The sequence below is a fragment of the Jaculus jaculus genome, chromosome 10 (genome assembly GCF_020740685.1).
Source record: "Jaculus jaculus isolate mJacJac1 chromosome 10, mJacJac1.mat.Y.cur, whole genome shotgun sequence".
NCBI classification, from domain to species: Eukaryota; Metazoa; Chordata; class Mammalia; order Rodentia; family Dipodidae; genus Jaculus; species Jaculus jaculus.
In genome coordinates, this window is record NC_059111.1 from 74,249,061 (window position 1) to 74,321,149 (window position 72,089).

General features: G+C 35.4%; 1 protein-coding gene, 1 non-coding gene and 1 pseudogene across 2 annotated transcripts; 1 reads left to right on the forward strand and 2 right to left on the reverse strand.

The window, feature by feature from the left end:
• Window positions 1-15,781: 15,781 nt before the first annotated feature.
• Window positions 15,782-50,127, reverse strand: Ppp1r3a (protein phosphatase 1 regulatory subunit 3A). The gene is made up of 4 exons (XM_004658563.2): window positions 49,340-50,127; window positions 20,365-20,423; window positions 20,112-20,236; window positions 15,782-18,073 (listed from the first exon to the last, which is right to left on the reverse strand). The coding sequence occupies exons 1-4, from the start codon at window positions 50,125-50,127 to the stop codon at window positions 15,782-15,784; spliced, it is 3,264 nt and encodes a 1,087-aa protein (XP_004658620.1).
• A 9,113-nt stretch (window positions 50,128-59,240) lies between these two features.
• Window positions 59,241-60,402, forward strand: LOC123463973 (annotated as a pseudogene).
• Window positions 60,403-66,416: 6,014 nt separating this feature from the next.
• LOC123464177 lies at window positions 66,417-66,523 on the reverse strand. The gene has a single exon (XR_006639417.1). It is a non-coding gene; the product is annotated as a U6 spliceosomal RNA (small nuclear RNA).
• Between the last annotated feature and the right edge of the window lie 5,566 nt (window positions 66,524-72,089).

Here is a 72,089-nt window from a genome sequence, read left to right on the forward strand (position 1 = left end):
TATGATATAGTAATCAAAAAGAAAGATCCCAAATAAAAGCCACATAGCCTTAAGTAATTTTAAATCAAATGCCTTAACTTGGAAAATATGAGACTTTTGTAATTTGAAACTTAATTGTCTTACATTATGGATTACAATGTGTATTTTAAGGAAAAATGGCTTTTTTAGTTTACTAAAGAAACAGTGGCCCAAAAGAAATGACTATTAGTTTCACATGTCAAATTTGTTCTAAAATTAGATTTAAAAAATCTTTCAATTCACTGGAAAAGATATATAATCAAAATACAGAATATTGGGCTAGAGAGATGGCTTAGTGGTTAAGGTGCTTGCCTGTGAAGCCTTAGGACACAGGTTCAATCTTTCCCAGTACCCACATAAGCCATCCACACACAAAGTGATTATTAAAGATAAAGAATATAGGCAGGCATGGTGGCAAAAGCAATAATTTACTACAAGAGTGAAGATGCTTATATCTGTAAGCCTCCATCATGTACAAAAATAACTTGCACAAGTATTAAAATACAAAGTGAAGCACGGGTTGTTTAGGAGGTAGATAAATTGATGAGCATGCATTTATCAATGGCTCTTTCTTATTCTTAGGAAACAGGGGATCAAAAGAATGAGATATAGGGTAAAAATAATAATTACTCATCTAGTATGTTGTTATATTATGAAGGTATAAGTAAAATGATAGTTAGATTTACTTTCTTTCCAGAGCCATAAAATCCTCTTTCCCTCCCTTCTTCCACTCCATGCTCTGTTACCCACAGTTTTCTGAAAATGCCTTTGATCTGTCACTGGCTTGTATAAACACCTCTTTAAGATGACATGAGATCTGAACTTACAGCTGCTTTCCTGCCTCTTACTACCCTCCTTGCCCCTGGGTAAACAAGCTTAGGTACTTTCCAAGCATACCCTGAACCATCACAGGACAAAATGCTTTAGTGTGATTGTCTTTCCCTTCAGACCACCCTTACCCCTACCCATCTCATCTCTTCAACTGCAAAATTATCCATCCCATCTTCTCCTCAAACATCACCTCTGAGGGGTCTTCTTGATGTCCCCATATAGAATTAATCCCTCATAACACTTTGCCCTTTAGAGTCCTGAGATATGTATCTGTTTATTTTTGGATGGTAGAAGGTCATTTTGTGTTATCTGCAGAATACTTAAGGACTTACACATAGGTACACATAGGTAGCTATGACAAGCAGTGTATTATTAGTAATAGCAATAAAATTAAAATAGTTGACATTCATTAGGTGTTAGGCAATGTTTGTCTCTGATCTAAGTACCTTAGATGGAATCAGGATTTAAAAGCAAGCAGTCATCTCTAGTATACTTGTTTTTAACAATGTGGACTCTTGGAGAGTCCTGCTTTTGACTGAATCCTGGTTCTACTACTTAAAAGCTGAGTGACCTTAGTGCCATAGGGATTCACCTATAAAATGAGAATACTGATAATGTTTAACTGGTATGATTTCCATTACATAACTTCAATAATTCATGTTAAGTGCTATGGTAGTGCCCAGCACATAGCCACATAAAATGGGGGTAGATTTACTATTATAGTTTATTCTAACTATTTGTTAAGTTAATCAATTCAGCCCACCTTGGGTAATACTTCTTCCCTTTCTGTTTTTAATATTTTTTTAAAAATATTTTCTTTATTTATTTGAGAACGACAGACACAGAGAGAAAGACAGATAGAGGGAGAGAGAGAGAATGGGCACACCAGGGCTTCCAGCCTCTGCAAACGAACTCCAGATGCGTGCGTCCCCTTGTGCATCTGGCTAACGTGGGACCTGGGTAACCAAGCCTCGAACCGGGGTCCTTAGGCTTCACAGGCAAGCGCTTAACCGCTAAGCCATCTCTCCAGCCCTACTTCTTCCCTTTCTATCATCTGTCATAATCCTATTCTAGCTTCAAGGAATGGCCTATAGACCAACTACTTCCTGAAACCATTTACAGTGCCTACAAGATTACTCTTTATCAGTATTGTTCAGTTCTAACTATAGCATCTTGCTCTGTAGCTTTAGGAAATAGAGCCTGGGATAGGTAATTGTGGCATATAATTGTAATTACTTATAAACTTGCTTCTATAATATCCCCCCCCAAAGATCATCAAACCATTTTTTTGGTTTGGATTCAGTTTTTCCCTTGACTTAAGTAATATGTAGAAAAATCAAAATCTTATATTAACTGGATACTGTGGAAGACCTAAGTGAAAATAGATAAAACAAGAACTTTGGTCTTGGTCATACCTGCAGCAATTCTAATTTATAAATAGAAATGGAAAAACAAATTTCTCATGGTCTCCAGGTAGTGTTAACATATCAAAGATGAAGTGTTTACTCAATGTGCTAGTAAAATCCCAATTTAATTCAATCATTTCCCATGCAAGAATTGTTTTGGTATCTGAGGAACCTACTCAATTTTCCCAGTTATATTAAAGCATGTTTTTTAAAGAGGTAATCCATAAAGATGTATTTTCCTATAATGAAAAGTAAATATATACCAGGCATTTTTCCTGCATAGGAACAAAGGGATCTGACAGCAACCATCAGCACCTGGTGGCATGGTAGCTCAGATATACTCCATGATGTGGTTCAGGAGAGTGACACAAATAAACAGAGGAGAGGTGACAATGAAATAGTTTGATGTTGGTGTATTTTGGTCAGGTCTTTTGAAATTGAAGCATAACATTAGTTTAAGTCAATTATTGGCTAATGTAAGTTTTAAGACTGAAATAATTTTTCATCCTTTTTCCCTGGTGGAAATAAACTTTATAGCATTAGGTAGATTTCATTCTTTAGTGATTTTATAATTTAATGGGGTAATAACAACCACTAATCTGCTTTAGCCTAGTCCTAAAATTTTGTAGGATATTTTCTTTTTTTTTCCTAACTCCATCTCAATGCAACAATAAAATATTCCTTGTGGCTAAGATTAGGAATAAAAGAAAAGGAATAGGATGCAAAATAAAATGCAGTGGTCAAAATATGAATTCTTTCTCAGGCTTCTCAATGTACCTACATATTCCTTTTTTGGACACCAGAGAGCAGGGTGAAAAATTAATATTGATATCAAATACATAGATGTAGATTTTATAGCAAAGATATTTTTCATTCTATGAGTCATTTATATTTAATAATTCAAGCCCTAAGAAACCTATATTAAAAAGAATAAGTTATTTTGTCAAATATCTAAGAACCTTTCATAATGAATCATGTCCCTCTTGTGTAAACATGTTTTTAATTTTTTTGTTTATTTTATTTATTTATTTGAGAGCAACAGACAGAGAGAGAGAAAGAGGCAGAGAGAGAGAGAGAGAGAATGGGCACGCCAGGGCTTCCAGCCACTGCAAATAAACTCCAGACGCGTGCACCCCCTTGTGCATCTGGCTAAGGTGGGTCCTGGGGAATTGAGCCTTGAACCGGGGTCCTTAGGATTCACAGGAAAGTGCTTAACAGCTAAACCATCTCTCCATCCTGTGTAAACATATTTTACAGACCTGATGAGTTTTGTGTATTTTAAATACCATAAAAGGCTATGGGGTAGTATAATTTATGCATATACTATAAATAGTTGAATTAATTTCAGAAAGCATCTGTGTTTTAAGTTGCAAATTCTAATTAAGTTTATGATGCCCAGTGCTCATCAGCAATAATCAAAGACAACATGATTAATGTCACTTGTCTTTGCTAAAATTAGCATTGTTTGTAATTGGGCCTTCTAGATGAGGTCGAAATTACCTCAAATATATAATATTGAAATAGAGATGGCTAGCTTGTATTTTCCTTTCATAACCATCTCAGCCAAAATAATATAACTTAGTTTACCTCCCCTAGAAGCTCTCACTTCCTTGTCAAGTAGAACTTGCATAGACAACACAAGGATACCTGAAGACCACATTTGGTGAGGTGACTCAAGGCATATGTACAGTTTAAAGTCATGAAATGGAACATGATGTCTTTCTCAAGGGAAAGAATGAAAAGTTATAGCTAATACCTGAAATGTAAATTGAATAAGCTGTAGGCCTAGGGAGAATTTGTGAATCACCTTCTTATAAAAAAAAGTGTAAAATAAGACAACTGACTAGAATTGTGAGTCTACAGCATTTCTATGGTCCTTGAGACTCCAAAGAACCCAATGTCATGAATTGATCTGGTTCTTCCTGTGAGGATCACAAATTCAAACAAAGAAACCACAGAGAATAATTGAGACTGGGAGAAAGAAAGCACAAAAAGAAACAGGGAAGTTCTACAGAAGATAAAGAAATCAAATACTGAATAACTATGGGTAACCCAATGTTAAGGATCAGAACATGAATCCATTCTACATTTAATTATGCTATGAAACATTCCAATAAAAACCTAAACATATAATTTAATACACTCAAACTGATAAATGAAAGAGTAATTTGTATTTGTTGAGTAGCAAAAAAGGTTTTAATTTTTTCTTCAATGTCATTTTTGCTTAGACAGGGCATACTATCCAGGCTCACCTGGAACTTGCTATCTAGCTAATACTATCATCAAACTCACAATCCTGCTTCATCAGCCTTCTCAATGAACTGGATTTACTGGAATTTACCAATAAAAAGTTGAAAAATTTGGCTAGATATAAGAAAGACCAATTAGATATCCTTAAACATAAATGGTATTGAAATTGGAAAGAAATATCAACATTTTACATAAAAAAGAGAATGATCACAATGCATGGTGGTGCAAACCTTCAATCTCACTTTAATCCCAGCACTTGGGAGGCAGAGGTAGGAGAATCACTGTGAATTTGAGTCTACCCAGAGACTGCATAGTGAAATTCAGGTCAGCCTGGGATATAGTGACACCCTACCTCAACCGCACTCCCCCACAAAAAGATTGAGTTGTAAAGATAATTGAGGGAATTTGTTAAGATGACAGTGTAAAGAGGGAAATTGAAACAACAGAATGTCAACTTAGAGAAGGAGAAACTGAAATAGCAATACAAACTTGATAAGATGTGTATGAGAGAGAAGACTGATAGAGAAATATTATTTTAATAATTGTACATGAGAATTCCATAGAATTTGAGGGAGGAGAGATCATTTCTTTTTTTTTCTTTTTTTGGTTTTTCGAGGTAGGGTCTCACTCTGGCTCAGGCTGACCTGGAATTCACTATGTAGTGTCAGGGTGGCCTCGAACTCTCAGCGATCCTCCTACCTCTGCCTCCCAAGTGCTGGGATTAAAGGCGTGCGCCACCACGCCCGGCTGAGATCATTTCTTAAACACATACTCTTACATCCCATAAGATAACCAAAGTTTTTTTTTTTTTCTGTAAGAGATTTCTTAGTTTAGATATCTTAGTTGATGAATTTCTTAATTTCCAGAATTCTGAAATTTACCCATGATGTGTGTTTATAAACTTCAGCTTTTCTAATTTTCTTAGGATTATGAATGAAGCTTTTAAATATAAATATTCTTGTTCCTAAATCATTGAGCAACTTCTCTTCTACTTACTGGACATGTTTATCACCTTAACCTCATATACTGGTACCAGTCTTTGTTGAATCACTTACTACATGTTGGGCCTTATGAATTGATGTAGGTACTCTAATTTCTTTTATCTTTATGTTCTTTCTACATCCTGTGAAAGTTCCTCAATGTTCTTTCTCAATACCTTCTACTTTTTAGTGCACTATTGTCAGTTTTTCACATAGCTTCTGTGTCTTTTTTTATTGTCTTAGTATTTTCTTCTCTTGGAGGATGCTACTTATCATTGTTTTGTAACATTTTTGTTGTTGTTGTTCCTGACTTTGTGGTCCAAGGATGTCTTTAGGTTTCCTCCTTTTATCAAATAATTTCTTCAAATATCATGTACACTGGTTTTACAATAATATTGAGGAGTGCAGTAAGGCAGCAATGAGTAACATGGGGATATGCAGGAGGTGTGCTGATTGGCTGTCCTCACCGTAGAGGTTATATGAGCTACTGCAGTGATGAAGCTCCAGTGAACCTCCACATTTTGATATTTATTTTATAACTGAAAACAAACATATTTCTTTTAAATCACTTAATTTATATTTAAAATTGGGAGTTTTAAAATAAATGCACTTATAAGTACAGAAAAAAAAGAGAAATGAATTTTTAAAAACATTTCCAAATTACAAAAGTAAGCAATGACGTCAAAAAGAAACTCAGAATAATATGACCCATATACTTTTAGGCATATCAGCTGATCAAATTAATGAATGTATATTCTATTAAGAATAAAATTACAGAGGGAAGTTAAAAATTATAATTTTAATTGCTTGTAAGAACCATGAAAATATGATGTGGAATGCCCTGATATGAGGACAATAACCACACAAAAATGAATGTAGCAATGTGACTATGAAATAGCATAAAACTAAACCAGAATATAAATAGAACATCCATGTGCAATGAATGCAAGAGAAACTCACTAAGATATGCTAATACCTGTGAGCTAATTTGCAACAAACAACTAAGAGTCAAAATATTCAAGCCAAACTGGGGACCACTACAGAGAGTAAAGGAAGGAATGAACACACCTCTCTATTACTAGAAATCATAAAACAAATACCTGCTAGGGAGAGCTAACTCTTATTTAGAATAAGAATTTGAACGATGAACGTAAGATTATTCTTATACATTCACGGAGCCCTGGATCCTGTCCTCTAAGGAAGAGAAGGAGGAAGAGAGTTTGATTAATAAATGTAGGCATAGTTCTGTAGCTAAAAATGACTATATACATTTAATATAATGATCAAACTGATAATGTGCTAGGACACAATAGCAATATCATTGCTTTACAAATAATTGGTACTAAAATAATATTCCATGAAAATAGCCTTATCTAAATTCAACCAATAACAAAAGAATTAAAGTAATTGAGTGTCCAGCTAAATAGCTCATATGGAAATTACAATATGAATTAGGACATAAAAGTGAAATACATTCAAAATATGTTTTATGCATATGTGTATGAGTTTTTGAGATATAATTTTCTCTAAACCAATAAAACGTTTCTCTAGTATATGTATTTTATAACATTATGTGGGTTTTTGAAACAAAAATGTACTAAAGATGATTGAGTCACACAGTAACCATAGGAAGCCCAGGAAAGTGATAAATTCAAACTAATAAGTGTAAGTTTGGAGTTATATGAAAGAACATCAATACTGTCCTTATACACTGTTGGCACAGTTATGAAAATATAGAACTTTTAGCTAGTAAGACTAATGAAACTATTTAATAAAGCAACTTAATAAGTGATGCAAAAATTAATAGCACTGTTATATAGTCCACAATTTCTCAAACAAAAACTGACCTGATGAAACTTCTCTTTCAAAATAGCAAAAATATCTATACGATAACTGAAATAAATATAATAGTAAATATGTCCTCTGGTCATGGAGACTATTGTAATAATCATTAAGGAACAAAAATTATGAATTAAAAATTAAACTATTCCTACAGGAAAAATAAAATATTTGTAGTTTATTAATCTCAAATTAATGTATATATTAACTGAAATTTCATTAAGATCAACATTTAATGAAACATTCTAATCTGGTCTTATGATTCCTATGGAAGACCAAGAGGCAATCATTAAACAGTTTTAATGTACAGAACTGTATAGATAAACTTGGCTTATATCAAAATTTGATATTAATCCAGGGTAATTAGGAGTCTGTGGATTTACTAAAGAAAATAGAAAGGTAGGTTTATGCTTTAGTGATAAAAGAAATAGGCATATTATAGACATGCATTGAAAATCTACTGGCCTCATTGGTCTTTTGAGAACTTGGAAATACTTTGCAATAAGCATACTCCTGAGTTCCCTATGGGAAAGTGGCAAGGCCTCCAACTCCATTTCCTAGCAAGTTAGGGATTATCCTCTCAGTGACCAGCAAATATGGACCAAACCAATGAATTTTTCTCTCTGAAAGAGTTTAGAACTGAAACCAAAAAAAAAATTAAGTTCGCCATTGATATACATAGCTAAGATATAAGGCACTTGTGGAAAATTCTATCTTAGGGATCACATCTTTGTTTAAAAATTTGTATGCGTGTGTGTGTGTGTGTGTGTGTGTGTGTGTGTGTGTGTGTGTGTGTATGTGCATGTGCATCTGCACACACACACCAGGGTCTCTTGATTCTGCAAATGAATTTCAGACATATGTTCCACATTGGATCTGGGTTTATGTGGGTGTCTGGGAATCAAACTCAGCTACCTTGGCTTGAAAGCCTTTAACCCCAGAGGCATCTCCCAGCCTGAGATCACACATCTTGAAGATTGAATGAAAATTTATTAATAGAATCAAACAAATGAAGTTAATGCAGAACATGGGGGAAATCGTAAGAGAAAATAAAATCCCCCCATTCTTATTGCTTTTATTTCCCAATTCTTATTCCTAGAGATGCCTATTTTCACTCTCACCTGGAATTGCCTTATTTCTCTATATTATAAATGGTTCTATATACAATGTGTATATGTGTATACGTATACATGTGTTCATGTGTGTGAACAGCACATGTGTACCATGGCATATGTGGAAGTCAGAATACAAACCAAGTACTGGCCTTGTCATCCACCCTTGTCTAAGGCAGGTCTCTGTTTTCTATTGCTATTCACACCAGGGTATCTGGCCTGCAAGTTTTCAGGACTCTCCTGTCTCTACTTCTCCCCCACCCATCTATCTCACTGCATGGGTTCTGAGGTTGCAGGTGCTAGCTAGTGCATTGGGCCTTGTGTGAGTTTGAGACCTAAATTTAGGAACTCCAGATTGTGGTGAAACTGTTTTATCTACTGAGTAATACACTCATCCTTGTCTGTTTGGTTTTTGCTTAAACTACTTTCAGAGGTATTATTTCCAACCAATGAGTTTTGAGTGATAGAGTTTCACTGCTATGAAATTTTCTTTGGCCTTTACAATGAAAAACAGCATTGCTCAGCTTTAAAAACTACCACAGGTTGTATACCTTCAACTTTTTAGGTACGTAAAATTGATGTGAGTTTGATTTTTGCCATAAACAAGGAGAAGGCAGAATACTTTTTCCAAACTATTTATCAGCTTCTTATGTGAATAAAGATAGTTGAAACCAATGGAGTCCCAGCTAAATTCTATTAGAGTACTTATACTTAGACTGGCTAGCATATGCATATATTCTGGCCTTCAGTAATTATGGTAGCTTTTGTATAATATTCCAATACACATTTCTTTTAAAAGAGAATTTCAGGAAAAGTAATCCACTGTCATTAATCTTACCATAGAGAATCCTACATGATGTAAGGCCGGAAGGTAAGGTCATTAAGAGAGCTGAAGGAGGTGGGTGATACAGATTTACCTAAAAATTTCCTACTCTCTTACTATATATCTTGAGTTAATTGTATGTTCATTTATTTTAGAACCCTAACAATATTGTTTTACCTCAATGGTTTCATTCTTGTAATTTGATCTACCTATTTTTCTCTAATTTTTATTCCTCAATGGGGATAAAGAGAATATATATCCATCATGCTGTTTCCATCATCATAGAGTAGGATAATTTTGCATACCACACACAGTAGCCTCCACAACTTTGGCAAAAGTTTCTTCTGTCTTGTTCTACTCTGGCTATCCTGGTTTCTAAGTGATCATATGTTCAGTCCTTTAAACAGGCTCACATATCTGGCTCATTTATGTGTTAGTAACTCTCCAACGTCAGGTTCTAAATGACTTCTAATAAAATTTGACCAGTATTTTTAAAAAAATAAATATACTCCCCTCAACATGTGTCCATTTTCTTCCACATAAATGATTTTGACAAAATGTTGCTCTGGTTTTTTTGAGTGATCGGGGGCTGATATACATGAAATGATAGTCTTTAACCCTGAGACAATAATCCTGACTGTTGACTTATAGATGGAATTTGATTTGGAAGTAGCTCCTCTTGTTCATGTAACAGTTGCATGCATCACTGTTGAAGCTATTTACATGCATGCACACACACAAACACACAGACAAATAGATGATAGATAGATAGATAGATAGATAGATAGATAGATAGATAGATAGATCTTTTACATTCAATTTGTAATTTGTCATACAGACACATTGTTTTGAAATTTAAAGTGTTTTTATTAATAATTACACTGGGAAATCCAGCATGAATAAGCACTATACCAGTCACATCAATATGTACCTCATCTTGACTGTTATGTTTGCAAAAGTTAGGTTCCATGAAGCATTTGATGGGGATCATTTTGACTTCCTTGATTCACTCAACTGTACTGATAAAAAGACAGCTTTTCTCTGAAAAGTAGAAAGTAACGTAGCACAGGCACTGAGCAGTCCTTCCTTTGGCTCACTTCTATTCTTACCTCTACTACTTTACCTTCACAACTATCAAACAGTACAAATTTATTTATTTACAACATTTCTTCTTAAATCTATGAAGATAAATGAAAACATAAGTTATCATAGTCTTCATCTCTATTTCTTTCTTTAAGTGAGATTAAGAATCATTGCAATTGAAAATATGGAAAGTTTATATTCACTCTGAAAAAGTACAATTTGGTTTCCCAAGACTTAATTTGAGAATTTACCTAATGTTTAAAAATAAAATACATTTAGAACACACAAAATGACTTAAATGTGTAACATTTTCATAAATAATCTTTGTTAAAATATTTTGTAAACTTTAATATAAAATATTTCTATTTACAATTTCTAAAAGTTGATTATGGGCTATTTAAGAGTCAACAGACAGAATTTTCAGCTTCTCACAATGGTGCGTAAGTGCCATCTCTGCTGTTTGATATTATGTTTTATAGAGTGTGTCTATAGGAAATTTTAAATCGGTTGCCCCTCAGAACCAAGTCAACCAATACATGATAATGAATACTATGACTAGTAAAAGTGTATCTGGGTATCTGTCTTCTTCTCAAGTCTTCAGAGATTAATTGCTTATGAACTTGACCTCTTAGATGACATGCTACCACATCTCCAGCCCAGATAATGCTGTCTATTGAACTTAACTGCAAAAATAGGTGAATCTTTATTTTACCATATTAATTTTAGGTCTAAATTGACGAGTGTCTTCATGGAAAAGATAAATATCCACATATCATGTTTTTTGTACACAGTGTTTAAGAATTAAAACATTACTGTTTATTGGATATTAGGGATATTAGAACTCATGTATGTGTATGTGTATGTATACTCTCTTAAGGCATATATATATATATATATATATATATATATATATATATATATATGCTAATATATATATACACATACATATATATGCTATTATTAATAGTTCTATTTGCTTACTCTAAGGGTTGACATGCAGAACAGGTGTGGAATTGAGAGATCAGCCATTTCAAAGGGCATGGCAACAGCTGGGAAGATTGAGTTTCTTATACTTTATACCTCACTATGTTTGTTAGTGTTAAAGCTACTGAGTTAGTTTATTTGAAAACATGCTTTGTATATCTTTTCTCTAAATGCATAATAGTTGTATTATTTCCATGAGATAGAATTAAAAGAATGATAATATACTAGGAACACTTTTGAAGTATGGATATTCGATTTACTTAGAGAAATTGAGAAAATAATTATTTCTTTCCTTCCATATTATTTCTTCCTCCCATATTCCAAGCCCTGTACTTCATTCTGTATCATGTATCATTGTTCTCTTTGTCTTCCAAACCTTGTTTTCAGGAGTTATTGAACATTTGAGCTTTGGTTTGGGTAAATTGGTTAATACAGACATCAAGATAAGCAGGAAAGGTGTCGTCACTGTAATAAAATACATCCACATGAACAAACTAAGTATTTCTGAATATTAGTTCTTATTATTAGTCCTTAGGTGACTGGAAGGCAAAGAAAAGCCTTGTCCCTATCCTGATCATGAAAACAATCCCATTGGGAAAGAAAAATGCCCAGAGTATGCAATAAGAAGATTTATGCAATAGGAGATATAAAAATAGAAATTCTCCAAACTAAAATAGCAAAATACTATATAAGACGGAAACTTGCATTGTAAATAGAAAATGTGCAGAATTTGATAGGGAGGAATGGTAGTGCCTGAAGTTGGTCTGTAGGTACAGAACTGAGCATATGCAATGTTACAAAGGAATGGGTAATCTTAGGGTGTTCTAGGGGAGGGGGTAATATAAATTGCTCAGTTAGAGGACTTCTGAGATGATAAAATGGAGCAAAATAAAAAGGCTAATAGAATGAAAAAGCAATTTAATTATGTATCACAACTGTTGCAAAATCAGATCTTAGAGCCATCACAGCTAATAAAAATAGTTCTTCCATAATTAATTATTGACCTTTGTGACCCTTATGTTATTTTCCAGATTATAAAAAATTGGATATATTTTTAAAGTAGGAATTTTAAAATTAAATTTTTATGCAATGTATTGCTTCATATTAGAAAAACAAATGTAGTATGTATTAATTTGACAACTATAAAAATGTTGTAAAACAAAAAGCCTGTACTTTAAAAGGTTTGCTAAATAAGGCTTTAACACACAACAGTAAAAGCATTTATTGTAACATGCATTAACTTTCAAAGCTAAATTAGACATCTAGTGGAAATTAAATTTGCAATTTTAAGTTTTATTTAAGTTATGGAAAAATTAGACTGCTGACCAAATAAATGTTTAAATGATGAAAAGTAAGCTATGTTGCCAAGACTCTTTATTGCATTTTCTCCTAAAATATTAAAAAAAAAATACTACATTTAGTCCAGTAAATAAAAAGAACGATTTTAGCTGCTCTCTTCATAGAGGCACACCACAGAGGAGAGGCCTGGAGAACAAGGCCCTTAGCTGTTCTGTCACACCTTGCACAGTAAAGGTTGATCTTCTTCAGTTCCTCAGGAACTGGTTAAGACAGGATTCAAAGAACCAAAGTTCTTTATGAAATACTACAATTTCCAGAATCACTCAGTGGAAATTTGAGAGAAAAAAACCAGGTATGCTAACTTGGGCCTGCCTAGATATTTTTTACTAGCTCTGCTATTTTTTAAAAGTTTTTTTTTTGTTATCAGTTTCTTGTGCAAAAATAGAACACAGTAAAAAAGAGCTTTATGATATAACATTCAGGATTATAAATATTATTATGAAATCCCTATGAATACAATTGCAGGAAACAGAATACCTTGTTTCCCCAAATTTGGTCTGGAATTTTTAGCGTTTTCCATATAACCAGAAGACTAGCTTAAGTTAACAATAAAGAGATTTCTATTTCTCTCACAAAATGGTGATAACTACATTCTATAGACAGTCCTTGATAGGATTCACTATCAAAGTATTGGAGCTTGTTGGGAAAACTTGGCTCTATTAACTGACTATTCCTCAGTGTTTAAGGCTAAATATGAGCCAAATGCTTCTCTGTTAAATATCCTGCATGTCATGCTTTTATTGGGCCTGTAACCTATATTTCATGTTACATGGTGCAGGCAGCTATGCATAAAAGAAGACCCTTACCGTAGTTGTTCCATACCAAATCCCTATTATGCAATGGCTATCATTTTTTTTTCCTACCATCACTCTTCTTATTTAGCATACATATATGATCACAAAATTGCAACATGCTTCCTTGACATCTAGAAGTACTTTAAATTCTTATGACTTTATTTTTAAAAAATCTTTCTAAGTGTTGTAAAAGTCATCATATTCTTCTTCATTGCATGCAAAAATATTCACAGTGGAGTATTAAAGCAGCTCTAAACTTGTTAATTTATTACAAATTTATGAGAAAGTTTAGTGACAATGTTATCAAGATCAAAAGATATAAAGTATATTACATATTCTTCTAAGGAAAGAATTCTACTTTTGGCACCTGTAGTAACCATGGAATATGATATGCTTTGCATTAAAGAGATATGGTGCATTGACTAAAATGCTTTAAAACAGTAGAGTTCAAAAACTAAGTGATGAAGAACTAAAACAAAATCTAATATTAACTCCAATTTACTTTAAATTTGTCAATGAAATTATCAGGGCAACAATTTTAGAGATAATTTCTATGTATTGCTTAGAGACATATTAATTGTATTTAATGAAAATATACCTTTTCAAACAATCAAATATTTACCCTAAGTTGTAGTTTAGGATGTGTATATTTAGTTAACTGTAAAGCTGAAGTCAAGCATTCATTTTCAATGGGATTTGAGAGGAGCATGCAATTGAGAGATTTAGCCATAGTGTGTACTGCTAAGAACAGGAAGGCAACCTTTATACCAGACAAAACTAACTTAAGTGGTTCTTATCATCTCCTTATAAATTCATATTTCTAATATGTATGGGACAACATATGTAAGTTTTACTCATTGGGTTTACTGTTATAGATAAATAAAAATATGATATATTTTCCATGTTTTATTTTTTCAGGAAGAAGTTCCTATGAAGTATGAAGCATTCTAAGAGTGACACTTTTCCATGCACTAAGTCAAGTCAAATTTATCATTCCTTTTCCCTACATTTGAGACTATCTATGCAGACTATGAATGGAACTGCTCTGCCATAGAATATAGCATGGCTTCTCATGATAATTATTCAATAAAGTTGTTGAAAAAACTGCATATCCAATTTGCAATGTCCCTACCTTACTAAACTTATTAATTCTATTATTTCACATTATCCACAATTACCACAAATGAAGTAGTCCAAACCGCTTCTGTAATTGACATTTATTTTTTCTCCAGTAGGCTTCCAAAAAAAACTACTTGCCTAGTTAAAGTTTTGAGTTATTATCTTAAACCTAATATTCATGTGGTAAATATCACCATAAACTATTTTTTGTTCCAAGTTTATATTGGGAATTAATTTACTGTTTTACCAAGAGAAAGATTAAAATTTTGTTTGAAAATAAAAATGTGAAGTATAAAACAAAAACTTATTTTATATATCATTTTTTATTATCATTTGGCGGCTTATGCTGTTTGAGTAAAAAACTACCCCATGGTGCATTTAAATTTCAGGTCTGAACAATAATTGACATTGAAATTGATCAGCTATGTTGCAGTCTCTCTATTCCTGAGAAAAACTTTCACTCAAAAAATTTGTATATGTGAATGATAATTTCCCAATTGTTCCAGAAATCTTTGTCAAAATTGCTTCACCCATGCTTTGACTTGATATGTGTAAAAGAGATATGTTATGTACATATAAAGTATAATTCAAGTGAACATAATATATTTCTTCACTTTAAGTTTACATACTGTTATATATATGGATGTTTCTTTGCAAGTATGAAATGGAAGTTGACACATTTGATCTGCCGATATGTATTAATAAATGAGACAGTAGGAAATGCAAATTTCATGGTTGGATTCTAAAAGACAAAAAATTCTCTGCTATTGTCCATGTTTTATCTATTTTTAAAAACCTTAGTGGGGAAAGTACTCTCAGGGAAAAAAAAAAAAATGAAGCTTTGCTGCAAAAGAAATGAATGCAAGAAATAGCACTCTCCGTAGTGAAGAGACATGAAGCATTGCGGCTTCACAGCCTGCTAAGGAGCAACAGCTGTACCTAATTTCAACTTGACGTGCTTCAGATCTCATATTCATATAGGTATTTAATGATCCAATCATAATGGTCCTATATAGAATAATTACTTATATGAAGGAGCAAACTTCATAGGCATTCTTTTTAAATGATCCTTCAAGAGAAAAACTGCGCTGGTTCTTTGAACAATGAATAGCCTCTTTCAACAGTCCAAATGTTTGGAGCTAAATAGCTTATCTTGCAAGAGAGAATAATAATTATGCCAAGCTCACTTCTTTTTGATGGATTCCTTTTGCCTCCCCCCTTCCCAGTATAACCAATACAGTGAAAAAAGGTAGAATGCCAAGCCTATCATTAAATCATAGTAATAGATGGTTACAAGAAATATCAGAAACAAAAGGCAATAAGGTATTTTAGAGTTGATGTACTTTGAAAGCACAGATTCGCTCCTTTGACCTTGACTCTCCTGGACAGCAAGGCCACTAAAAACACAGCTCTCAGATCCCTTGTCACCTGAAGAGCATCGTGACTGTCCAGCACTCATGGAGCCTTCATTTTCATGCCTTACCTCATCCACATTATCAAGAGGTTCATTGGTTAAAATCATTGGCCCTAGAGAGTTTTCCTTGCTGAATTCTCCTCCTTGGAAAATCTGGCCCATGTGTCTCTGTTTTCTACTACCTGGCATTATATCTGAACGTGTGGAAACATCTTTAGGTTTAGACACAGCTTGGCCCTGGATTTCATCTGTTGGATTACAATTGTAATCTGTCTTAGAAGGAATAGACTGTAACATCATGGTAGTAACGGTTTTCTCTTCAGTAATTGCCTGTGAGCCACTCTGAAAAGCTCTGGTTGTGTCCAAGTTAAAAGCAGAATGGACAACTGCATCTAATTCTGCTTGCCTTGATAATTCTTGGGCCTGTCCATGAGCTCTATTTCCTATGAATATGCTTTTGTCTGTTGATAACACTCCTGAACTTGAATCCAGTTTGGATGTCACTTGCTGCTTGCCTGTACTGACCTGTGAGGACTGCTTTCCCCATGCTGTATTTCTGAATCCTCCTGTCTCCCTGTCAAGTCTCTTCCCAGGATGGTACGTAGACATGGTTTCCTCCTTCTCCATTTCACCTACATGTATATTACAAATATCTAAATGTGACTCTTTTAAAAAATCCTTGTCATGGATTATACCTGCTGATGCTCGTTGACAAAGGTTATAATGTGAATCATCATTTCTCCCTTCATGTGGATCAAACGCTGTTTCTTTTACCTCGGTGGGCCTGTCACTTCGTGCTGTCTCTGGAGGTAACTGAGCAATTATTCCGTTTCCTCTAGCAGACATGCTTGCTGAAGTACTTTCTAATGTTGTCTTAATTATATAAGCTGCAACTGCTTGTGCTTTCTGGGTGATCCCACCATCAGCGAGAGAAGACAGTTCATAGCCGTCTGTTTCTTGGCAGGTAAACATTTGTTCAGTAGGAGGACTTTTCAAACTCGACATGTTATCTCTCTTCCCCTGCATGCCTTTACAATCTCCTTGTTCTTTGATCTGTTCAGTTATATTTCTTTTACTCCCTCCTTTTCCCGGACTTTCCAGAACATTCCAATTTTGATGCTGTGTGTTCTTATTCTCATCTTCAGTATTAGTAAAATCAGATTTTTTTCTATCAACTTGTAAAAGGTAATCATCTCTCAATACACTTTCATTTTGGGGTGAGCCAACTTGACTAGGAATTTGTCCTATAGTGGCATGTTCTCCTTCCCAATTTACCTTTGTCCTTATTGAGGAAAACTGATCTTTTGTGGTGGCCTTTGACAGAACTGTGTGATCTTTGCTTGGCAGACCAATGAAGGCTTCCTTATGACCTGCAGTCTCTTCCATACTTATGGTTGGGTGGCCCATTTTTCTTTCTTGATCATGTAAGATTAATTGCAAATGTTGGCTTTGTTTCTCATTAACATCCAGACATGTTTTTTGATCCTTCTCAACTTTCCCCTTGCCATAGTCATCTTTGTGAGATACATTGGATTCTTTCCCATGTATGGATACATCTGAGCAGAAGTCTCCTCTAAAACATTCCCAATCTTTTATTCCGATTTTCTTTGTTCCTTCTTTAGGATTCTTGTCAAGGTCACCTGCCATTATTTGACCTGGGAAGGCACAGGGTATCTGTGTTCTGCCAATCTCATGGGCTGGGTTGGCATTATCATCCAGGACTTCTTTGCTGATGGTGTCCAAGTGCATAAATTCATTTTGTCCAGTATCTCCCAAAAATGGTCTTGTTTCTCCCACATCTGACTTGATTTCCTCCAAAGGTTGATGGGTACCCTCACTTCCTGAGGTATATCTGTTGCCGTAGTAAACCTCTCCTTTGAAGGAGCTTTCTGCTGAGGAACTTAATGACAAAGGCCTTTTGAACAATTCAGCACATCCTTCACCGGGAGTTTCCATCTTCTCTGACCTCCGAGTTTTATTCATGCAATGGACTGGATCTGTTGAAAATTTATTCTTTTCATCTCGGGAAGCAGCATTTCGACATATTACATGTTGATTTATCTTAAGGGATGAAAAACAACAAACAGACAACAATGAGCACATGATCTTTGAAACTATACATGATGAATTAGACAGGATTTATTAACTCAGTAATAATTGGGATTTCCTTGACTCACTTCAATTGTAGATTACATGCAAGCTCTGCAAGATGGATGTTTGGGGATGACTCTTGTAGAATATGACTTGAGAATGAGATTAGTTAAAAAAAAGGGAGGGGGCAAATTAATCACTATCCTTCCCAGCTTCCAAACATCACATTGTATTATTCAACTATTCCTGCTTGTCATTGCACTTTCTCCTCACTGAGCATATACACATTGATAGCTCCATGCTAATCAATTAGAGAGCAGCTTCCTGGGTACCCCTTGCCACATTTATACTTGCTGTAGGTGCCCCCATTACAGTTTCTCTTATTAATATGTTTTCTGCAAAGCCTCTGCAAACTATTAATAGCAAAACGTCACTCAAAGAAAAGTAGGGAGTTAATGTCTCTGCAAATTCTGTTTTAATGACCCTCTGCCAACTGGTACTCAAATGTATTTGAGCTCCTCAGTGATGCCAACTGTCAGGATTTAACAGTGAGATGCCTGTGGTATTTTTTTTCCTCCTCATAACTGACATTTGCATGATCTCAATAATTATATGCAAATCTTACGTTTTCCCCTTCTTCTCACATAAGGCTCATGTTACTTGTCAACTGCACAGCTGTCTTGTAAGCCAATGCCTGTGGGTTTCACAGATTTGGTTGTATTTCCATCTATTATAGAGCTTCATTGTTTTATGCATTAACATCAGCATGGAGCAAATTAGCATCTAAATTACAGCTCCCAGTTCATTTATTGGGCATACAATCTCAGTAACTTCTAAACAAACTTTTATATTTCAGTCTGCTCATGGTAATGAGGTGAAGTATGTGATTTTTTTTTTTTCAGGGCCCTTTCTTATATTTTGTGGTTTGCAAAAAAAAAGGGCAATGTTAACTTTCAATTGGTAAGAATTCTCACAATGGGTGACAACTTTGTAGTTCCTTAAAGTTGGAGCAAAGTAAATTGCATAGTTTAGTGATGCGGGTGCCGTATCACCCCCCCAAAAGGTGAAATATGTGGGGAGAGAGATGAGTTCTATTTCTTCTTAGTTTCAGCACTGACACTTGAAGACATATGTGTCATTTTAATCATAGACAATTATGAATATATGTATCACAAAGATGGGAGCTTCAACCCAATACAATAAAGGATAAATTGCATTACATGACTCATTTACTTCTATATTTTTCTCTGTGTTAAAACTGCTATCCAAACTACCCTCCCCCAATTCAAATAGACTGAATATTCACAAAGTATGAAATTTATAACAAACTTAATATGAAATTTACATTACTGAATTCAGTACTAAAATGTAACAGTACTGACTTTAAAACTAAAGTGAAAAATACTGAGTTTAACACTGAACTGTACAGTATGCAATCCAATACTAAATTGTATAATACTGAATTTAATACTAACTCATTCAGAGCTGACTTTGCTCCCTTTTTAAAAATCATGGCACAAGCTTCTTTCTTCTCATTTGATAATTGAATATTTTACAGTGATATGGAACCTCGTGATTCTCACTTGGATTGAACTAAAACACAATGCAACTAAATGTAAGAATGTCAAAAGATATCAGAACATAATGATCATCTAGTCCAGCCCCCTCATTTTACGGCTGCCTTTATGTTAAGTGTACACTTGTCACAGGATTAGAAATACACATCAAGATGGTGCTTCCTCTCCTCTAATTCCTCTACACTATTACTCAGAGCCACTGCTAAGGAGATAAGAAATGCATGTCATTAATTTACCACTACTGAGACTAGAAGCAACATAGTGAAATCCAAATGCCTTGTTGCTCAAGCTAGACATGCAAGGACAAAAAGAGCTATAGCTTCACAACTGCAAATTGTATTAGCTGAAGATATGGAGACTCAGGAATTGCAGCTCCTTTGAACCATAAATAGATTCATCTTTGCTAATGCCGTGGCAACCAGAAAACTTACCATCAAGTCTGAATCTTTTTCATTATGTTCATCATGTTGCCTGTTTATATCTTTTACATTTTGATGACTAGTTCCCAAGTCTTTCATGTCTTCATGGGAACAAATGATTGTTGGGATATAGGTACCTGAAAAGTTAATATAATTGTTATTTTATTAGTAGTTTTCATTGCAGACTTTAGCCAAACAAATTTTGTGTAAAAACAAAATATGAAATGTTACACAAATTTTTGTGTAAAAAAATATGAAATGTTACCTGTAGTATTGGAATTCTCAAAATTGTTGTCTTGTGATGTTACTGATGATTCTTCTTTACTGCTAAGAAAAAAAAAAAAAAATTTGTCCTGAAATTATATCTTCTAAGTGTTTATACAAAGGGCAAACTTCAAATGGATAACAACTTGGTAGAACTTTTCATAATTTTGTATGTTTTTCAACTTAAGTAAAAATTTTCTTTTAGAATGATGCAGCAATAAATGTTGGCTATTGGGAAAAAAATAAATAATTTATACAATGTAATATTATTAAGTGAGATTATGTTGCTCATATTAAAATGTATGCATCCAGACTAAAAATACATGTAAATGTAGATTATTCCATCATTCTTTAATTTAATCTTTGTAAATAAAATATTTTTCTTGGTTTAAATGCAAAGTTTAATAAACCAATAGTTCATTTGTGGTTATAAAATTGTTTTCCTACATTTTAATTATTATTTTTGTATACTTATTAACTTAAAATTAATTCAGCTATATGGATTTACACAGCTAACTCTCCAAAAAGGAGTAAACGAAACAACCTAACTAAAAACAAAAAAGAAACTAAATTTATGTTGAGGTCAAGATTTCGTATAGAAAATACCAATGGTCGATTTTAAAGCCAAGACTCCAAACTACCCAAATTCAAGCACATATTGTCCTTGAAAATGATTCACATTACATTCCCTTTCCTACTGCATTCTTACTGGAACAAATAAGTCCCTTTTCCTTTATCTGTAATCTGTTTGTGGGTAGATTTCAAAGTTCATTAAAATTTAGATTTGGTAATAATACATAATAGGAAAACTATTCTTAGTAAAAATTTCACTTTGTGCATAGCTATATATCACAAATTAATACTTCAGAAATATTTGGATGAGATTTACATTCTCTTGTACTGCCTCAGCTGAATTTTTACAGTGGGTTTTTCAATGAGTGTTTTACAGCAAAACAAAACTGAAAAAGTTGGCAGTAGTTGATAAATTTATGTAATAGAGTCTAGTGTGTACTGTACTGGAAATTTTGATGCTAAGTCCCAATAAGGCTATTTATTTCTATCAATCATGAGAAAATTTAAATTATTTCATTCTGATTATGTAAGAAGATAACAGTTTTGCATGTATTTATGGATTTTTTGAGGTAGGGTTTCACTCTAGTGTAGGCTGACCTGGAATTCAATCTCAGGTTGGCCTCCCTGGGACTCATAAAGGGCTAAGGACAGGTGATATATTTCTGAGAAATAGCAGACAAAGATCAGGATACTATTTTAATAAATCCAAGAATTCTTATAAAGACTCAGACACTGAGACAATGTTATAATGGTAAAAGGATGAGTTGACCCTTGAAGACTGAAGGCTCAGCAATAGAATGACATACATCTAAAACTTTAGCACATGGCCAAATGAAACATGTCAGAAAACAGGCACTTTTCAGAAAGGAAGACAGAGGTAATGGCTACACTAAAGAGAAAATATAAAAATGGTACGTATAAAAAAACTTCAACTTCCTGAGCTGGGCTCAGTGGTTAAGAGCACTTGCAGCTTGAACATGAGGGCTTGATGTGGCCAGTTTTATTCTCTACCACTTACATAGAAAGCTAAGCATATTCTTTCATTCTTTCTACCTCCTTTTAGAGTAAATAATGAAGATTGTGGTTGATGGGAGAGAACTCATGCCCTTCATTTGTATAACCACCAAAATATTGTCCAATCTTTAGTAAATAACCTCCCCATCATGATTAGGCAATTTAAATCAGTGGGTCATAAAATAAAATAAGGTATGGGAGTAGAATGGGGAATCTAGTAGGAAGAGTACGAGTTATAGTGGGAAGGGAAAGGGGAAGAAGGGAAAAGTAATTAAAATGCATTGTTTACAGGTATGAATTTGTCAAAAAATATGGTGTGGCCACATAAATCTATAACCCCAGACCCATGTGAGGTGAAGAAATTGCTGACTGAAGCCAGCAAACATAGAGACTCTATCTTAAGGCAATACAATGATGAGGAACAAAGGCAGACCCCTATTATCTGCAAAAAAAAAAAAAAAAGGCACATCTCACATCACAACACAAAGACTCAAAACACAATGTTTGTATACAAGGTCAAACAACAACAAATTCCACATTGACCAAATCTGTAAAATGCCAAAACTTTACATTTCTTAGCATAAATATATGTAAATGTCTTTTGAACCAAATGTAGGAAATATTTTTTATAACAAAAAGACAGCACTATAAAAATGAGTTTAACTCTATTAAAACTTGGGACCTGTATTCATTAGAAGACGTTATAAAGTAAAAAATATAAAGTATACATTGGGCAAAGATGTTTACATTACACAAAACCAGCACAAATGAGAATAAAGAATATTTTTATATATCTAGCCCACTCTATATATAACAGAACATATTACCACAAATCATCAAATTAAATTCACTTGCTGGTGAAAGAAGAATGAAAATCAAGATATTTAAGAATGAAATTAACAGGGGTGAAAAGGCCTAAAGTGAGGTCAAGGAAAGAGACTGAGTAAAGGTGGAGGGAGGGCTAATCAAAATCTAAGGGGATGCAAATAAATCATTTGGAATCCTCTGATTTTGGATAATGGAACACTCAGAAGCCATAGATCGTTGTTAGAAAAGTTTCAGTGCCAGGGATGGGTTTCCTCCAGTGAGTTGTTGACCAGGAAGGTCCCAGATGCCCCCAAAACATTATACGACATTGTCAAGGCCCTTGGTTTCCCACCAGGAATAGATGGTAAGACCCTATTGCTGAAGACTCCACATACTTGGGCTGCAAGGCCACTGAAAAATCCTGCTTGAACTGAGCTGATAACCTCCTCCATGTAGACCAGCTGACAGAAAGCTAGAAGAAGCCATTCTACATGTAGTTCAATGGGAGAAAGAGAGACCACCAGTGAAGATACTCAACAGTGGACACTGCAAGCCTTATAATTGGCCAGCCAGGCCAAATGAGCCAATGAGTGCAATAATGCCACGTCTGTCATGGTGGAAACCAACTGCCCTCCAATTGGACTGAAGGCCTGCTCCATGGGAGGGAATACATCCCTGACATTGAAAACTTAAAACAGGGGTAGTCATGAGCCCTAGGGGTATAACGTCTGTTGATGTCTGGAAAAATGTATATACTATGCTCATCAAACTGCCCAGTAAGCATTTCTCTTAATATTCATACCCTTATATTAATGCTACTCTCACTTTGGGTAGAGAATCTTCTCTTTTCAGATGGCAGTGACCTTGGGATGACTCAGAAGGTATCACAGTGCTGGAAAGAAGTGACTGGAGTACTGAGTAACATCTCGATCACACCTTCCAAGGCTCAGGGTCTAATGCAGAAGAGGTGGCGGAAAGAATGTAAGAAATAAAGTAAGGGTAGTACTCCTTACAACATGTTCCTCCAGACACAAAATGGCCTGGATATCCATGACCTCACCATGCCTGACACTACCTACACAAGACCATCATAAGAGGAGAAAAAGATCATGACATCAAAATAAAAGAGACAGTTACTGAGATGGGGAGGGAATATGATGGAGAATGGAATTTCAAAGGGGAAAGTGGGGAGAGGGAGGGAATTACCATGGGATTTTTTTATAATCATGGAAAATGTTAATAAAAATTGCAAAAAAGTTTAAGAAAAGAATGAAAATTATATATATATTTACCTTTATGAAGCAAGAGATATTGCAACAATAAATCCATAAAAAAAATTTCACTCAGTACAGACAGGGAAAGCTCAAAAGAAAAAATAAAACACATACGTGCAGTAGGTATATGAAGAGATAGCATTGTTAGAGAAGAGATAAATGAAAATCAAATGATAAGGTTACAGTAGTGGTACAAGTTTAACTGATAAAAATTTAAAGCTTATCAGTCCTAAATATTGAAGATAGATTGGTGCTGCATGCATTCCTGCACCTTGCTGATGAAAGAATAAATAATGAAAACTACTTTGGAAAATGGCTTAATAGAATTTTCTAAGATTTAACATTTAAACACTCCATAACCACTACATCCATTCTTAGGTATACACACAGGAGAAATATTTGTGCATGCAATCTGAGGATGTTTCATGTCTACTTATGATATAAATATTAGTAACATAATATTTCATGAGTATTCTCAAATGATTACATAGAAGAAAATCCCATTTTACAGAGCACAAGCCCAGTGAGATGATTTATATGTGCACTTTAAGGAAAACACAAAATACAATGCAAAATTTCTTAAAAATAAATCTTGAGTTTCAAGATCACACTTACCTCGGATGGGGCAAGATAGGGGGAGGAATTAGCACAGGAGATGATTAGAAGTCTTCTAGTACTTGGTTTCTTTTGCCAAAACTTATTACATTCTTGAAATATATAAATATTTTCAGTCTAGTTTGAAATAATTTATGAAAAGAAATGATTTTCTCTCAGGCATTTTTACCTATCCGAATATCACTCTGAAATTCAAAGTAACAAAATCGTGACCTGGTATATCTAAAATATTGCATTAAATAGATCACAAGCTGAAAAAGAAGAATGTACAGCTATTGATGGCCGGCTTCCAAATGCATGTGCTTGTTAGTGAATATATATAATCTTTAGTATTTTTCATATCCCTTTATGGCCCTTGAGTTCAAGGGATGCCCAGAAAACTGGAACTCAACTTTTCAACTAGTGAATAGCATCACAGTCATTAAATGGAAGACAGACATGATCACATGATCAGACTTTTTTTTTTTTTTTTAGGGACTTTTCTTTGGCATTTGCAAAGACAGCCTAGTTGGATGCACCACTGTGAGATAGGAATACTAGGTATCAGTTTTTATTAATGTTACAGACACAAAATGGGAATTAAAATGATATTGAGCATGGCTGGAGAGATTGCTCAATGGTTAAGGTACTAGCTTGCAAAGACTTAGAACCAGGGTTCAATTCCCCAGTACCCATGTAAACCCATATGCACAAAGTGGCACATGCATCTCAAGTTTGTTTGCAGTGGCTAAAGGCTCTTTTACATGCATTCTCTCTCCCTCTCTGTCTCTCTGTCTCTCTTGCTTTCTCTCTTTCTGTGTGTGTGTGTGTGTGTTTCTCTCTCTTAAATAAATAAATATATATATATATATAAAGTATTTTAAAATGATTATGAGAAGATCAGACTTGAGTTGTAACTTGTAATGTACTATTAGCATGATTGTTAATAAATTACCCTGTACATGGATTTTATTATTATTATTGTTGTTGTTGTTATTATTATTATTATTATTTAATGCATCTCTACCTAATCTTGAGTGTTATAGTTCTAAGAACTAGAAACTTTCAAAAATTTAAACCAGGGTAATTTAAGTCCGGTGATGACTGTTAACTGTTTGGTGTATGAGTCAGAAAAGCGTTGAATTAGTGGGAAGGCTATTTTGTGGTTCTTTATGGGTAGGTGATCTGTTACACACAGATACTCAGGTAAAAACTTATCAGCCTTCCTCCCTCTATTGTGGACCATGTCTCCACAGTGAAGCAGCAAGTTATACCTGGGTTCTTGGCCTGTATTCTCATTCTCACTAGAGCAAAAAATAAAAAATAAAAATAAAAACTTCCTCATCCACATTGCACCAAAATCCATAACATTCTAAGTAGTCCTTGAAAAATAAATTTATTGTATTTAAGAATTCCACCTAGATGAATTACTAAGAGACTAAAAATCAAACTCGTATGGTAACTTTATGCATTTCAACTGTCCAAGATTCCTGCTATTTTGTCCTTTTCTTCCCTCATGGAAAGTTCATTTCTCAAATACAGTATCTCCTGGAATTTCTTTTTACATTAAAAATGTCACCCCTTCCTCTGTAAATTCTAAATGGATATGCTTCATCATGGACATAAGTTGGGGGACTAGAGAACGATCATGCCAGATCTCCTGAAGTGACACTGGTGAGAGGCCACAGGTCGTTTTGACAGTGCTGTACCTCAGTGCACCAAGTCCACTAGACTTAGCCATGCTGAAGGCTTCTTATATAGCAGGTGAAGCAGGAATTAATTTGTTTAGATTGATTTCTGGGGCCCAAGCTCAGTGCCCCTACTTTATACCAGTTTTATGTTCACTGCACCATGCTTCCCTACTGTTTTCACAAGACTTAGAAGTCAAAGACAACTGTGAAGCATTTGATTTGAAAATTTAAACTACATAACCACTATCGCTTCAGATAGGGAATATAAACAGGCAACCATGGGATAAGGCCTTTGACCAAATAAGAGATGGAAACTATCGCTTGTTGAAAGAAAAGTGCCTAAATTTGTCATGCTTTCTCTCTCTTTTTAAAAATTTTTCACAATATCAGGCTCACAAAATCTACATGCTGAGGTAAATTTGTTCCTGTTTAAAAGTGAAATTTATATAATGACCTAGAATGGGCATTGAATGTCATTTGCTGATTGTAGGAAGAAGTGATTGGTTTTAGCCAATGTTTATGACGTGTAATAATAGCTTTAAATTTATTGCAATCAAATTTCTTCACACAGTTTTCAATAAACAAATATTCTACTAAATATAAATTGTAGCTTTTCATGATTGCAATGAATAATATGGTGTCCCTGTGCTCAAAAGATTCATAAACTTATGGAAAAGATAAACACTTTTTAAAAAGAGCAATAACCCTAGAATATAAGTGTGTGCCCAGTGGGGAGCAGAGCAAGGTAAAAATAGTTACCAGGAATAAATGGCCTCTTTGTTAGAATCTAAATAAGAGGTAGAAATGGCTAGAGAAAATAGAAGCAGGGGCTGTAGAGATGGCTCAGCAGTTAAAGACACCTGCTTGCAAAGCCTACCTGCCCAGGTTCCATTCTCCAGTACGAAGCCAAAGCCAGATATACAAAGTGGCATGTATATCTGGAGTTCATTTGCAGAGGGAGGAAGCCCTGGAACACCTCTCTCTCTCTCTCTCTCTCTCTCTCTCTCTCTCTCTCTCTCTCTCTCTCTCCTTCTTTCTGTCTCTCTCTTGCAAATAAATAAATAAATATAAGGTCAGAAATTGAAAACTGAAGATATTATATGCAAATACATTATCAGGAAAATAAAAGGTGAAAGTAAATTAGCTACTTCATGGCACATAAACTTTTATGTCAATAAAGTCCACTCAAAGTACAGTTCAAACATCTCTATCAAAATTATTGGATATGTTTTTTGAATGTTGCTTTACCAGATATATTGATCATATATATATTGATCAGTATCCATGAAGTAGGGGTGTGTGGTGGTTTGATTCAGGTGTCCCCCATAAACTTAGGTGTTGTGAATGCTAGCTCCCCAGCTGATGGATATTTGGGAATTAATGCCTCCTGGAGGGAGTATATTGTTGGGGGTGGGCTTATGGGCTTTATAGCCAGTTTCCCCATGCCGGTGTTTGGCACACCCCCCTGTTGCTGTGATCCACCTTATGTTGGCCAGGGGGTGATGTCCACCCTCCGCTCATGCCATCGTATTCCCCTGCCATCGTGGAGCTTCCCCTCGAGCCTGTAAACCAAAATAAATCTCTTTTTCCCAGAAGCTGCTCTTGGTTGGTTGATTTCTAACAGCAATGCTAACTGGACTGCAACAGGGTGGTATTCTGCACTGTTAGCTAGAACCTCTGAGTTAAATGAGATGCATTAATGTTTAGAAGAATTGATCAAACTTCCCATTTAGAAAAAGCAGAAGGTAGTCACTCTAAGACTATGGGATATAATGAAGGGCTTTTATGGTTTAGAGTTTTCAGCAAAACATACTCAATTTTTCTAAAGATAGAAATAGCTCTATGCACAAAACGAAATAGTTGTCAGGCTGAGTGTCATAGGGCACAATTGTCTTCCTAGCATTTAGAGGCAGAACTAGGAAAATTGACTCACTTCAAGGCCATCCTGGTATATAAAGTACATTCTAGGCCAGCCAGATCTACCTAATGATGAGATCTTATTTTAAAAGAAAAGAAAAAGATAGAAAGGTAAGAAAAGGAAAGGGAGAAACAAAAAGAAAGAAAGAGACAAAAGAAAAGGAAAGGAAAAATGAAAGAAAAGAAAAAATATAATTATGCATCCATACAGGCTTAGAAAAGAAGAAATGCATTAAGAAAGGACAAACCTTAAATACTGCACAGAATGAAACTTTAAAACTTTAATAGGGTAGGAATTTCAAAGTGTTTGCAAGCTGTCTTATATAGGAATGAGCAAATAATCATTGCTTTGATATTGCTTATTCAGAAATTTGACTCCACAGCTTGTTTACCTCTGAGTTCATTTATAAAATTAGAAAAATCTCTCTCTCTCTCTCTCTCTCTGGCAAATAAATAAATTAAAATAAAATATTTTAAAAAGTGCTGGAAGGATGGCTTAATGGTTAAGATGTTTGCCTGCAAAGCAAAGGACCCAGGTTCGATTTCCCAGGACCCACGTTAGCCAAATGCATAAGGTGGTATATGCATCTGGAGTTTGTTTGCAGTGGCTGGAGGACCTGGCATGCCCATTGTCTCTCTCCTCTCCCTCCCTTTCTCTCTCTCCCTTTCTCGCTCTGTCTCTCTGTCTCTTCCCTCCCCTTTCTCTGTCAAATAAATAGAAAATATTTTTTCAAAAATAGAAAAAAAATCCTTTGTAGTCAATTTTTCTAACTCTCATAGCATCTTACGCCAATAAGGAATCTTCTACTTGTATAGTTCCGTCTCATCATTAATAAAGAATAGTTAAACAATATTAATAAAGTCATACAAGCTATCTTGAGTCTTGGTCACCATGTTGAGATTCTTTCCATACAGAGTCAGTGCATGTAAAAAGAGCACTTTTATGCAAATCTGTCTCTCTTGCTACTTAATTGTGACTAAACCAGCTACATTGCCTCTTGCTTGGTGCTTCAGTTTTTTGTTTTTTTTAAATTGTCACTTGCTTCTTTAAGATTAATTATGTAGCCTAACATTAAATATGTGGAAATACTGATGAGTTGATTATCATCAGTATCAGTACTAATAAAACATACCATAAACACCATGCTGACCTTCACCTTTATTGCATAGAGAACAACTACCATCACTTTTTATTTTAAATGTTCACTACTTTTAGCTTTTTATATGTTATCATATTATGCATTGGAAAGCTACTTTTGAGAGAAAGACTTGCAGCCCATGATAATATACTTGCCTAAACTTTAAAATATGCCCTTTTGAACAGAATCCCATATGACATGAACAGTCAGTACATCTGCATATGAGCAATTTTTATCTAAAGGACCTTTTCCAAATATAAGGTACACTGGAATGTCAGCACACACCTTCTTCTATTTTACTCAAGTGATTTATTCAGTGTCAGAATTTAGTCACTATGTTAATATTACTGCAGTTTCTGAGTTTGTTGTACTTCCATTCTTGTAGTTTATGTTAATCTTAACCCTGTCAAACTATAGCAGCTTAGATACAGTTAAGTTTTTTTTCAAATCTTATAATTCTGTTATGCTAAAATTTCTTATGTCCCTAAAATGCATGAAACTTTTTTTCTTCAAAATGTAGTCAGATACAAGGGAATTAACCAATTAGCTAGTGTGAGTGCAAGATTTGGTCTTCAGTAGCAAAATATAACTCTTTTCTAAAGGGATTGAAGATATTGGCAAAAACAAAGGACCATTTCCCTAAAAGAGTCTTAGATGTTTTTGCATTTAGTGTGCCTTAACAATACCCCAAAGTACATACAACTGTCTGGGTAGAACTAAAGCTAAAATTCTTGGACAATATCTCTCATTTTCTGATAAACAACAAAAAAGCAAACTTTAATTTACTTTAGAAACTTAGTGAGTCCTTTGTGTTTAAAGCTTGTGGTCTTCCTTAATTACTTTTACCCTAATTTTCCTAAAGGAAAGGAAAATGTGTGATTTTTTTTTCCTTCATACTATAAGAAAGGTCTCCTTATATAACACAGGCTGGCCTCAAACTCTTGATCCTTCTGCTTAAGTCCTTTCAATGCTTGGATTACAGAATGAATAATCAGAACCTTATCTGGGATATCTGAAAGTTATTTATACATACATATCGGTGTTGGCAATCAGAGGATACGTACACACTTACTGAAAAAAGAGTTTCTAAGGTTAATAAAGATTTATTTATTGTATATTGTTTTTGTCCATTATGTTAAGCACTTTTCATAAAAACTGGATTTTTGGCATTCTTATATTTCATAGTCATTTGTTATTGGAGGAAGGAGGAAAACAAAGATTGTGAATAATGAGAGGTAAAGTTGGAAATGCATCAGCTGTCTACCACAGCTTAATGTCTTTCTCTTGGTATCAAAATACCCACTGTCTTCTCTTGATCAGGAGTAAAACTGAAAACAGAAGAGATATTTGATCAAAAGAAATATAATTGCAATAACTGTCTAATTGAGAACAGAAGTGTCTAAGGAAAAAATAGAAGGATTATGGAGAGAAAATTGAGGTTGAAATGATGCATTAACTTCAGTATCGTGATAACTCCAGAACAAAAAATGAATACAATTTCACATTATTAAGTGCCATTTACAGATGCAAGAAGCAATCTCTAGGGAGAAACACCAGAATTTTTAAAAATGCATTCTTATTCCTATGAAACTGTAGACTAGTAATTGACATGGTAAAAGACATTTCTTTCCTTGTTTTTTTTTTTTTTTTCTTCTTCTGTCTTTTTTAAAAAAATCTTCATATCTTCAAAATGAAAGTTCTGGATTCACAAGTACAATTCACTTGAATAAACTTCATTCTACAGCACTGATGTCAGATGCTGAGAACAGATAAAAGGGTTTCCTTGCTAAGAACTGACTGAGCCACATGATTCTCTCAAACAGCTAAGCACACCTTTTCCATCAACCTCTTTATGCTCCAAATAGAAGTAACTGGCTGTTTTCAGTTTTGATAGTAAATGACTTGCCTTCCCACCATAGAGATCATATTCATGTGAATATTCTATGAATAGAATTTAGAAACGTTTAACTTGAAAATTCCTTTAATATTTTCAAAAGACACACATACATATGGTAGAATCAAGAGAAATAACTCTTAACTTAAAATGACAATATAGCCCAAGACAAGTTCTCAAGTCTTCTCATCAGTATTATCCATTCAAATTTAACACAATGAAGTTCTGATCTGCATAATCTATGAGCTATTTTTCTCTTACTATATAAAATGGGTTATCTTATGGAATTTATACATGCCCAAGTAAAACTTTCCAAATACTGGAATTTTGTGAATGTCTACAATCAATTAAGATAACCCTATGTATGGAGGGATACCAATCATAAGCACTCATTTATTCCTTTAAAAATACAACCAGAAGCCATGGATGGAAAAGCACAAGCCCTTCTGCAAGCCACAGTGAGCTGATGAAACATCTAAGCAGTTAAGAACATAAGTGTCAGCGGATTCATTGAATCATTTTCCCATCTTAGGGACAGATGAATTAGTACACCCTAAACATACCCTTTACTCCAGCTTCTAAGTAAAAGTATTGTACAATGTCTAGGTGATTGAATTTCTAAGTTAAAGTGTTGTGCACTGACTGCTTGAGTTTTACTATGATTGTATTTTACCTTGTTGCAGAAAGTTTCAATAGCACAGAAAGTAAGATACACTTTGGAAGAAGAAATCAATGGTAAGTCTCTTTTCCAATATTTCTTCATTTTCTAGCTCTTCATTTTCTTCCAAGAACTACAATCTAAAGTCTGCTTTGTCATGTCAGTGTGGTAGGTGCTAATTATCTCTCAGTCACTTCCGAAGAAATCAAGGAAAGATGTATTTCATTTTGTCATTGAATCAAGCACCATGAATATACTTTAGAAATGTGTACTTTCTAAAACACTAAGTTGTGAGAATCTAGTGGATAAGTAAGTAGAATCATGTAAGTCCAGTTGTGAAATCCAGAAAATTTTTTTAAAAGTGGGTTGCTTGGGAATAAGATGCAATTATAAGCAGGATTCGTGAAATTTAATTGTAAGTTTACTTAGAGATAAACCTTGCTTAAGGGACTTCTCTGCAACAACCTGCCAATAATATTTTATAGAGACACATGTAAATGTTTTTAAATGATTGATACTGAAACATCTAAAGAATATGGATCAGAAATTTAACAGAAAAAATTCTCAAATTTATTGCCTTAAGGTCTTTATTGTCTCAAAATTATTGGAAGCTATAATTATCACTTATGGAACAAGTAGATGACCAGAAATTAGCTACTTTCCACATGAGACTTGCTATTTCCAAAGTTTATCTTGCTAATTCTTAAAATTCTCTCTCAAGAGATTGTTAAGGCTATTCTTTTACCTACATGTTTAAAAATTTACTTTGTAAAGTGTATATTTTCCCCATGATGTTAATACATTTCAACTATTATTTTCATTATGGCATCAATTTTTGTTGAATAAAAAATAGTTATTGTCACAGAGCTAAAACTATTGTGCCAGTTAACTACATTAGAAAACAAACTTGGTTAAATACATTTCCTCTGAGGAACTTTATATTCATATCCAATTATTTGATTTGTTAAGTATCATATACTGACATCAAAGTAGAAACAGCATTATATTACATACAGCTTTGAAAAATGCTTTTAAGAAAGGTAATTCAAGATGTAGGCTCTTTATGGTTCATATTTGGAAGAATTGAGAGAGACAGAAACAGAGAGAATGAATAGAGAGGGTCATGAACTATCCTTATTCAGGCATCAATTTGTTCAGAAGTGATTCCTCTCAGAAGAGGGATCTCTTCCCAACTGCAATGGCAGGTGTGAGCTGAAGCCACTAGCTCCAGCATGTGGCTCCTGTTCTTTCCCAACATGGTGATGCTCCCAAGTGGTTGCTTCTTAGGTTTTATGGGGAATAAAGTACCAAATATTAACTTTTCTCCTAGCTTCTGACCCATTCCTGTCTCTTGTAAAAAGAATTCCATACATGTATATAAATGCATCCCTTATCTGATGAGTTTATAATGTGAAATTTTAAAAAATCTTCAACATAAAAATTAGAACTAACAGAAGTTAAAGTATAGCAAAGGAAGTTAAAAATGTTAATATATTCAGTATCTTGCAGTGACTACTTATTTTGATATACAATTTAAAAGTTATGAAGATTTTTATAACATAAAAAATATTCTGGATTTTTTGAGTGCTGTGTAGTATAGTTTAGTCTAGTATAACCTGTATTTTTAAAATTATTAATATGATTAGTTATTGCTTTGAGTTCTAATAACTGTTTTGTAGTGTATGTGATGTGTAGTCTATTCACTTTCATTTTCAAGTAACTTCACTTTACAACTATAGTTTTTCAAGCTAGTTCTACTTATACTAATAATAAAATTAATATATGAAGACAATAAGGAACAAAGAAAATTGGAATAGATGGTTTTCATTAAAATCCAAACAAGGACTTTATTATCAAACTCCATTTGTATTTAACTGCATTTAAAAACTTTTTAGGCAGTCTTGGTAGGTCTTAAAGCATTATTTTTAAATTTAATGCTTTTGTGAACTTACGTCACACATTAAAATGATCTTAATGCACCTTTTGTCAATTCCTCACAATAGTCTTACAAAAGAAAGGGAGGAGAAGATACATTTAAAAAGCAAATGAACATGAACTCAATGGGAGCCTATTAGGATACCTGTTGATGAGCATGTAAGACGTCATTAATATGCGGATCATTGACATGATAGGCTGTAATGACTCCTCCTGGGACATATCAGTCTATTGTGTCAGAGACTAGTTTGGGATTCATTAACATGAAGGCTCATGACTTCTTAATATGCAAACCATTAATGCAAAGCACTGAGGCATACCTCACAAATGTCCATATTTTGTTACACATCACCTTTTCCCAACCCCTCACCCACTCTTTTGGTGAACTATTTCCTCTTTTCCATTCTCTGTGACGATTTCCTCACAAAAGAGTCTATACTCAAGTGGAATCTACTACTTCACATTCAAAATCCTCCTCCCCTTTATCCCATGTTTCTTTGATTTAAGGCAGGCTTATAGCACAAACCACTTGAAGCATTTTGACAAAATCAGTCAAAATTTAGTACAAAATATGATTTGATATTTTTATCCAATGTCAAATTGGTTTTTGGCTCATGACAGAGCAAAGTGAAGAGAGCATTATAAAAAAAAGTGAAATTCTAAAGCATGAGTGTAGTGTAACCAGCCAATGCATAATCTGAACTAGAAAACAGTAGGAACTACAGGAGAGTAAGAAAAAGAACAAGAAAATGGAATGGACCAGGGCCCAAGGAATACTATAAGAAAGGATGCAATGAAGCCAAGTAAGGGGAGGTATTCATGCTAATGTTATATGCTAAACAAGGAACTGATCATTAAGCATGTTCAACACATGGCAGGAACACTGTAAATTTGGAATTGTGTATATATGCAAATAGGATGAAGTTAGTGCCCACAATTTTTACTGAGATAATATGAAAAATGATAATGATGGAAAGTTCTTAACTCTTTGAATTAACATTGTATGAAAAGCAGGGTCAAACATATATTCCTGTGATAGAATACATTACAGAATTCATGGAAAGATATTCAGTTGTCTAATGAAGCTTTTTGAAATACCATGTTATGGAACACAGTACACATTCCATCTGAGACTTTATATACTCTCTATATTCCCTTTCTTGCTACTTTATAACTGTAATTTTAAAGTATGATATAATTTTAAAGGTGGAAAGGAATGTGAATTTATGAATATGAAAAATATTACATACTTTATTGCTATTTTTTCACTAAACCAGGTAAAACAGATCATTAGTTTGTTTTTTCAATGTATTTATTTGTAAGCAGGGACAGACAGATTGAGAAATGGAGAATGGGCATGCCATGGCCTTCAGCCACTGCAAAAGAACTCCAGACATATGCTCCATTTTGTAAATCTGGCTTTATGTGGACACTGGGGAATCAAACCCAGGTTGTTAGGCTTTATAGGCAAATGCCTTACCCACTGAGCCATCTCTCCAGCCCACAAAAGCATTAGTTCATAACCTGTAAATTTTGTATGCCTTAAACACAATATATCTACAGAAATCTATACTTTATAACATAGTACAGTCACATCTTCATATTCCCACACAAAACCAGTCTATACAACTTTTTTTTTTAAATTTATTTGCAAGGAGAGAGAGAGAGAATGTGAGTAAGGGTCACAAGGACCTCTTGTTATTGCAAATGAACTCCAGATTAATGTGCCACTTTGTGCATGTGCCTTTAGATGGGTTCTTGAAAATTAAGCCAAGACTGGCAGGTTTTACAAGCAAGGATCTTTAAATGCTGACCTATCTTCCCAGCCCCAATCATTTTTAAATTAGGTTTATATTCTTACTTAGATTTTTTTTTAAATTCATTTGATTAAAATGTCTTAAATAGGAAACATTATTTTATCATAAATAATACTTATTTAAATAGATATCACAAATACCAAATTCATATTCTTAATCATGTACATTTAAATACTACATACAAAACACAAACACACACACACACACACACACACACACACACACAGTTGCTTAACCTGTCCAGGTTCCAGACTGGAGTAGATAAAATCAGTTTCAAAGGTTATATAATTGAACAGAAAGATTCAAGTAATGAAATCCAGCTTGGTGTGCTGCATAATGTTCCCTTTCCCTCCAAGAAATGCATCTTTTTCTCCATGTCAACACAGGGGTAAAATAACTTGAAGGAAAACTTTACAAATTTATCCTCCTCTATATTTCAGTGGTCCATACTATTGATGCTTTCGAATCCTCATGACAAATTTTCAAAAGCATTATATCAGTTGGCTTTATTAATCTACCTTTGTTTAAGTAGTATTCTTTTTTTTCAGAATATTAAAACTAATTAATTTATTTTATATAACTTTAAAATTATAACTCAGAAGAGCTGTCCTGTGCACATAAGAACCATCAGAAGAAACTAAAAAATATACCTTTGCTTGTACCTTACCCCAGACTAACAAAATTAGTCTTTGTAGTGGGGATTCCATATGGATTCAGTCTCTTTCCATTTTATTTACATAGTCTTAGTTTTAGAAGCACCATTTTGTACCTTTCTATACAAGCCTTTGTGGTATGAAGGTAAGCTTCAGATAAAATTAAGTCTTGTAGTAAAAACTACTTTGATACTAGGGCTTTAATAGGGAAAAGCAGGCTGTACATAATTAAATAAGCTATCATTTTTATACTGTATATAGATTCTTTTCCCACACATCTAGGTCTATAAAGCAATTAATTTCTATTGTCATACAAATTAATATCAATACTTTAGTAAATTGAATTTTTCCCTTGTTTTTAAATAGTAAAGAAACCTGTATATTGTTTAGAGTAAAAGGCATTCATCACGTCTTTGTTAATAATTCCTGCCTATTATAAAATTAACAATATTTGTGAGGCTTGGAAACTGGGATAGCAAAATATTTTGCAGTTGTTGTGCTAGATGGCAAATTGCCAAACAATTACTGTAAACTCAAGCTCCATAAAGTATATTGCCAAGGACACTAGTAGGCTGGATCCCATAAAAGAATCAATTAAAGTTGTGAGGTGAAAGTAATACAGAGGAGGTGACAGTTGTTTAAAAGGGCAGAACATGTGAGATAATGACTTGAATATAAGCTCATGGATAATGCTGATCATTTAACTTGTTGAGATCTAATCAAGTGTAAAATAATATTTCAACTAAAAATACTATGGCCACATATACTCTTACCTGATATGGTACATAAGTGAAGGTACTTGCAAGATTACATAGACTGTCAGTCAGAATCACTTTTCAACAGTTAACTTGATTTTCATGCCCATATTATTAATTTTGTAGAAAATGTTTTCTTCTCAAAAGTACCAAGTTATATGAACTTATCCAGTGTGTACATAAATTGTAACTTATTTTCAAGAGAAGACATTTTGAAAACCAATGATACAGTGATTTAGTACTTTTTATACAGAAGTCAAGTGTGGTCTTTATTTTTCCTTAAATCAGATTAATTATAACAACTCTGGATTCACTTAAACAGAATTAGTAATGGAGCCCTTCCATAGGAAATATTAGTCTAAGTGATAGCACGTGGAAATCTGAACATGAAGAATGCAGCTGAGCAACGGAAAATAGAGTTTCTAAAGAGTATGCTGTTGAAGATAGACCGCCAAACCATATGTTCTTTGCCTGTTCGCTCTTTCTCTCTCTCCCCCACCCCTCTCTCTCTCTCTCTCTCTCCACCTGTTGGGTAGTACTCATCCCTGTGGGACATAAGCATCAGTCCACAGGAGATTTTTAACGGTAGAGGTCATATTCTGCCATTGTTCAGCTTAAAAATTATCCAATGACCTTATTCATTAGTCATCAGTCAACACTGAAAGTGGTCATATACCACACTTGACACCCCTCGGACTCATTGCCAGTGCGTTCAACCTTCACAATCTGCCTCAGTCACAATGGCCACTGTAGGGCACTTTCACATGAGAAGGTTTGCGCTATTGTTTCCTTAAGTGTAGAACCCTGTTCTCCTGTGTCTTCCTAGCTGACTCTTCAAGTCATTGGTATGACTCTTCAAGTCATACCAATGATTATCTTGCAATGAAATGCATTCTTCAATAAATCCTCCCTATGCCTACTTGTTTCCCATATACTAGAATGTGAGGAGAGGAGATGGTTTTATAGGTTCACAGTGCTCAGAGAAGTATTCAAAAACTGTACCCAATAAATATTTCTTAAAAGAATGAAAATCTTTTCATTCTTTACATCTGGTCACTAATTCTTTTAAATTTTTCAGTGCCAAAGAAGACCACAGTTTGACTTCTCCAACTAATTCCCCTTCATGAAAGTCTGACTAAGAAAACCTGCTTTCTTGTTTTGGCTACCATTTCTCTGAGTATTTTTTTGTTTGTTTGTTTGTTGTTTTTTTGTTGTTGTTGTTGTTGTTTTCCTATATAAAAACTCCTCTACTCACAGATCCTAAGGAGAGAACCAACTCATCAGACCTCAAAAGGGCCCCAGCTAAGACTAAGAAAAATTGGGGAAACATGCAAGAATGTTGTTTTCTTGACTAAACGGGAAATTTGAGGAAGAGAGGGTGGGAATAATGTCAGAGCCACACATTCAGAGACATTTCCTCCTACCGGAAACTAAAGGCTAACCCCACAAGGCACGACCCATAAACAACAAGGAGAATCCCGGTGGAGAGGGGAGGACAGGGAGGAGGCTAACAATGATGCCAACTTGAATGTATTCACTGACTACAAAAATTTAAAAAATAAATTAAAAAAAAGAGCTCCTTTGCTGGACTTGGTAGATGATTCAGCGTGGACCTCTCAAGTAGGGGACCCTGATTTGAAATTTCCAGAGCCCACACAAAATGCCACCTTGTTGTGGTGCACACCTCTCACTCTTACAGTGGGGAGGTGGAGAAAGAGAATTCCTAGGGATCAATGCTTGCACAATCTAGCCCAATTAATGAGTTCTTGTACATTCAGGGGGAAACCCTTTCTCAAAGGATTAAATGGAAAAGAATAGAAAGAAAGAGTTACAAGTGTAATAATAAGTGACCTTTTGTGAATTTGAACATATCCTGATATAAGGACTTTACAGTGAATGTTTGGATTTTTCCACAAAGGAATAAAACTACATATTTTAAAATGAAACTTACAGGTGATAGAAAATAATGAAAAGTTCTAGAAAAAAAAAAAATTCCCCACATGGGACCTGCCATAAAAAATGCCTAGAGGGCTGCAGAGATGGCTTAGTGGTTAAGTGCTTCCCTACGAAGGCTAAGGACCCCGGTTCGAGGCTCGATTCCCCAGCACCCACGTTAGCCAGATGCACAAGGGGGCGCATGTGTCTGGAGTTCGTTTGCAGTGGCTGGAGGCTCCCTCTCTCTCTCTCTCTCTCTCTCTATGCCTCTTTATCTGTCACACTCAAATAAATAAAAATGATTTAAATATTTTTTTTTTAAATGCCTAGAATTCCAGGCGTGGTGGCACACGCCTTTAATCCCGGCACTCGGGAGGCAGAGGTAGGAGGATCGCCTTGAGTTCAAGGCCACCCTGAGACTACAGAGTTAATTCCAGGTCAGACTGGACCCCAGTGAGACCCTACCTCAAAAAACAAAAAACAAAAAACAAAAAAAAAAAAGCCTAAAAATGTAAGCACTTGACTACACTCTTACAGAGTATGCCAAGGGAAAGAGGTCTCTTCTTCCAAATACAAAAATATCAGTCTAAACAGTAAGCCTCTTGCTAATGTTAATTTATTTGCATATAAAAAGTGTTATCAGATGGAATAAGTACAAATAGAAATCCTTTCATTTAAGAAAAGCTGTTTGAGTTTATACTCAATGAGCAGCCATGCCATAGGAAATCCTTACCAGAAATATTGGCAACTTAATGTAAGTATAAAAGGCAATGGGAAGTCAAGATAAAACACAAAATATTTATATGTCAAAAGTAGGACTAGGGTCTTACTTAATAAATAAATTTTGTAAAATAAAACAAATGTCTCGAATTTTTTTTTTAATTTTTATTTATTTATTTATTTGAGAGCGACAGACAGAGAGAAAGAGGCAGAGTGAGAGAGAATGGGCACTCCAGGGCCACCAACCACTGTAAACAAACTCCAGATGTGTGCGACCCCTTGTGCATCTGGCTAACGTGGGTCCTGGGGAATCAAGCCGCAAACCGGGGTCCTTAGGCTTCACAGGCAAGCGCTTAACCACTAAGCCACATCTCCAGCCCTGTCTTGAATTTTTATATGACTGTCATTGTCTATAAACTTAACTTGGATTACCACTGTCTGCTTTGAGTCAAATGTTACTAATTCCAGAGATATAAAATACCAATTGAGTTACTAACAATTTGAGGAATATATGTGTGTGTGTGTGTGTGTGTGTGTGTGTGTGTGTGTGTATTCACACAATGAAATAGGGTTTAAATGAGAAGTGTATATATGCTTATGTATTAGTACTGGTGTGTTTTGTTCAGAAAACAGTACTGTATCAAAGTACTCTATCAAAATGACAACAGATTGGCAGTATTTCACTATTTCCTATATTTTATAATTTTCTCAATACTGAACTAGATTGATGGTGCCAGCCCACCGTGTATCTTCACTGATTTAGCAAAGGTAGCTCTGTGTTAAAACTGAGAGGAAAGTTAGTACACATGCAAATTATTTCTTCTTGTAGTCACACTATTAACATTTTCTACATAAGTATATACTTAAGCCAATTAAAATTTCAGCTGGTATACATTGCCTTCCATTTTTACAAGTTTATTGAAAATTCCCTTCAGCCTTCAACATCTTGCTTATATAATTACCTTCTTGAATAAAATTTAGTTTACAATTATATATCTATAAACTAGTATAAATGCTATTCCAAATTATTCCATATTTGTTCAGGAATTATAATCCAGCTGTCTTTTAGGCAGATTGCAGGATAAAATAGTGATTTTATGAGGTAATTTTATCTTGTAATTTGAAGTCCCCTACCTTTCTCTAGCTTTCAGAGGACATACTATTGTAAAAATGCTTCATGCTGATAAAGATGGAGTACAAGCTGAGAGAGTTCCTTAGACAGATGCTAAAGGCCCATTGTCTGCCCTGACCCTTCAGATCTGGCAAATAAAATCCCTGTAATTGTGACGTCATTCAACTCTGGCAAGCATCCAAATGATGATAGATTCATTCTTTGACTGCACCAAACCATTACAAACTAGTTTATATGTTTATAAGCCCAGACCTCCATGGAAGCATCTAAAGTTATTGAACATATTTTACATGAAACTTAAAGTCAGTGACAGAAAATACATCTGCTGAACTTTAAAGAATAGAAAACTCAAACATTTAATTCAACTACACATCAAAACAAGAACGTGACAAGATTAAACATAGAATTATGGGTGCACAAAATAACACACTCCCTCTGGAAAGTATAGAAAAGAGAGTATAGAGACTTGTGTTCTTTTTAGAATAATTAACGCCTGAAAGTAAACGACAGAATTACATGGTCTCTTCTACAACTGGGGAAGGAAGAAACAAAGGAAGAAGAAAGGGCAGAAAGAAGGAAGGGAGGGACAGAGGAAAGAAGACAGGAAGGAAGGAAGGAAGGAAGGAAGGAAAACAAGGAAGAAGGGAGACAGGGGAGGAAGGAAACAAGGGAAGGAGGGAAAGAAGAAGGTGGGGAGGGAGGAATGAAGAAATAAAATAAACCTTGTGACCCAGTGCTGTATTCACAAAAGAAGAGATAGTGATTAAAACTTTACTGACTAATTACTAAATATAGTAACTATTCGCTCCTAACACATGAATATCATACTTTTTCTGTTGCACCTGAATATGATTTTTATTCTATTGGTTAGTACAAAATATACTTGCGGTTTGTGTCAACATGTTAAAAACTATAAATTTCAATTGCCAATAGCAGATGTTTATAAAATATACTACATTCATATTTAGCATAAAATTGGAATTTACCCAAGCAATTTTCTGTGATTTGTAATTAGACATTCACAGTAATTTACAAGTGAGTGTCAGCTCGATGTTTCTATTACAGATGTGTGCATCTTGGTTAATTCTGTAAAGCAAGTTAGAGCCCTATCAGCATTATCAGTGAGTTAGGAAGTGATTTGATTTAATCAGGAAAAACATCCTTCACTGATCTTCATGATGTACACATATCAATTTGGGAGGAAAACTAGTGCTTATCTCTTTTTTTTTTTTTCTATTTTTGCTGCTGTAAACATCAAAATGAACAAGTAAAATTAAAAGCTACCACTCTCACAGGACAGTGTCTGTCTCATAATATTGGAATGTTATGTGTAGTTACAGCTTGAGTATCACAAAATATAAACCATTCTCAGAGGTACTTTTGGCTACAAAAGTGTGGGAATATCCTCTGACAGGCAGGTTCAGTATTCCACTGTCCTTTATCAGCAAACAGTGCAAAATCATAGTCCAATTTAATAATTCACTTCCATGTTTTCATTTAATCTTTAAACAGCAGGATATTGGATAAAGTCTTCTTTGAAGTTATTTGCCTAATGAATAACAACATGCAAGTTAAGCAAATAGCATGTCAGAACAACAAACAGACCCTGAAAAGATTTGAAAGCTATGTCCTGAGGAAATTTTTCTCTCTATATATCATGTTGGGGTGCAGGAGGTGCCTGAAAACAGTGACATGGTCAACAGGCCATGCATAACTTATTGTCTCTGAGGAAAGGAAATATGAAAACTTCATATTCTAGTCATATATATGCAGGTATTATATGATGGATTCTGTGTGATTGTTTCTTTGGGGTAAAAGAAGTATCTTTAAATGTACTTCTTCATGAAAAATATAGCATTATAGCACAGTTTTTAAAAATTCCTAATCATCGACTTGCCAACAGGTAATGTTCCACAGAAGTTTTTTGGAGCCTACAAATTGCTGGAATTTAAAAATCTTTTTTCCCTATAGAAGCATAAACTTAAACTTAAGTTTCCCTGGATTGTATCCAGGACTTACTTAACATGACTAATTTTGAAACTATTTATATTAGCCTGGGTCCTGGTAGCAGGACTTATAATGAGAGAGAGAGAGAGAGAGAGAGGGAGGGAGAGAGCATTTCTCCATTATCCCTGAGCATAGGACTAGCCGTGTACATGATGGTAAAATGTTGAATTTATCACCACTGCCACTCATACAAGTTTGTGGACTCTCTCCAAATGTCAGCACATACGTGGAAAGATGCACATGTGTGTTAGGTAATATGATTTGCATTGTAGCCTTGCCAAAGAGAAAATGTTATTTTTACCTCATATCTGAATAAAATGAGCAAGGTGTAATTTACCCAAGTTCAACACTTGCCTGAATTTCCTTTAAAGCTTCTGTTGATTCTATATAGTGTTTTAGTAATCCAACAATCCCAATACAGAGACATATTCTGAACCCACAATGCCTTGCACTTCTGTGGAGCCTCCACCACATGCTGTAATTAAATCTACCTGGGACTAGATGGTACTCTGGACTGCATTGTCTCAAGAACCAATTCAGTGACGTCTGTGCAATTGACCTCAATGGCTATAAGACAGAGATAGCCCTGCATTCTGAAAGTATCTGCATTTAAGGGGGGAAGACTAATAGAATCATACATACTTACATATTTATATATAACACTGTTTGTACATATACATGTACTCATATACGAACATACATACACATGTAAATAAGTTTTATGCATGTTTACAGTGAGGTGACAGAAGGCAGACTATCCTTTGAGAAACACAACATGAGACAATCCCCTTGGAGTCTGTACTAAAGTCACTTTCCTACATTGTTCCTACTGGTGGTTCAAATAAAATCTTGGATTAGGGAGAAGAATCACAGTTAACAAATTTAGAGGAAAGTGAAAAACTACTGTGGTCCATTTCACATTGTGCCACATTTATCTATCATCTATCTATCTGTGTGTCATCTATCTATCTATCATATATATATATCTACATATCTATTATCACCTATCTATCTATCATCACTCTACCTATCTACCTTTGGAATAATGTGTTATTTAGCTTAAAGTTCTTGCTGGCTGTTCTACAAGCTACAGAGGGGCTTCTATGGGAAAGTTGGGCACAAAAAAAGCTCATGAGTCTATGTTAGGACAATATCTGAATTGTGCAAATCTATTGCCCTTTTTCTCATAGAAAAAGTGTCATATTCATCTAATGATACCTTGAGTCTATGAGAACATAGATTTCCACAAAACCAGGCCATGAAGCCCTGGTGGATATCCAAGAAAGTAAGCAGGTTGGCCTCTCACTGTCCACCAGCTGGAAGCTCCCAATACCCTCTTAAGGGGCCTGTGCAGCTGTGTTTTATGTTTCCATGTGGCCCTGCCAGAGGCCCCTCCCCTTTAACAAGCTCAGCTTCCATAATTAACAGAGACTCAAAATGCATTGGGTATGGAATACATTAAGTCCCAGAGGCCTCATGGGACTGTTTACCCCTCTTTGGACTATTTCCAGGACCCCAGATTATTCTGGAAGTGTAAATTAAGGAAGTCTCACAGTCCAATGGCTGTGACTGGAACATGCAGCATGGCCACAGCATACAGTTTATATCCCATTTTCCCTTGCTTTTCTTGGCCTTATTTTAACAATTTTATTATCCTAAAAGCTAAACTTTTCTATATTCTTGAAATCATGCTTTAGGAAGCATTTTACTCTTTTCCTTTCCTGAATATGCCTAGATCTATTGTTCAAGTATGACAAAACAAAAGACTGACAATTTTTTCTTGACATTAAGATCACTTTGGGCTTATTTGCATTTACCTGCCAAATTGTAAATGTCATGCAACACCTATGCTAGTGTGTTTTTGTTTCACTTAATAAAACACAAAAGCAGGGGAAGTCAGTGCTCTACTACCCAGTGGTGGAGAACATGCATGTAGTGGCTGGTCTGGGAGGGAGAAAAATAGGGTACTGGGAAGGCAATTCCTTTATAATTTATTTTGTTTTTATTTTTACTTATTTGTTTGACAACGACAGACAGAGAAAGAGGCAGATAAATAGAATGAGCGTGCCAGGCCTCCAGCTACTTGCCAAGGAACTCCAGATGCATGCACCCCTTTGTGCATCTGGCTAACATGGGTCCTGGGGAAACGAACCTCGAACTGGGGTCCTTAGGCTTCACAGGCAAGAGCTTAACCACTAAGCCATCTCTCCAGCCTGACAATTCCTTTAAACAGCACCCAGTGCTAGTTCTAGCTCCTGCATCCAAAAATCCTAAACTGCAAGTAGTTACCATTTCTTTCATTTATCTTCAGTCTCCACTATCTGCCAAGATTGTGAGTTTGGCTTGAACGTTTTCTCACTCATACTTTTTCCTTTTGGCCCTGTGAGGCTTTTGTTCTTGAGAGTTCTCTATGTCTACATAGGCCCAGGTCTTCACCCACATTTATCACTTAGTTACTGCTACCTAATCACATACTGGCCTGTGATTGCCATTTGTTGAATTGTTTCAGAATTTGAACAAGATCTATAATGCCAGGAGAAGTAATCATATAGAAAGATTATGAAGTTAGTCTGGTCTAGATTAGATAGTTTATAATAAATCTGATAGCTTTTGATTAACATATATGCTTAATGCTATGGGGCCTTTAAAGATATGAATATTTTATTTTAATTAATAATTACAACTCCAGGGCTCATAATACACCCCAATTTGAGAAGTGAATCAATAAATGTCTTGAGAAGAAAATCAATATGATGACCACCATAGAGCTATTAAGCATATATCTCTACTGCTCTTAAGTGCTTAAATTCATGAGTACTCAATGACAAAAGATGATGTCCTTCAAGTTAAAGTCCTTCAATATTTATGTATCAAATGTAACAATTTTAATAGTTACAAAGTTGTCTTCAAAATTTATGATAGTCAACATATGTGGTCACATATATCTTAATATAATTTACAGTTCAGTTTTGCTTGTTCATTAAAAGCCTATAAGAGATAAAGGAATGGTTTGCCAAACCTGAATATTTAGGAACCATGAAAGGAAAAGAAATAGCAATTTGGAGGCAACTTGAGCCATACCAAGGTCACTCAGATAAATTTAGCATTGCTCTGTTTCCAGCAGACAAAAGATGGTTTCTCATTATGGACTGGTAACTTAAGTAGAAGTATCCCTATAAAATAGAACTATTGCTAATATTCATAATTAACAGACAAGGACTCCAATTTTAACTTGCTTAAATTTACACAGCTGAACTATGATAAAGCTGGGATTCAACTGATAGCAGTTTTAACTTTGAGATGGCATTATTTCTGCATACTATTTTTAGCTTACTTGTGTGTACGCATTGAATGAGATTTATATTAATGTCATTTTCTGCAAAGACATCTGCTTAGTTTAACAGCACATACCCTAGTGCTGTGTGTGTGTGTGTGTGTGTGTGCGCGCGCACACGCGCATGCACACGCGCACGCGCGTATGTGTGTGTGTGGCATTTAAAGAGCATCTCATGATTCATGCCTGTCAGTGCAACTAAATACCTTTGGTCATTCTCGGTCACATGCCTAGGAGTTAACAAACTCTGCTCTCCTCCCCCCAGGCAGTCCTTTCACATTCAAAGCATATCGAGTAACAAGCATCAAAAAGAAAATAGCCAATACCCATGTGGAGATTAGAAAACTCTGACCTGAGAAAAATCTTCACAGAGAAAACATAAAGCCTGTATGGGTGATTGACAAGGCAGAAATCCCACCTCATGGAATGCATTCCCACAGTTCATTCTGTACTTATTAGAAGGGATTATTGACACTTTCAGAAGATACAATCTCAGGGACCCTGATAGCAAATTAACTTTGGTATTCAGAGTAATTGAAGTTAGATGTTTCTCTGCACTTGGACAGCTGAATTTTCATCCTAACTCTGAGGTATTTTGCATACTACAAATTAATCTACTTCTATGTATGAAGCAAAAATTCATGTACTACTCTTTTGTTATCTGATAAAAGAAATGCTCTCCAAATAAATCCATCTAGGATGTATAAAAATGCTCAAAGGATATTTTAGATGAAACAACTATTTAGAGAAGGGGATATTATATGAGCTATAATCATTTATCAAATGAGTATTAATTTGAATTTTATTTTAGCTTTGCATATATTTTTTGAAATAATACCAATAAAACATGCCAATTTTTTTCTACAAAATTCTTCCTAATGAAATCCAACTGCAATATTCATTTAGAAATTTTGTAATGCTCTCTTGTGTAAGTTTTAGGAATATTTGAAACCCCAGTGCATATAAATTATATCATGGAAAAGCTGTATAAATATTCTATTATGGCACATGCTGTTCTAAGGATCTGTCAGGATTTCCTCTATACACTCCAGTTTGAGTGGTATATAAATCAGATGTAAAAATTCATGTTGGACTGAAACTCAGCATAAAAAGCCTGATCCAGAGGCAAATGCTTTTTTCAAAATATGGTTTAAATTATGTTGGTCATTTTTAAGTTATATAAGTGCAGAAAATGAATATGTGGTTTTAAAGGAGAGATATTTTTTTCCATTTTCATAACTCATTAGGAAACTTTACAGGCCTTTAGACTATTTTGTGGTTTAGTTTTTCTCAGGTTTCCCCCAAAGCAATATTAAAATTTGAACGATGTCCTCTATGAATTCCATGGTTACTGTTCTAAATACAAATGTGTGTGTATGTATATAATATAGTTTGAGCCCTTCAACTGCATGTTCCAATAATATCATGGCCAAGGTAGATGGTGAGTCCTATCAGTTGTGTATTCTTGGCATCATTTTGTGAATCAAAAGAAACACCTATCCAAACCCTAGCTCAGCATGGATCTCTTGTCTTGGCCAACCTGTGTCTTTAACTTCAAAAAAAAAAAAAAAATCCAAACTCAAATATTGATTCTTTTATGAACTCTAACGGACTAAAAGACTTTATCTTCCTAAATTCTGACTTCTCTAACAAATGCAGACAGTTACTGAATGTTTAATAAAATATTCACTGATGGATATCTCATAAACATTTTAATATATATGTATAAAAATTAGTTTGCATTGCATTGAATTATTTTTAAATGTAGTTAATGTTTCTAAGTATTTTCAGAAACACTGAAACGATTCTGATAGCATATACAGAGATTATTGTCTCTTTCAGCAGCATGAATAAAAAATATGAGAGTTTCATTTGAGCTAAAAATAAATTTACACAATCCATAAAGTTCATTAAACTATACTTTCAAATGACTTTAGAATAAAATCAAAATTGAAATATTTAGTAGACCTGAAATTTTTTAACTATACTACTTCACTAACTATATTTCATTAATATTGCAGCCACATGCTTAGGGATTGTTATTTTCTTGTCCACTAAAATCTAAAATGGTTAATTTTTTCCCAGTGTTATTTTTATAAGTTTCTATTTAGCTATTTTGAATCTTGGTTTCTACATTCCTAATACTATTCATTCTTCATCATAGTACATTATTACTTGTTTTTACTAAACTTCTTGGGTTTGGGAATAGTTAGAATGGATTACTCAGAGAATAAGCAAACATTCATCTGCCTGTGGTTTGAGAAGCAATGAAGATTCTCCTCTGGGAAACAGGGAGGAGCAGAAAGGGTCTAACTCCTAAATGTTTTATCTACTAACCTATTGTCATGGAAATTAGCCAACTCTGCACTACAGAGAAAAAGCTGAATACCACTCATTGCCACACATTAATCAGAGACTAGGGTTACTAATGAGGGGTCACATCCCAAATCTCTAATCTATATCTAACAGAATATCCTTATTTCTATGTGGGTCATTTTTTTTATTCTGCTCCATTTACTTTTACAAAATTATGCTAATTTTGCTCCATATGTTATATTTGTTTATAAAAGTTTATGTTTGATTTATACATCACTCACAACTGTCTTTTAGTTAGTTATTAAATTAATATAAATTAACTTGTATCCCTTGAAATACCTTGTATAACACACTCAGTCACTGAAATATTTGTTACAGCTTTGAGGGAAGAACCTACAAAATTCTGAGCACTAGGTTATATTGAAATACAATTTTATATTAATTAAGTGCATTTTAAACTCCAGATACTTAAAAATCATTAAAAACAGAATATACTGTAAATAAGAGTTTTATGCAGAAAGAATCTACAACATAGAATCTGATATTAAGTAATATAACTCATCAAGAAAATAACATACACTACATTTTCCCTTCATCCTCAACTATTACACTATACACATTTTCACTCTCATTTGGTGAACACCAGAATGCTATCATTTGAGCAGCATTGACCTATTAAAGCCTGATGCCATTGTTTTTTATATAACAAGAAGTACAAATTTAGGCAGAATTGTTGCCGCATGAAAAATATTTAAATTTTAATAGAAAATTGAAGATTATTAATATTAGGGAATGACAGAAATGTCCTCACCTTGGTTTTACCTTTAAACAGCCTCTAATTTGTCTAGTAGAAACTTCTTCCAATTGTTTACCAGGATCTGGCTCTTGTTTTCTCTTTTGACAAATCAATATATAATTTGTGCCATTATTATTTGACCAAAATGTACCAACAGAAGTTTCATAACGTATACAAAACTCAACTTTACTGCCATCTTTTTGATAAGGAGGAACCAAAGAAATCTTAAAAGAGAACTGGTCAGTTTCACCATCACATGAATTAGGAACATATTCTGCTAAAATGTCATAATGTGTCTTCCAGTCATCTAAGGACATTCTCACATAAACTAACTTCTCAAAAGACATATTCAAAACTCGAATAATGCCCTTCATACTTGTAGAGCCAGGAAGATACTCAGTAGTCTCCAGGATGGCTTTCTGGACTTGCAGTTGTCTCATGACCTCTTCTTTGGAAGATGGCAAATCAAAGAGTGGAGATAAAACATATTCTTCTTTGTGGAAAATATCCTTCTTTAAGTCAAACTCTGTGGAAGCACTAGGTAATTCCCAGCTATCAAATTCTTTAATGGACACAAGATTGAATCCAAGGCTGTCAGCAAAGGAAACTCTTCGGGAGCCTGAAGCTGGGTTATCCAGGTAAGTATCTTCAGAAGACTCAGAACTTCGTCGGCTTGGCTGAGGGGAGAAGCCAGGTCTTACAGTAGCTTTAACTTCTTCATCATCACATATAGAATCAGATAGATTAGGAACTTCTAAAAAATTATCTTTGCTTATCTGACTAGGTACTTCAGCAGGCTCCATTGGGCTCTCTGATATCAACTAACAGAGAACTGTACAGCTAGTAGGGGCTGACATTTGAGATACTGAGGCTTAAAATAAGTGTAATGTTACAGTTGACATTGCAAAAAGGAGTCAGCCCTATAAATAGGCCCAATGGCGTGTCAACTATGCTAGCCTGCCTCCAAAGACCTATTACATGATAGCATCCAGGCTACTCTTGCCAGTATGTTTCAGATTTAACTCTCACACTCTTTAAAGTTGCATTTGTTTATGAGCTAAGATATATCAAAGATATATACCAAGATCACATTTTGCTGTTAGAAATTCTGAAAACTTTGGATGCAATTATTGTTTTAATCAGTTAATATTAAAAACAGAACATAGTTTTAAAGGAAATACAACAGTGAAATACTGAATATGTTCTTTAAATTAAATCAACCCAGGGAATAGGTAAGGACATCCACGGGCACATGGAGAAGATAGGAATATATGTAGATTTTGAGAGATCCAGAACATGCTAAAAATGGTAGCAATTTACCATGAAGGGGTTAGAGAAAGGTCCTGGGAGTTCTGAACAAGGAGGTAGCATTGGAATGTAAGCACAAGGGACAGGATTCAGACTTAAGGATTGGAGTGAAGTGGATTTTTTAAATGGAACAGATGATAAGCGCCGAAGCCTAATTAAGAATTTCTCAAAGCTGTTCTTTTTAACATTAGTAATTGCTTAAGAGTAAGTAACCAAAAATGAACCCAACATGGCTCAGGGAAATTTTGCGGAAAAGGGGGTGGAAAGAATGTCAGAGCCACATGTTGGGTCATGATATGCAGAGACATTTATCCTACCCATAACTGTGGGCTAACTCCAGAATGGATGACCCATATACCTCAACAAGGAGGGGCCAAGAGAAGGAGGAAGGTCATGGATAATAATGGATAATAATAATGGTATCAAATTGACTGTATTCACTTAGTACAAAACTGATTAATAAAAAAAAGGAGTAAGTAATGGATAAGTACATGGAAGCTATGTTATTGACTTGAAAATACAAATGTAAAAAAGTGACCTTGATACAGGTTTAAATGTTAATGTAAGATAAAATTTTCTTCTTTGGGATATTGTCATTTTAAACTCATAGAATACAAGTGGACAAGCTCTTGGAATTTAATATGAATTTTAATACATGAATGTGAACAGTCTACTTTATGTGTGTGTGTGTGTATTAATGTGAAACTTACATTACAAATAGTTGTGTTAAAAACAGTAGTAAAAATTAAATCCAGGGCTGGAGAGATGGTTTAGAGGTTAAGCACTTGCCTGTGAAGCCTAAGGACCCCGGTTCGAGGCTCGGTTCCCCAGGTCCCACGTTAGCCAGATGCACAAGGGGGCGCACGCATCTGGAGTTCGTTTGCAGAGGCTGGAAGCCCTGGCACGCCCATTCTCTCTCTCTCTCTCCCTCTATCTGTCTTTCTCTCTGTGTCTGTCGCTCTCAAATAAATAAATAAAAATTTAAAAAAAATTAAATCCATATATGTTTTAATCTAGAAAGATATCAGCTAGAAAGTGGTGCTATTCATGTGGGAAAAAGTACAAAGGCAAATGTCTTGATATATTCATAACAGGGTTATTTCCTTAAAAATCTCTAACTATTATTGAAAAGTGAATTAATGATGTCACACCCTTACAACAAAATGCTTTATAATCCTTAAAAAGATAAATTTGAAGCAGGGCATGGGGACACATGCCTATAATCCCAGCATTCTGAGGTAGAGAATTTCTGGAGAGTTGCAAAAGGAACTATTAGCAGCACTTCTATTTTTTTTTATTTCATTTTATTTTTTATTTATTTATTTAATTTATTAGTTTTCTCGTCAGCAAATACAGGCAGTTTGGTACCATTGTTTAGGCTCATCTATGATCTACCCCCTCTCATTGGACCCTCCTTGTTGATGTGAATGGGTCGTGCATTGTGGAGTTAGCCCACAATTGTGGGTAGGAGAAATGTCTCTGCAAATCATGACCCAACATGTGACTCTGACATTCTTTCCGCCCCCTCTTCCGCAAAATATCCCTGAGCCATGTTAGGTTCATTTTTGGTCTGCTTCAGTGCTGAGGTGTTGGGGGCCTCTGAGGCTCTGGCTCTCTGATTTGGTAGGAGTTGATTTTTCTCTGTGTTGGTCTCCTTCCCCTTTGTGCTGGTATCCTGTTCACAGGAAAACATCACCCTTGCTTGTTTCGCCAATTGTCCTTAGTTTCAGTTGGGCCCCTTTTGAGGTATGTTGGGGCAGCTCTCTCCTTAGGATGTAAATCTATCTGAAAAAGAGAAGCAGATTCTCCAATGGAGAGTAAGATAGCACCCAGAAAATTGAGATAACACTTACTTTTTTGATAGAGAGTTTGATAGGTGTAGGCCCTCTTGTACCCCATGATTGATGGTAGCTTGATATTAGAGAGTGGGCTTGTGTTTGGGCATGGTTCTGACTTGTTTCCCAGTTCCAGCTATGGGTCTGGTACCACTGAGGGGATCAGTTAGCCAAATCAAGAGCAGTTGGTTCCTCACCATGGCTGTGTGCCACTATTGCACTTGTGTGGGCATCACATCAGGTTATTTGTTGCTAATTAGGTTAGACAATGAATGGCATGCCTGGAAGCCAGGAGAGAGTCAGTCCCCAGATAGTCAGCATGTCTAGCAGTACTTCTAATCATGGAAGCTAAAGGTTGAAAAAGGGTTGTAATTAATTTCTGTTCATAATCTTTTGTATTTTTTAAATGTTATACATGTGCATAATACTTTAGAAAAGTATCTATAACTTGAAATAAATTAAAATAAAATGCATTAAAGTGAGTGAAGTGACTAATTTCATTCAAAACTAGAAGACCTGGGTTGGAGAGATGGCTTAGAGAATAAGGTGCTTGCCTACAAAGCCTAAGGACCCATGTTCTACTCTCCAGGTCCTATGTGAGCCAGATATACAAGGTGACTCAAGTGCACAAGGTCACACATGTGCACAAGGTGGCACACATGACTTGGGTTTGATTACAATGGCTAGAGGCCCTGGCACACTAATTCTCTCACTCTCTCCCCTCCCTCCCTCTTTCTCTCAACTAAATAAATAAAAATGTAAACATACAAAATAGAAGTCCCCATGCTATAATTTCTTTTGAATAGCAACTTTATAAATATAACTTGTGCTATAATTTGAATGGCATAAAATAGTAATTGAAATTTATTTTTCAAAACTAAAAATGGTACATGAGTAAAATAATTTAATTATCTGGGCATGGTGGTGCACACCTTTGATCCCAGTACTCGGGAGGCAGAGGTAACAGAATCACCATGAATTCAAGGCCACCCAGAGACTACATAGTGAATTCCAGGTCAGCCTGAACTATAGTGAGACCCTACCTCAAAAAAAAAAAATTAATTATTTAGGTTTTCCCTCATCCTTATTGCAAGAATGGATGAAGCCTATATGAATTGTTCAGTGTGGCATATAGATATAACTTGCAAACTGGGAGTCCAAAAATATATCCACTTTTTTCAAGGGAAATAACCTATATCATTAAGTAACAAAGGAAATTAGTTAAAAAAATATTTCCCAAAATCAGGAAAAGGATTCATACAGGTATAATACATGCATATACATTAGAATAATGAGAATTCAGAATGCAATAATTTACTATGGTATCTTAACTGTCCAGTGACTTTGGAAAAAGCTACTGGCATCTGCACCCAGGCTCTACTGCTTATGACTTTAGTGGCCTTAAGAATGTTGTCTAAAATTTTGAACTTCACTTTCCTTAATTATTATTGTGTTGTGTGAACAATCAAATAATAATAGTAAGTCTAGCACAATACCCATAGCAATAGGAGCAATCATTATTTTAATCCTGTGTATGTGAAAGGGCAATATAAAAGATATTTCAATAGATAAGTTATGCTATATACAATCCATATACATTTTCTGAAGAATTTATATTTTTGTTTTGTTTTCAGGTTTTTCAAAGGCCATTTATCTTTAACATATACCATTTTGTTTTACAACATATAAAATAGGGAAACATAGGAAACATTAGGAAAAGATCTTGTTATTTGGTGTAAAAATGTTTGCCTTTTAAATGTGTCTCTTTATATAGAGTGCTACCCCTGGATTTCCAGTAATCACTGCCTTTCTTTTGGAGTTTATAACCTTTGCATAATTAGAGCCAGTTGACATGTTCCCCTTCAGTCACCACTTAGCTGAAGCAGAGTGATTTTATCTTTTTAATCTCTTCTCACATGTCAATCCCTTGATGCTCTTTATCACTTTTTAACTCCTCTATGAACTCCTTCCAGCTTTCCTTTATTTTTCTATTAATGAGATGACAGTGGATGAATGTAATATCACAGAATGAGTGCCTCTGGGGGATTGAAAGAAACACTACCATCCTCATCCCTATGACTTAATGTTTGTATTTAGTTAAAATTCAGAATTCCTTGCCTCATTTCCATGTAATAGATCAACATCCCATTTTCTCATACCCACTTCTATGTCAATTTCAAAACACTTTACCGCTCTGTTTCAGCTGCTTAGGCATAGTGAATTTAGTAGAGGGAGATCTTTTGAAAATGAAAGTTAAGATTTTGATCCCCCCCTTAGTGTTAATGTTTTTTTGGGAGGGTGGGATTTTTTGTTGTTGTTGTTTTTGTTTTGTTTTTGAGATAGGGTCTCAATTTAGCTTAGGCTGACCTGGAATTCATTATGTAGTCTCAGGGTGGCCTTGAACTCATGGTGATCCTCCTACCTCTACCTTCCAAGTGCTGGGATTACAGGCATGTGTTACTATGCTGGGATCTTAATAAATATTTTCAAGGTGTCTTTAGCAGAAGATCAATCAGGATCCCTGTAAATAGGGCATAGATGGTATTCTCAAGTAAAATGTTCCTAGAGTGGTTATTTATAAGCTGTAATTACCAAAAGGCCACCAGGCTACTGTGATGCACTGAGGTCAGCTGCATTCCTAAAAGTAAGGAAGGGACACATCAAAAAATGCCATAAAGAATTTATCAGTGACTTCAGGGTAAGAAGGCTGCACAGGAGTCACAGCAAACCAGCCTAGGGGGTGACTTAAGGAAAAAAAAAAAAAAAAAACAGCAAAATACACTTTTCTCCTGGAAAGTGAAGATGTATAGGTTTTTAGCAGCCACAGCAGAGAAGCAGGAAAGACCAAGGTCCATCAGAAAGGAGGAAATAGGCCAGAACCCCACAGAGGTGCTTGCAGCCTGCACAGATCCACATGTCCCGTGCACCTGCCCAGCCCAGTGCCCAGCTGCAGGAGCAAACAAGGGGATTTTCCAACCTCATCAAACCTGAAGGAGAGACAGCAGAGATCAGTTAAGGCGCTACTAAAAGGGATACAGGTGGGACCAGATGAACAGTTCCAGTACACCTCCAGGTTTCCTGCACTCTTCCATTTCCCAACCATCAGAACGAGGAACCTATGGAGAACTCATTCAGCCCCCAGTGGCAGAGTATCCAGCACATTTGATCAGAGCACCAGCTCCATAGCACAACACAGAGGGATAGAGGTGGACACTCAGAATTGGTGAGATTGGAAGCCACCCCAAAAGGTAATGAGGCCAACTGACCAAAAAAGCAGGTACCTAGGCCTGCACTGGAGGTGCTAATCTCTCTTTCCATGTCAGGGCAGCTTATGGGTTACATATTCTTTGTTGGCTTTATCATTTTCAATTAAGCTGTATTTGGGGGTTGACTATTGTTGCTTTTGATGCTTTCAGATTCATAGGGCCTTTGCTTTTTCTTTTGTCATTATTGGAGGTGGGGTCTGATTCAGACCTAGGCTGACCTGGAAATCATTTTAAAACAGGAATCTCAACCCCCTAGCAGACAAAATTAAGGGTGTAGAGCAATACACCCACTCAGGAATTTTGGATTTATAAGGATATCTGTTTGCTTCAATCCCCACATTTGCATAGTCTGTGCTGGTTTTTATTGAATGTGTATATCATTCAGTTGAATTTTAGAATTTTCCCAGTAAATTGCTCCACCCAGCCCACTAGAATACTTGAATAGCAGGCACACACTATACCAAGGATTATGTCTGTGTGCACCTTAAACTCCTACTCTGAAGGTATATAAAGTTAGATTTCCAAGTCTAAGAGCACCACAGATAATTTGAAAACCCAAAACATCAAATCAACTCAGGATGCCAAACTGCTATATTATAATACAAGAAACCCAAAGAATCAAGACAATACAATTCCACCAAAAATTATAAATCCGGGCTGGAGAGATGGCTTAGCAGTTAAGCGCTTGCCTGTGAAGCCTAAGGACCCCGGTTCAAAGCTCGGTTCCCCAGGTCCCACGTTAGCCAGATGCACAAGGGGGCGCACGTGTCTGGAGTTTGTTTGCAGAGGTTGGAAGCCCTTGCGCTCCCATTCTCTCTCTCTCCCTCTATCTGTCTTTCTCTCTGTGCCTGTCGCTCTCAAATAAATAAATTAATTAATTAAAAAAATTATAAATCCATCAGAAACAACCGCCAATGAGACTGTTTGAGATAAAATGCCTGACAAAGATTTTTTTAAAAAAATGATCTTATCTATACTCAAAGATATCAAAGAAGAAATTAAAGGAATCAAAGAAAAAAAAAAGAAGTAAAGAAGAAAAAAAGTCCTGAAGGAATTTCAAGAGAACATAGAAAACCAGCTTAATGAAACAAGGAGATCAATACAAGACATGAGTAAAGAAATAGAAATATTGAAGAAAAACAAAAAAAAGACAGGCAGAAATTCTAGCACTGAAAAACACAGTTAGTCAAATAAAAAATTCTGTGGAAAGTCACACCAGTAGAATGGATGAAAGAGAGACCAGAATATGTAAACTAGAAGATCAAGTGGCAGATCGAATATAGCATGTGGTAGTTTGGTTCAGGTGTCCCCCATAAACTTAGGTGTTCTGAATGCTAGGTTCCCAGCTGATAGAGATTTGGGAATTAATGCCTCCAGGAGGCAGTGTATTGTTGGGGGCAGGCTTATGGTTGTGATAGCCAGGGTCCCCTTGTCAGTGTTTGGCACACTTTCCTGTTGCTGTTGTCTACCTTATGTTGGCCAGGGGGTGATGTCCACCCTCTTCTCATGCTATCATTTTCCTTGCCATCATAGAGCTTCCCCCTCAAGCCTGTAAGTCAACATAATCCTGTTTTCCCCCAAGCCTCTCTTGGTCAGGTGATTTCTACCAGCAATGAGAACCTGACTGCAACACAGTCCAACAAAGAGAAAGACAAACTAATAGAAAAATATGAATTGGAATTTCAAGATATTCAGAACACTATGCAGAGATCAAACATAAGAATTCAGGGTATAGTAGGAGAAGAATTACAATCCAAAAGCATAGTAGGCATTTTCAACAAAATCATAGAAGAAATCTGTCCCTAAATTGGCAAAAAAAAAAAAAAAAAAATACCAGTGCAAACACAATAAGTTTTTAGAACACCAAAATCTTGGAAGAACCTCTCCTCACCATGTTATAAATAAACTTCTAAACACAAAAACCAAAGAAAATATTTTGAAAGTAGACAGTAAAAGCAAGTTGCTTATAAAGGCAAGCCCATCAAGATCACAGCAGATTACTCAACACAAACATTACAAGCCAGAAGGGTTTGGAATGATGTATTCCAAGTTCTGAAAGATAACAACTGTCAACCAAGATTACTTTATCCTCCAAATCTACCTATCAAAATTAAAGAAGAAATAAGGCCATTCCACAAGAAAAACTGGCTGAAGGAATTTATGACAATGAAGCCAATTCTACAGAAAATGCTGAAGAGAAAGAAAAGCATACAAATGAGGAAACAAGAAAAAATAAGCCATACTTAAATAACAGTTAAAACAAGACAGAAAAGGGAAATCAGGATGCACTACAAAACAAGAATAGAAAGAATAAACACATGTCTTTCAATAATAACTCTTAATATCAATGGCCTCAATGACCTAACCAAAAGACACAGGTTTGCAGGCTGGATTAAAAGGCAGGACCCTGTTGTTTGTTGCCTCCAGGAAATTCATCTCTCAATAAAAGATAGACAAGGTTGGAGGGTAGAAGATGAAAAATGGTATTTCAGGCAAATAGGTCTAGGAAACAAGCCGGGGTTGCTATCCTAATATCTGGCAGGATAGGCTTCAAACCAACATTAGGGAGTGTTGCAGTCCAGTTTGCATTGCTGGTAGCAATCACCCAACCAAGAGCAGCTTCTGGGAAAAAGAGGTTTATTTTGGCTTACAGGCTTGAGGAGAAGCTCCACGATGGCAGGGGAAAACGATGGCATGAGTAGACGGTGGACATCACCCCCTGGCCATCATAAGGTGGACCATAGGAGGGTGTGCCAAACACTGGCATGGGGAGACTGGCTATAAAGCCCATAAGGCCACCCCCAACAATACACTCCCTCCAGGAGGCATTAATTCCCAAATATCTATCAGCTGGAGAGCTAGCATTCACAACACCTAAGTTTATGGGGGACACCTGAATCAAACCACCACAGGGAGGAAAGATAAAGAAAGTCACTTTATACTTATTAAAGGAATATTCCAGCAGGGGGACATTACAATGCTAAATATATATTCACCTAACATGGAGACTCCCAGTTGCATCAAATAAACACCACTAGAAATAAGGTCACAGATAACACCAAACACAATTGTATTGGATGGTTCAATATCTCACTCTCATCAATGGACAGGTCAATCCAGCAAAAAATAAACAGAGACACACCTGGATTAAATGATGTCATGGAACAAATGGACCTAACAGTTACCTACAGACCTTTCCATCCAAATGCTGCATTTTTCTCAGAAGCACATGGGACATTCTCCAAAATAGACCATATACTAGGACACAAATCAAATCTTAACAAATAAAGGAAATTGAAATAATCCCTTGTACTCTATCTGACCACAATGGGATTAAACTACAAATCAGCAACAAGAGAAACTACAGTGCATACATAAATTCATGGAGACTAAACACTACACTATTGAATGATCAGTGGGTCATTGAAAAAAATCATACAAGAAATCAATAAATTCATATAATCAAATGATGATGAGAATACAACATACCAAAACCTTTGGAACACGATGAAGGCAGGCCTAAGAGGGAAAATTCCTCTAAATTCCTATATTAAGAAATTAGTGTCCGGCCGGCTGCGGGGGTCATGGAGCCAGTGCTGGGCTAGCGGGTGTGATGTGGGGCTACTCGCCTCCCTGTTGCGCCCTAGCTGTCCCGGACCGGAGCCTCTCGTTCCCAAAGATGACAAACCAGAAGACCTTGAAGAGGCTAATCCACTCTCCTTTAAAGAGTTTCTAAAAACCAAGAACCTTAGCCTGTCGAAAGAAGACACATCAACCAACAGTAGGATTTATCCAAAAGAAGCATCAAGGAACCCATTGGGACTAGACCACAGTTCTCCAACCTCTCAGACCTTGAGATATGGCCTGGATTATCAGCAGCCATTTTTTGAAGACCCAACAGGAGCCAGTGACCTGGAAGAGGAGGTAGAGGAGGATGGATGGGATGGAGCCTACATGCCGTCTACCGTGGAACAGACTCACTCCTCCAGGGTCACAGGCAGCACGTCACCCTGTGGCACATACCTTTCCTTTTCTCCAACACATCGGAGCTTGCAAAACCAAGTCTTTGCCCCCATGGACCCTTAGTGACACTGACTCGTATGTTTCCCTGGCATCTCCAGCCGCACACGGAGAGTCCTTGGGAGACCTACACCTGTGGATGCTGCAGATAAGTCAGGAAGCACTAAAAGATGAAAATTCTAAACTAAGAAGAAAGTTGAATGAGGTTCAGAACTTCTCTGAAGCTCAAACAGAAATGGTGAGGACACTGGAGCGGAAGTTGGAGGCAAAGATAATCAATGAGGAGAGTGACTTCCATGACCTGGAGTCGGTGGTCCAGCAAGTCGAGGAGAACCTTGAGCTAATGACTAAATAGGCTATAACGGCAGAAAACCATGTGGTAACGCTGAAACGGGAAGTAAGCTTGCTCCAGGCACATGTCTCCAGCTTCACGAGGGAAAATGAAGCCTTGCGTGCGGGCCAGGGCACCAGCCTTACAGTGGTGAAACAGAACATGGAGGTGGCCCAGCAGAACCTCTGCATTGTCATGAACAATGCACACTCATCCATAAAGCAGCTGGTGTCTGGAGCAGAAACACTGAATCTTGTTGCTGAAATCCTGTAATCTACCGACAGAATTTCCGAAGTTAACGAGGAGGAGAACTCTTGAGAACCGCTTGTTGCTACCAGCTCCTACCCTTGTGCCCTGTCATCTGAGTGGGCACCCGTAACTATGCAGCCTCAGCCAAAGCATTTATCATGAGACCCTGAAATCATGACCTGTAGCAGTGTCAATGCTCCTTTCCATGAGCCGCACCTCTGTTTTACATGCTGTCTGTGGTGAAATCCCACCATTTATAGAATCACTGATCTACTGAAAGACATTTTATAAAAGCCAGCAAGTTTTAACAGTTACCAAACCTGGAAACACTTTGTAATGAGTATTTTCCATCATTCTCTCAGATGTTCGCTGGAGGATAAGCTCATGGCTCACCCTCAATGTCCTAGAACACTAAGCAAGTTGGCACGGACGTGAACGGTCTGGACAGGGACTCACTTGTGCCTTTGTGCAGTCAGTGGGCGCCCGGCTAGCTGACAGCTCCACGGCAGTGTTCACAGGGGGGCTGCTGCAGACAGCCCCAGTGCGGAGGCTCTTCTTACTGGATGCTGCTGTCCTCCCTCCAGGACCACAGGGACCTACATCATAGACATTCCGCATCGCAGCACTGTCTAAGCTCACCATTGGGAGCTTTCTTCTTTGGAAAGCCAACTGGAGAGGGGAGTTTGATGAATGTGTCAAGGGATATTTTGTTCACACTGCAGGAATTTAAAGGATACAACCACGTGGGGCCAACGCCATGTCTCTGGGCTCTCGAACCACTTTGCTATGAGAAGATACAACCAGCGCTTTGTGCTGATTTAGGATGCTCGGGGGGACATCTTCCTGTGGATTTCGAAATTTTTCCTTTTCCCCTCCTGTTCAGATTGATAGCTTTGCTGTTTAAATAAATCCCAAAGTTCATTAAAAAAAAAAAAAAGAAATTAGAGAGTTCACAAGTAAACAATTTGCTGCTTCACCTTAAGGCCTTAATTAGAAGAAGAACAAGGCAAAACAAAAATCAGTAGATGGGGGAAAAAATAATAAGGATTAGGGCACAAATTAATAAAAAAAAGACCCCCCCCCCAAAAAAAAAGAAAAAAAAAATGAAACAAAGAGTTGGTTCTCTGAAAAAATAAACAAGATTGATAAACCCTTAGCAAATCTGACCAGAAGAAAGTGAGAAGAGATAAAAATTAATAAAATTAGAGATGAAAACAACTACTACAACAGATACCAAAGAAATTCAGAAGATCGTAAGGACATACTTTAAGAATATATATGCCTGTAAGTTTTAAAATCTAAAATAAATGTATGATTTTCTTGATTCATATGACCTACCAAAATTAAATTGAGATAACCCATTTAAGTAGACTTATAACAACTACATAAATCCAAGCAGTTATAAAAAATGTCCCAACTAAAGAAAGTCCAGACCCAGATGGATTCACTGGTGAATTTTACCAGACATTCATGGAAAAACTAACACCATTGCTTCTCAAATTTTTCCAAAAATAGGAAAACAGGGAATTCTACCAAATTCCTTCTACAAAGTCAGCATCACCCTGATACCAAAACCAGATAAAGACAGAACAATAAACAAAAATCACAGACCAATCTCCCCCATGAGCACACTGGCAAACACAATATAAGAATATATCAGTAGGTTTTATTCTAGAGATGCAGGGATAGTTCAACATATGCAAATTTTGATAAATGTAATACACCATATAAATGGACTAAAGGACAAAAATCACATTAAAGGCTATTGCCAAGACCCTTGGTTTTCCACAAGAAACAAATGGTAAAACTCTACTGCTGAAGACTTCACAAGCCTGAGTGCCAAGGTCACTGAGAAATCAAGCTAAGACTGAGCTGAAAACCTCCTCCTTGTAAACCAGCCAACTAAAAGCTGGAAAAAGCTGCACTGTATGCAGCCCTATGGGAGACAGAATTCATCAGCAATGAAAACAATGGACACTGGAAGCCTCAAATTTGGCCAGCCAGGCCTAATGACCAAACAGATGCAATAGTAGCATGTCTGCTCTAGGGGTAACCAAGTGCTCTCTAATGGGACTGGAGGCCTGCTCTGTGGGAGGGAATACATGCCTCATACTGAAAACCTAGTCAAAAGCCTATTACAGGAGAGGTCATGAGCCTTAGGTGGATAAAGCCTGTTTTTCTCTAGTTAAATGCATATATTATGCTCACCAAAGTGCCCTGAAAGCACTACACTTAATGTTCATATTCATATATTAATGCTGCTCTCACTTTTGGTTAGAGAAGCTTCTCTTTTCAGATGGCAGAGACCACTGGGATGACCCACAAGGCAACATAGTGCTGAAAACAAGTGATAGGGGAGTGTCCAGTACAGAAACATCGCTATCACACCCTCCAAGGCTCAGGGTCCTTTGCAGAAGAGGTGGCAGAAAGAATGTAACAGCCAAAGGAAGGTTACAACTCCTTACAATGCAACTGTCCAAACAGAAATTGGCCTCAACCCATGACCTCACATTGCCTAGCAATACCTTCACAAGACCCTCATAATAGGAGAAAAAGATGATGCTATCAAAATAAAAGAGAGACTAACAGCAAGAGGGAGGGTATATTATGGAGAATGGAGTTGTGAAGGGGAATGTGGGGGAGAGGAGGAATTATCATAGTTTATTGTCTGTAAGGATAAAAGTTGTCAATAAAAAAATTATACATTAAAAAAAAAGAATTTATGACCTTCCAAGCTGCTCTAGGGTCACAGTCCACTGTAGATGATCCTGGTAAAAGCAATCCAGAGTCACACAGACATTAAATTCATATTTCTTTGCAAAGATGTCCTCCATGGGCTAAATATTGGTTAGATGGTTTGGGCCTATTATAGTTCCTTCAGTTCAGTCTCAGGAGCACAGAGTCTGGTGGAAAGGCTGAAAAATAAGGAGTAGATGTTGAGAAAAAAAAATAAGAAATTACTAGAGATGCCACATATGTGTGTGTCTATTTTATTAGAATATTATAAATATTAAATTTAAAATTCGTGCTCTTCTTTATACATCTTTACCCAGGGTAACAAAGGAAACTCTCTCTCTGTTCCTTGCTCTTTTATTATCACAGATTTAAAATAAAAGTTTGAAAGTGTCTAAATTCTGGTCCAAAAGACACTACAGACTGGAATGATTGTTTATCTTCTAATTCTTGGAAAATATTTTATGAGATTAATTGTAGCTCATTTCCTTCTTTAATTAGCATAATCTTTGTCTACAAGCCAAACTCAAGAAATACTATGTCCCAGGAGAATATGTGATGGTGGTTCTTAACTAGAGATACATGTCAAAATCACTGGGAGAGATGCTCAAACCACACACATCAACATACTACTGTTTCCCATGATGCTATAACACCAGTGATACTGGTGCTCAGACCTTAAGTAGTGGGATCTACTACTGTGATGGTTGGAAAGTCAGAGACTGGTGTTCCTTTTAGGGAAAGTTAGTTGATCTCCCATCCCATAAGTACTATGGTCTTATTGATGCAGAGCTATAAAATATTATTGCAAAAAATGGGCTTAAATTTTTCTAGGAATATATAGTAGGACTTTAACTGCACTCAGCAATCATGCGCATAAGATAACTAAAATCTAGAGTATTGAAGGATCAGTCTCATCCTTTAGAAACAGAGCTAAGACTTGAACTCAGTTCTCCTTTGCTTTCAGTCTAGTATCTCTTCATTGTGCCACACATACATTAATATCTTGTTTCAAACTTGATAATTAAAAAATTAATCAGACTTAGAGGACAGTCAGCAAAATTCATTTATTTGAAATATGGTTTATATTTTTAATAATTAACTTTTGTGAACTTTCTTTTTTCCATTTGATGAAAAATCTCTAGGGATGTTAGGATAATTTTTTCCTTGTGACAGTGTTCCTCAACCTTTTTCCACTGATGTGCCCTACATGAATATAAAAGCTCAGACTCTCCTCTCTCTCCCTCAGAGACTGACCTATGTTTAAAAAAATGAATTACATAATCTCTTTATAAATAATTCTGACAGTATTTTAAGTGACTTTTAGGAAAAGAACACTCTACCAAACTCACTTTCCATATTTGTTCATCAGATAAATGTCAGTCAATGAAACAAATCTTTTGAAAATATTCACATCTACCATTAGAACATACATAAATAATCAAAAAATGGAAAATTTACAAAAAAGAATCTATTTTTAAACAGGTGTGCCATTTATCTCCTGTAGAATTAATTGATTCAGTGTAAATGATGGATTAGGTTATGACAGTTTAATCACCAAAGCAGCACCACAATTCATATTTTTGTTGATAAATGAATTTGCAATACAAAAGCATATAAAATACACAACCACCAAATGCTTATTTAATATATATTACATAATAAATGCTAATATCATTTATTCAAAACAAAAGCATATAAACATAGACTTATGGAAATATAAAGCTCAAAAGTAGTATCTAAGGGTACTGAGTATGAGTGCTATATACTTCTTCTTAAATACAACAAAATTGAAATCTAAGTTATCAACAAGATTCTTACCTTGTATTCTGGGTGATTCAACATTAGCTACCCAAGGAAAATATAAAATGCTAAAAGATAGATATCACCTGATAATATCTTTGCAAACTGCTAATTGACCAATAAAAGTGCATATTCACAATACTTTTTGAAACCAAAATGTATACATAAGCAAAAATGTTTTAGGAGCCAATAGGCCAAAATCTTAATCACATTTACCAAAAAATAAACAATATGACTTTGTATATCTTTTAGTATTTTGTATAAATGTCTGAATATTTGTTATTGCAATTTCAAAGCTAAAAACTATGAGCCATTTGTCAAAACAAGAAGTCATTGTTGGGCTGGAGAGATGGCTTAGCAGTTGAGCACTTGCCTGTGAAGCCTAAGGACCCAGGTCTGAGGCTCAATTCCCCGGGATCCACATTAGCCAGATGCACAGGGGCACATGCATCTGGAGTTCCTTTGCAGTGGCTAGAGGCCCTGACACACCCATTCTCTCTCTCTCCCTCTCCCTCCCTCTCTCTCTCTCTCTCTCTCTCTCTCTCTCTCTGCCTCATTCTCTCTCTGTCACTCTCAAATAAATAAATAAAAATAAACCAAAAAAATTTTTAAAAAGAAGTCATTGTTTTTGAAGCAAACATTTACTGGCTTCCTACTCCAGGTCAGTTGCTATGTTGTATCTTAGTTTACAAGGTAAATATAAAATGTATACTCTGTTCTCTATAACCTAACACCTTGTGGGGTGATAGTTAACAATAGGAATTATCCAAAATGATGTATCTCACCTCTTCAATCTAAGTTTCAGTCACTGACTAGGAACCCTTGGGAATAAACTTCTGACAGTGGCTTTAAGAATAGAACCCATATCCTTCATTTTATCATGTTAGACTCTTGTTGCTGACAAGATTTTAAAATCTTTTAGTGAGACCACTTTTAGTGAGACTACTTTTATTTCAAGAAGTTCATACTCCATGTCTGGCAAAATATTGACTCATGGTTTCTATTTATTTTCTTAATTTAACTCATTTAATTTAGAGACACTAGTTTTTAAATGCTAATGCAATAACACCAAGCTGCTAATTTTTCACTCCACACTTTCATTCTAGGTAAGAGCATCAAAAATTTGTAAAAGTTCATGTAAATGTACAATGTTTCTTAATGTAATGTAGTCTACAGTCATTGATTTTTCACAATTAAGGAAATGGTAAAAATTTAAAGATTAGTCCTATTTATTTTAGTGTAAACTATCAAAACTATTTATATACAGGCCTGGAGAGATGGCTTAGCTATTAAGGGACATGCCTGCGAAGCCTAAGGACCCAAGTTCAATTCTCCAGGTCCCATGTAAGCCGGATACACATGATGGCACATGCATCTGGAGTTTGCAGTGGCTAGAGGTCCTGGTGCACCCATTCTCAGTCTCTCTCCCCTATCTCTGTCTCTAATAAATAAATAAATAAATAAATAAATAAATAAATAAAAATAAAATTGTTTAAAAATTTATGTACAAATAACATTTTAGGGTATAAATATCACTTTTTTTTTTTTTAAATATGGAACGCTTCACGAATTTGCTTGTCATGCTTGCTCAGGGGCCATGCTAATCTTCTCTGTATCGTTCCAATTTTAGTATATGTGCTGCCGAAGCGAGCACTAAATATCACATTTATTAAAAGCATTTAACTGAAGGAAGTGTTTTAAAGGAATCTGACACTGCATTTTAGAATAAAGCAAAGTTGCTTTAAATGCTAATTACTTTTTTTGAGCTTTTAGGTCTGAGGCAGTATATCTACCTATTTCCTTCTCTTTTTTTGGTCTATGCATTAAACACAATCATGTCAACCTCATTTGAATAAACTAAAATACGTCAATGAGCAATTATCAGAGTCTATAATATGCTGTAAGATTATATATGTTTTATATTATTATTATTACTGATAAAATTATTGTATTTTTGATTGTTAATTTGATAGGACATAGAATCATTTGTGAGTAATTGTGTCAACTAAGTTAGTCTCTTTACATGTCTGTGAGGGATTATCTCACTTAAGTTTATGTTTTTATGATTTTTTAAATTTTTAATTAATTAATTTATTTATTTGAGAGAATATGTGTGTTAGAGAGAAAGAGGCAGAGAGAAAAGAGAACAGATTGACAGAGAATCTAGCTACCATACATGAACTCCAGATGCATTTGCCGCCTTGTGCATCTGGCTTTACATGGGTACTGATGAATTGTACTCCAGTCATTAGGCTTTGCAGATACGCATCTTAACCACGGAGTTATCTCACCAGAACATTGATTAGCTTCATTAATTTAGGAAGACCCATGTTAACTATGTGTGGAAAGATTTCATGGTTAGGGTCCTAGATGATATAAAAAGGAGAAAGCTTGTAAAGCAGTAGCCTTCAAATGGCCTCCTGCCCCTACCATGCCTTTTCTGCCATGATGAACTCTGCCATCTGGAACTTGATCCTTCCCTAAGCTGCCTTGGGTAGAGTATTTTGTCCGAACAGCATGAAATTGACTAATATAATTGCATCAATATACTCCAATTATTGAAAGATATGATGCTGGTACAAACTAAGTCTATGGGGTTTGGAGGTGTTTTGCCTGTGTGCAAATCATTCTAGTTATTAGCAAAGAGAAATTAGGTAACTAATTTTTATGTGATTTCATTTCTCCATCTGTGAATATTAATATAGGAAAATATAGAAATAATAGATTTGACCTCACAAAATCATTATCAAGATCAAATAAATTACTACATAGAAAATCTAGAAATAATAACAATGAAAATAATTAGTTAAAACTATGACAGTTAAAATTTTATAGGGGAGGGCTGGAGAGATGGCTTAGCGGTTAAGCGCTTGCCTGTGAAGCCTAAGGACCCCGGTTCAAGGCTCAGTTCCCCAGGTCCCACGTTAGCCAGATGCACAAGGGGGCGCACGCGTCTGGAGTTCGTTTGCAGAGGCTGGAAGCCCTGGCGCGCCCATTCTCTCTCTCTCCCTCTATCTGTCTTTCTCTCTGTGTCTGTCGCTCTCAAATAAATAAATAAATAATTTTAAAAAAAAATTATAGGGGAAAATTATGTAAGATCTAATATAACCATTGTGTATTTTATTACATTTGTTGTATGTGTTATGTGAAAAAAAAAAGAAATCTCTTTTGTGCACAGTTGTGTTTACATGTAGCCATAATGTACAAAGGGAGGATGTCATAAGTGGATGGTTTCATTAGTATAACAGTCTGTGTTGAAGGCTGAATGCATGACTTTAACATTAGCTTCCATGTTGCTAAGATTCGGTTAACAAGTTTTATTGTTAGTTTTATGCTTCCACAATATAGAAAATGCAATGCTTATGGGATCGTAAAGTAACTAAAACAAACACAAAATGATTATAAACATATGGTAAATATGTGGCAATTCTCAATTTCCCAAAATATGTTCTTTATCACAAAACTTTATCCTGGACATTTCTGGACATGATGGTGTAAACCTAGAACTTGAAAACCAAAGGCCAGAAAATAGTGAGTTTAAGTTGTCCTATTCCATATAGTGAGATCCTGTCTTTATAATAAGCCAGTGTGGTGGTGAACCCCTCTAATACCAGCACTGGGGAGGCAGAGGTAGGAGGATCACCATGAGTTCAAGGCTACCCTAAGACTACAGAGTAAATTCCAGGTCAGCCTTAGTTAGAGTGAGACCCTCCCTCAAAAAAAAAAAAAAAAAAAATCACATAAAGTCTACCCTTTTTTCAGGATGACAGCTCAAGCAGCCTAAAACCACCATATCACCACATGTTACTGGTGTCCTCTCATATTCAAGTAAAAGAAGAAAAAAGAACAAATTCACTTGTTTTGGATCCATTTTATACTATTAAAGGCATGTATTTTCTTTAAACTGTCACCATTAACTCAGACTGCTAGAAACTTTTTGACTTTTTCTTCTTTCTTTATAAATCTTTCCTTATTATCACTGAGCTTAAAAAAATGTTTTGAAATGAGATGAAACAAACAGGATGCAAAAGGAAAAACAATTATGAGTTCAGTGGGACTTGAGAGGAGCAATAGCAGGTAATGGAGATTAATATGATCAAAGGTAGATAGATAGATAGATAGATAGATAGATAGATAGATAGATAGATAGATAGATATACAAAAATGTCACAATGAAACCAATCATTTTGTATAATTAACATATGTTAATAAAGATAAAATAAAAAGACATCTAGAAATTGTACTGTGGGATGTTATATAAACCAGCATGTAAGAAATCACATTCTTCCCCAATCTGTTTATAAGATGATAAGATTTGCTGCTTATATATTAAGCATCTTCTTTTGCTTGGGACATTTAATATAGCCTAAAAATCAGTAGAAAGAATGAGCTTCTGCTCTCTTAATAATTATGTATGCAGTGTGGGTATTATTTAAAACTTGATATATCTGCAACAATTTAATGTTTCAACTGAATTTATCATGTAGAATAGGATTCCTAATATTGTTTTATATTGGTACAAAGCCAAAAGTATTATTAGTATTATTTACGTATCTACATTTGTTTATTAAGCTGATTTTCAAATCATGGCATTATACTTTGGGATTTAAAGTTTAAAGTTCCTGTGAAATGATGTATTAAATTTGTCTAAGTCTATATATTCTTTAATTTAATTTATTTATTTTGGTTTTGCTTTTTGTTTTATTGATAACTTCCATGATTGTAGACAATATCCCATGGTAATTCCATCCCTCCCCCCACTTTCCATTTTGAAACTCCACACCAATAATGTGGTAAGTCTATATTTTCATCTCATATTCTAGAAATAAACATTGAATAATCTGACAATGATGGTGATTATTATTGTCACCAGCTGATGATGCTTGGCAATCAGTAAAAATTGATCTGATGAATTAAATTATTTTAAAAAGTATGTTACTTTTACATACCTGAAATTACTATGCAGCCCAAGCTGAATTAGTGTACACATTATAAAATTCCTCCTCAGTATATAATATTAAAAATACATGATATTGTTTATATGAATGCATATACACATAAGAAATCTGAATATAGAGGTGAAAAATAAATACAACTCACTGAATTTTTAATAAAGTGCTTTCTCATACAATGCACACACAAATTTTAGCATTATTCTAACTTTTCTATGACAAATCTTCCTTTAACAATGGAGAGCCCTTTGGTTAATATGAAAGCTTGCTTAGCAAACTTTTTAAAATGAAAGAAAGATTAAGATATAGGCACTTTTTTTTTCTTGTTTCTTTTGTTTTTTTCTTTTCTTTTCTTTTTTTTTTTTTTTTTTCTTTTTGAGGTAGGTCACGCTGTAGCCCAGGCTGACTTGGAATTCACCATGTAGTCTCAGGCTGGCACTCACTTCAATCCTCCTATCTCAGCCTCCCAAGTGCTGTGGTTAAAGGAGTATACCACCATGCCCAGTTAGGCATAATCTCTTGTTTACCTCAAAAGTTTACTCTTACCTATATAGTTACATAGGTATCCATATATCAGAAAGGTAAGATGCAAAAAATGAGAATAAATATTCCTTCAACTTGAATCACTTTGAAAGTTTAAGATTTTCTCATAGAAGAAACAATGACAGTGTCAAGTTATGTAGTGTTACCCATTTGTGAGGTTTTCAGCATTGTTACTTATGTAATTAAATTTTTTATTATTTTATTTATTTATTTATGAAAGAGAGAGAGAGAGAGAATGGGTACACCAAGCACTCTTGCCACTGCAAATGAATTCCAGATTTATGCACCACCTCATGCATCTGGTTTTATGTGGGTAATGGGGAATTGAACCTGTGTTCTTAGGCTTTGCAGGCAAAGAACCTTAACTGATAAGACATCTCACCATACCTATTATAAGATTTAAAATTATAACATTCCAGAAAAGAAGAGCTGCTTGGAACTCATATTATCTAGAGTTGCAGTCAGGTTTACATTACTGGTAAAATCACCCAACCAAAAGGAGCTTGTGGGGGAAAAAAGGAATTTATTTTGGATAACAGGCTTGAGAGGGAAGCTCCTTGATGGATGGCATGAGCAGAGGGCTGGACATCACCCCCTGGCTCACATAAGGTGGACAACAGGAACAGGAAAGTGTGCCAAACACTGGCAAGGGGACACTAGCTATAACACTCACAAACATACTCCCATCAAAACATTCCCTCCAGGAGCTATTAATTCCCAAATCTCCATCAGCTGGGAACCTAGCGTTCAGAACACATAAGTTTATGGGGGATACCTGAATCAAACCACCACATTCTGTCCCTGGCCCCCATATATTATGTAAAATACAATGCATTCATTCCAACTTTAAAAGGCCCCATAGTTTTTATCAATCCCAGTGAAGTTAAAACATCCCCATAATCTGAGCCACAATAATCAACCCCCCCCAAAAAAAAGCCATAATGGCATAGAATAAATACACTGCAAAATATGGCATTGGGCAAAGCAAAGAAATATTCAAGCAACACAAGATTTAAACCAACCAAAGTAACCATCAAATTCTATAACTTCAAGTCCAACAACTCTAGCCAGAAATAAATCTCCAAGTTCACTAATTCTAACCAGAAATAAGTCTCTGGCATTCCAATTCAGCCCCTCCAGCTAGGCTACTCACAGTCCTGGAAAACTTCATTGGGGCCAGGCAACTTTCCTTAGCAGCCATCTTGTGGTCCTGGCATCTCCACTGGGTCTCCATTGCAATCCACAGTTAATCTTCATGGCCCTATGGAGTCTCCATGCAGGTATCCAGCAAACCTGCTTCACACTGCTCATGGCCATTTCCAAAACACAAGACAACATTGCAAACTCAATGACCATCTCTTTCCTGCATTTGTTATACTCCACAATATCAGGTATTTGTTAATCCAGGGGAATAAAGCAGACTTTGAAGAACAGAACACTTCTTGAGCACTCAGGCCCTTTCAAAAGAGTCTACATTCTTTCTGTTGCCCCAGTGCAGGCCACCTGGCCCAATCTGAAAGGTTGTAATCTCTCAAACAATTTGCAGGTGAATGGGCAATAATTTAGGCCTAAAGATTTCATTTTTTCTGTGCCATATCTCTCTGTTCACACCAGTTCATTTCCACACAAAGCAACCCTGCACAACTTCCAGGACCCAGGCATAACAGCAATCTTTTTTTTTTTTAATTTATTTATTTATTTATGTATTTGAGAGCGACAGACACA

Excerpts from the sequence above, each read along its gene's own strand:
- Ppp1r3a (XM_004658563.2), bottom strand. The coding sequence starts at position 50,127 with ATGGAGCCTGCTGAAGTACCTAGTCAGATAAGCAAAGATAATTTTTTA. Across the intron at positions 20,424-49,339 it reads TGTTTAAAGGTAAAACCAAG|TAAAGAAGAATCATCAGTAA; the intron begins GTGAGGACATTT and ends TTTTCTTAGCAG. Across the intron at positions 18,074-20,111 it reads AAAAAGATTCAGACTTGATG|ATAAATCAACATGTAATATG; the intron begins GTAAGTTTTCTG and ends TCATCCCTTAAG.